Raw genomic sequence first — 54,088 nt, 5'->3', positions numbered from 1 at the left:
GAATATGCTGTGGCGGTACCTGTTGGTACTGTGGCTGTGGTACCGGGTCGTACCGCGGCTGTGGTGCCGGGTGGTACTGTGGAGGAACAGGCTCCTGCCGGGGTGGCTCGGGATCAGCCTGCTGTAACGGGGGCTCAACCTGCGCTAGCGGAGGAGGTCCGGGTAACTCCCTTCTCTCCTCTTGCCTTCGCTGGGCAGCTACGAGAGCTTCCACCATCTCATATAATCTGTCCAAATCCTCCCGAAGCGAATTATCTTGGGCCGCTCGGTTTAGTGGGGGCCTTCCTCTCCTCATTTCTGTGTACCTGCATTTACAAGGAATGGTTGAGTAACGACCAATCGGTGAGTATTTCTTTAAAGGACTATAGTGTAAGGGATGGGTCCGAGGAAACCTGGCTCTGATACCAACTATAACGGCCCCGAAAAATATAAAAATGAAATGAGTATTTAAATATATCGAATGCGGAAGCGAGATCAAAATTTCAGTTAACATCCCTTACACGAAAAACCAAACAAACGTACTTAAAATATAAAAGGTTAAACTAACTAAGAAAGAAAACTCGAAAATAAACTATGCGTATGACTACAGAGTCTCTAGGCATCCCCTTCGTCGTCCTCCTGCGGAACGGGCTCGGGAACCATGTCTTCCTGATCTGAAATGGTTAATTAAGGAGTGAGCTACACTAGCCCAGTAAGAACATCACGATATCTCACCGTCACGGAGATAAAGGTGGGTAGAAAACCACAAAAAGACCAATGGAGCATAATTTACAATAAACTCGTTTATTAACAACAAAACCTTTTATCAATAATAAAACTTTTACCATCCACTTACCTTGGTGGAATTTATGAAAACAATATGAGAAAAACAATAACATTATCATAATCATTGAATAATCTAAGCTGTAAAACATAACACTTATCACGCCTCTTGTAATTCAATCATTGTACAACATATCTTTTTTTTCTCATTTACCAGCCTACTAGTATCCGTGGGGGTCCATAGGGGTTCCGCTACCCGTTAACCTTTAACATTCATAATCAGTTTCCAGGGCCGTCCCCATACCCCGTCCGGTATGGGCGCCAAAACCATGAACCTCAATACCCCGTCCGGTATGAGGGTGAAACGGGCCGTCCCCATACCCCGTCCGGTATGGGCGCCAAAACCATAAACCTCAATACCCCGTCCGGTATGAGGGTGAAACGGGCCGTCCCCATACCCCGTCCGGTATGGGCGCCAAAACCATAAGATCTCCATACCCCGTCCGGCATGTGAGACCACAATCCCGGTAGGGTTCCCTACGGACCCGGTCCGTCCACCATCTCCCAGGATATCTAGTCAGGCTGACCCCCATAATACAATTATCAGTCTACACAATCTTTCATTTTTCCTTTTCCTCAATCAGCATCATCAATTCACATTTAAACAAGCAAATCGTAATTCATACCAGACAGACAACATACAGTATCAGTTTCTCAGTCATTCAACCCATAATTAATAAAAACGTAGTACATGCACACAAATCTGTAAAATGAACACATCAAACCTCATTTTGCATTTAAAGCTGTAAACAGGCCAAATAACAGTAAATCATCAATCACACTAGACTCGGGCTCCATTACCAACCTTAAGCAATTTCACACATGCGTTAATTCAAGAAATACTGTTTTATCATTTTGAACTTTAATACCGTGATAGGAAATAGGGTGAGGGGTCCTTACTTGTTTTCGGGATCCGAATACGATTCACAGTGCGCCTGCAGGCTGTCCCTAATTTTCCCTGAATTTTTCCCGGGGAACTGAAACACGCTAACAGTACCTGCACGGGTTCCAAAAAAAATCCAAATTAGGCCCAGGGCCTCTTTCGGCCCAAATCGCAACTCCGGCACGGCGGCTCCGCCGTGCTCCGGCGACGGCGCCGCCGCTGGCGGCGGCGAGTCGCCTCGGGTTGACTGTTTTCGGCCACACTCGCATTGGTCCTTGTCAGAAAACAACCCTAGGGCCCTCGGGGGGCCAAAAAATCACGGAAAAGCGGAGCTTACCGGCGGCGGCGCTCTCGGGTACGGCGACTCTCCGGCGAAGTTCGTGTTTTGGTGATTTGGCTTCAGTCAACCTGTAGAGAAAAGAATGGTGATCACGGTGATATAAAAATTGCATCGAACGGAGGCCGGGAAGGGCCTCGTCGGAGGCAAAAACCGAGAGGGGGCGCGGCGGCGCCGCTGGGCTTCGGCCGCGTATTCCGACCGTTTGGCCGGGATTTCGGCTTCGATTTGGCCATAGGAGGAATCAGTGGGGAAAAACGAGTCGGGGGTATGAAATTTACCTCGATCGGCGGTCGGAAATTTCCCCGGTGCGGCGGCGAGTGGCGGCGGGTGGCGGCGGTCGGCCTCTGGTTCGTCTTCTCCGGCGAGCGGCTGGCGGCTAGGGTTTTTGGTCTGGTGTGGGGGTTCTATTTATAACCCCTTGCCTTTTGATCACAACCGTTCGTTTCGTTTTAATCTGGGCCGTTCGTTCGCGTGATTGATCTGGGCCGTCGGATCGCACCCACGCGGATCGCCAACGTGGCTCCTTTCGGAGTGACGCGATCTTGCCACGTGGCAGGCCCCGGTTGGCCGGGACTGCTGACCGGGCCTGCTGACGTGGCTGCTGACGTGGCCCCCCCTTTTTTTTTTTTTTTTCCGGGTGCTACAATTTGCATTTTAATTTGTTTTCTCCAGTTACTAAACATCGGTCGATGTTACAGTTAAAACAACCAAAACAGAGAAACAAACCACCAACAAACAGCTTTCAATTTGGGTGCGGAGAAGCCGAGGTCCCTCCCAAGCCCCCAGCGGCTTCCTTCGTCTATTGCTCGTTCTCCTTCATTTCTTTCTCGTTTATATATATATACACACAGAATTATATATATATATATATATATACCAGACACAGTAGGTGTGGCGTAATTGAATTGGTTTTGAAAATGATCCACCATTCTATTTCAAAACCTTCACTCTCTGCTTCAATCTCTCTCCCAAAAGCTACTAAATCATTTCCGTTTCCCAATTTCTCTTCTCACTTTAAAATCCGATGCGAGTCCATTGATTCGGCATCATCGGTATCGTCTTCGATCAATGTGAAACCATCGATATCTTTGGACGATTCGGCACCGCTCGCAGCTGGTAAGAAGTTGATGGAATCTGAGGGAGCAATGAAGAGTCGGCCTCCCTACCCGGGAGGGATGCCGAAGATGGGACCCTTCACGGGCAGAGATCCCGACTTAAAGAAGCCTCATTGGTTGAGGCAGAGAGCTCCTCAAGGTGAGAAGTTCCAGGAGGTTAAGGATTCCCTCTCTTCCTTGAAGCTCAACACCGTCTGCGAGGAAGCCCAGTGTCCTAACATAGGAGAGGTCAGTCTTTTTCCTGCTTATTCAGTTTCATTGTATGAATTGCTCGTAGATAGACGCCACTGTATTGTATTTCTCATAGAAGAATAAATAACCGATGCAGAACCTTAAGGATTTAAAAGAAGGGAGCTCGAGTTACATAGGAAATGTTAGGAGATTTTTTTGGGAGATAATCTTTATAGGAGATTTGAGTTTGATTTTGGTTGGAAGTCTAGATACTTTTTTCTAGATACTTTTTACACTTTGTTTTATGGTTTAGTGAGCGGTATGGCAATAATGTAACATTATTGAGTAGAGCAAATTGCTGATTAATTCTCATCTACGGATAAGTAATCTCACTACTATATTTTGGTGGGATACAGGGATAGAATAGAAATGTAATAAGTAAATAGCTTTCTTTATTATATTTGTTTGAACATGTATTTTAATGCGCTTCCACAATTAATAATACTATAATAAATCTGTTCAACAATCTATTTCCAAAATAAAAAAAACAAAAAAAAAAAAAAATTTATCCAATACCATATAAAAATAATAAATTTCCTATACAATTTTACCAGTATAATATATCATCATTGATAAAAATTTGTAAAACAATTTAAATGCAAGCTGCAAGTAAATAAAAAATGAAAATGTTGATTTAAGAATAAATAAAATTTTAGAAATATGCTATAAAATCTTATACACTATTTCTACGTGAAATAATAAAATTCTGTAATGGTAAAAGAAGGTGTTGGAGGTATTTTTGATGTTGGACAAAGTTCAAAAGAAGGAGAGAGAGAAGGGAACAGAAAGGATAGAAGAAATTAGAGGACATAGAGTGAGAAATTACAGGAACAGAGAGGAAGACTTCAGAGAATTTTATTAATGGCATAGATTTTACAGCTTACTGGTCATGTATTTGTAGAGGTTATACGTCCTGATCCTAAAGTCTCAGCCATTAACAGCTATGACCACTATTCTAATTACTCTGATTATTGTCCATATAACAAAACCCTGCTCTTAAGTTCCCTTGTCCTCAGAGGAAAAACCGGGAAACCTGTCTTCAATGTAATGCATCTTCCCATTTTGCTTGAGATGGTTCTTGTCTTTTCCACTGAATCAGGAGTTGCACCAGGGGTATGTTCTGACTTTTGATGTCTGCTCTCCAGAATGCACAGCGGTTGAAGAGAATTGTTTGTCTTGCAGAGGAGTTAATTGTCAGTGAGCCTGAGGGAAATCTTTCTTGAACTGCGGTACATGAAACTCTAGGTACACTCTATGCCCTTTTGGTAAATTGAGCTTGTATGGAACACTGCCCACCTTTTGAATAACGCAAAAGAGTCCTTTGTTATAGTGTCAAGCTTCTGATTAGTCCTGTTGAGTCAATTTTGTTGTTTGTGAGGTTTTAAAAGCACATAAACAGAGCCACTGGTTGTAAAGGTTCTTTCTGAACGATGTACATCAGTCAGCTGCTTCATGCAATGCTGTGCGCATTTGTATGTAACTTGAGGATTCTAAGAATATTTTCTAGCTCAGTCAAGTACTCATTTAAGGATTTGATCTTTGAGTATCCAGAGACATATGAAACATGAAGAGACGGTGGATATTCATATAAGGTTCAAAAGCTGATAACTTTATGACAGTACGATATGAGGTATTATACAAGAACTCTCTGAAAGGTAACACTGTGCCCACTTAGCTGGTGCATCATGGCACATGTAATGAAGATAAGTCTTGAGGCAACGGTCGTCTACATCTGTTTGGGCATCTATTAGAGACGGTAAGCTGTTGAGCATGCAAGAGAAATGCCCTGCAATTGAAGTAGTTCCTACAAAACATACTTAAGAAGATAGAATCATGATCCGAAATTATTGCTGATAAGCCATGCAATTTGAAAATTGTATTCATGAATTTCTTGGCCACTGTCATGATAGAGAAAGGATGTGTAAGGGCTTGAAAATGTGCGTGTTTACTTAGACAATTGACCATGTGCCAGTACGACTTAGGCAAGCCTTCTATGAAATCTAGTAAAATACTTGTCCATGGCATTAAGGGAATAGGTAATGGTTGTAACAAGTCAAGATAGGGAGAGAATGGGTTTGCATTTTGGACAAGTGGGATAGTAAAAAATTAGTAGCAGATGTCTTTTTCCAACCCTGTCCAATAAAAAATTATGATTTTTTTTTCTAACTGGCCGAAGAACAATAATTACTTATGATAGAACCTTCATGGAATTCTTTCATAATCTTGTTTAGTTGTTTCCAACAACCAATGAAAGCTCTGATTCCACAGATAAACTTAAGTATTTTGTGGATAGTCTTGAAGCTCCTTAATGGTTGTCTGAACGCGTGCATGCTGAGTGCAACTTGCTTGAATTTCATTAGTAATGTAGGATGGACTGCAGAAGTTGCCAAGGACATTAAGTGACTTTCTAGTATGCGAGAGAGAGCATTGATGATACGAATCCAGGTGGGACAAGTTCTAACTCACGGCCAAAACACAATTCAAGCTCACATGAGACATTATATAATCTTAAAAGCTTACGGCTGCAAGGGAAATCATGCCTACATGAGTTTAAAAGGTAATGTCCTCATTAAAGGAGAGCAAGACCTAACTCAAGATGAAATTCACGGCCACATGGGAGCTTACATGGAAGCTCACGCCTTCATTGGAAGATACAAGGAGACTCACGGCCTTATGAGCTTAATAGGCCATGGATTAGGCCTTGTGAATGATGGGAGACAAGACAAGGTTCAGTCCAAGGGAGGTCCTATGGTTTGATCCATAAAAGTGGATGAAAAGATCCAATCCAAGAAAAGCAAAGTCCATATGGAGAAAAGCTTATGATAAATCCAATTCAAGATGCTCTTGAGCTTTATCGATGCAGTATCACTAGGACATGGGCCAATAAACTAAAGGAAGACTTTCAAGTCTATGCTAAAGGATGGATCCATGAAGAGGAAAGTCTTGGACCGAAATTGGAAAGCCTTGGAAGAGGAAGGTTGAGCCATTTACATCTTTGGGAGGAGTCGCCATTAGCTTGTCCTACAACAAGGGAAAATCTAGCCACTAAAGAGTCTTCAAGTGGGAGGATTCTCAGGTATCTCAATCTCTACAAGCATGGAAAGCCAATCAAGAGTTTCCTCAGTGTACAAATCATTCTATCTAAGCCAAAAGGTTTCCTAAAGCTCAGGGACAGCTTAGACTCAATCACGTGGAGAATTTCTTTCTCACCCTTGAGAAATTTTCTTTAACACGAGGGATTTTTTTCCTCCTCATCTCATCCTTAATCAGTCGCACAAGATCATAGAGGGATACTTCTTTTCAAAAAGGCATATTATGTGATACCCGAGTCCGAAAAGCGGCTCGAGATAATTTTTTTTTATTAAATTATTTTATTAAAATAATTATTTTATTTATTATATTTTTATTTTATTGAATTTTTGAGAAAAAATGAATTAATGACGAGATTGAAAATATTTTTGGAAAAAAAAGGGTGAAAATTTGAGTTCGGGGAGTGTTTTTGAAAGAAAAATTGGAAATAGGGAGTCAAAGTGCAAAAAAAAAACGGCCACGTGGGACGGCTAAGTCAGTAGCTCTGATGAATCAGAGCACACCGCGTGTCGAAACACGCTAACGTTGACACCATGTGGACGATCCGTATACCCAGCGATCCGACGGCCCAGGTTCGATCTCGCACAAGTGAACGACTCAAATTCGTTTTTTCCTTAAACGCGATCGAATGGACGAGATCAATCGCAATGAACGACCCAGATTCGCCCATGCAATCGGACAAAACAGATAAAGATCGAACGGCCCTCCTCGTTCCACGTCGATGCGAATTGACAGTTTAGATCGACGCAGAATGGGTATAAATACTTTTCGTAACAGGGGAATCCAAACTCTAGCTGCCAGCCCTCGGCGAAAAAGAACCAGGCGCTGGATAAGAAGGACGACTGGTGACTATCGCCGCACCGGAGCCACTATTGACCGCCGCTGCAAACTGCCAAAAAAAGTAAAATTTTTGCTTACGCACTCGGAATTCGATTCCGAGCCTCCCTATGGTCATATCGGAGTAAGAGTGATGGCGGGTGAGACGGAAATCGCGCGCAAAGCCTGGCAAAGCCGCTGCAGTCGAAACCTAAAAATCCCTCCAATGAGTCTCTTCCCACTTCCCGTTTCATGTGATTTTTGGATCATTGTGTTCACCATTTTCTGTGCAAATTAGCCGAAGAAAGAACTTCAGCCGCGAAGGAGGACTGGTAGAGCCGCCGCACCCAGAGACTCGCTCGTCGGTAGGTTCAGTTTTTTATAATTTTTTAGCCAACCGAGACTCCCTAACGTGTTTTTTCGCAGGACTACATATAAAATTAGCCAAAATCGGTCAGATTGAGGCAAACCGCCGCCGTGGGCAGCGGAGTTGGCGCTGGATCACGTCGGTGGTGTCATGTTAGAACTCCAAAATTAGATGGAAAGAGTTTTGGATATCGATTTTGGATTTTTAGGGTATTTTTAAGTACGTGACGAGTGTTTTTGATTTCACAGAAAAATTCAAGAAACCTGAGACTCGTTAAAAGGTGTAGTAGACAGCGCGGAGTCTCGAAATACCGATTCGGGTAAGAATTTTTCACCTTATTCTCCGTTATGATAAATTGAGACTTAACGATGTATAATTTCGTATTTTTATTAAAAAATTAGAAAATTTTAAAAATAATTACAGATCACTAATGGAGGTGGAACCGGTTAGTTTACAATTGTTCTGATTTCCTATTTATTTTTTTGTACTGCTCTATTCGCTTGTTATTATATGGTATATATTCTTAATTTATAATTTTTATGGTGTTATCGATTTATGTAGTTTATTTGGTTATCTGTTGCTCGATCCCTTGTTATGATCAGCTATATCATCTGTATAAATGTCGTTTAATTGATATGTAAATATAATATGAGATATTGGTATGCGTTTGTTGGTTGTTTTGTTGTTGAAAATATTTATGTGAAAGACTTACTTGGTACTCAGGGAAAAGATGGACAGATCTAATACATAGGGAACTTTATCGTGAACGTTATCTCAGCTGAACAGGGCTGAGAAGTCCCTTATCGGAAGTTTGGGAGATATGGTTCACCCTCATACTAGATAGGGTATCGTGGCGATGAAATGTTTGGCACCCATCACGGACGGGGTATGGGGACGACTGATTAATTGTTAAAATTAGATATTAGGTTTACGAGTAGGGGGACATTCCTATGGACCCTCCAGAGATATTAATAAACAAGTAAGAAAGGAAAATTATCGTTTTTTGTTCACTTGTGCGTGAAAATAAAAAGTGATATGAATATGGGTTTTCATAGGTTGATTTTTGGAAAACTCGTAATGGTGAATGTCTAACAAACATTTTAAAATTAAATGTATTTAATTAAAGTAAAGGCTGCATTAGTTGTTTTTTTCCTGATTTTTACTAATTTTTAGTTTTCCATATCAATGAGTTGTGTGATATTTTTATTGGGTTAGTGTAACTCATCCTTTCATTAACCATTTCAGATTAAGAGAATCAGAATCTAGATCCCGATCAATGAGAAGGTTGTGAGTAGTTTACCTTTCATACCCACAAAATCATGGACAAAATCATGGACGGAATGGGCAAGATCATGGGCGGATTCCTTAAATCATTGATGAACTAACTTCAAATTCCCAAGAAAGCAAGAAATCTCCTCATACTCTTCAAGAGATCTTCCCTTATTTTAATTACATATTATATTTAAACCAAAAAATCTTATCGCGGGCGGCCACATCTCATTAAATCGTCAAAGAATCTTTTTTAATTCAAGATGGACGACCATATCTTAATTAAAAAGTTTTATTTTCTTAAATATGTAATTTATTATTTTTCTAGATAAGTATTTACAATCATTTAGGAGATTTAGTTCTATTGTAATTCTCTTGGCCTCATCTATAAATAGGCCTCATGCCAATGTTTATAATCATTCTCAATCAAAGGTTTAAGCAATAAAATACAACGTTTTTTAACTTTTGAACTAGTGAGATTTTCTTCAACCTTCTTATTGAGTAAAAAATTGTTTCTATTTATCAAGATAACTTTTGTGGCGTTTTATCAATTACTATTTTTTTCAATTACTTTAGTTCCAAACATCTATTGATTATAGGTTAAGTAGGGAAGATTTGTTTAAAAAATAAGTTTTAGTGCTAATTATGTACGTGTGAGTTTAAATTTCACTGTTGACCTTAAATTTCGCATCATTTGATATCAGAGTTTAGATTCGAGATAAATCATACTTATTGTTCATTGTTGATTCTCGATTCTACATCATTTAGTTTGTTTATTTTGTTGATGATTGTACAAGAGTCATTTAGCTTTTTTTACTTAAATTTAAATATGATGTGAGTCATGCACTTCCACAATACGATTAGAATCTAATTTGGTGCTCATATTAAAAGATTGCACATTGATAATGTTAAAGATGTTTTCAATATGAGACTATCATCCTTTTTTTCAATGAAAATGGATTGTCCATGAGTTCTCTTGTATTCACACTCTATGACAAAATGAAGAATTAGAAAGTAAAAATGGTCACTTACTAGCTACTACCTAATCCTTGTTCCAAAATCATGTGCCTAAACAATAAAGATAGAAAGCTGTCCTCACTGGCACTTATCTGATAAATCAATTACTATCCAGGGTGTTGGATTTTAAGAGTTCCATGGAAGTTCTTTTCAAATTCTACCCAGAGGTTAGTGTCACAAACAATCTTATCGATAAAATATATGAGTGTGCCGCCTTTTTTGAAATGCATTAACATCAGCAAGGAAACTCAATTCAAAAGTTTTCAAGTGTACTTTTGTGAGACACTTCTCAACTCAAAAGGATTACAAATGTTATTATTCGTCTACCAAAAAATTTTATGTAATTATCGCTGTTACATTTATTAAGACCAAGTCATACTTTAGTAAACTTTATTTTCAAGGGGAGACTATGACAAAAGATAAAAGACTTGTTCTTTTTTTATTTTACCTTATCCTCTATATCATCAGTCTATCTACCTTTAATACTACCCGTAAATAACCTGTCTTAGTTATCTCACAACTAAAAAAAGTGACCTACCAGCACCTCTACCTTCAACACTACCACCAAATAACCCTTCTCATTTACCTCACAACCCAGAAAATGACCCACCTAATTACTTTAAAACCCAAAGAATGAACTAGCACCAATGAGCGTGCATGACTCAAGATTCTCTCAGTTATACTCAAGAACGAAGAATCTGAATCCTAAACTGAAGCAAGTTCAAGCATTAGAGTGAAGTTCTGGAAATGAATTAACTTATGAGAATCCTTCATATTCTAACATTGATATACCTATTGCAATTCAAAAAGAAATTAGAGAATGTACTAACCGTCCACTTTATTCAATCTCAAATTTTATCATTTGACAAGTGTTCACTATTCTCCAAAAGGTTTCTTATGTGTTTAAATATAGAATATATTTCTAATACATTATTTGAGACGTTCTATGAAAAAATGAAGAAATGCTATGGAAATTGAAATACGAGCATTCGGAGAAAAACCATATATGGAATCTAATAGACCTACTCAAGGAAAAAGATTTGTAGGATGCAAATAAATGTTCACTGTAAAGTACGAAATTGATGGTACAACAGAAAGGTATAAAGTAAGGTTGGTGGCCAATATACCCAGACCTATAGAATAGATTGTCAAAAGAATTTGCACATGTTTTCAAGATGAAAGCCATTCAAGTTTTATTGTTTTTAGTTGCCAACTTTGATTGACAATTGTTGCAGTCTGATGTGAAAAATGTCTTTTTGCATGTAGATTTGCAGAAGAAAATTTGCATAGAAATTCTATCAGCATCCACAAAAGTTATAAGAGCGAAAAAAATTTATAAATTAAAAAAAAACTTTTTATGGACTCAAACATTCATCCAAGGCATGGTTTGAAGATTTGTAAAGGTGATATTGGTAGTAAGATACAACTAAAGTCAAAGAGACCACACTCCTATTTATCAAGCACTTAGATTTAGGCAAAATTACAATTCTGGCTGTGTATATTGATGATATTACTTTGATAGGTGATGATGAAAAAGGGAGATTGGTGCTCAAATGGCGCTTAGGCAAAAAATTTGAAATTAAAAAACTAGAGAAGCTAAATACTTCCTTGAAGTAGAAGTGACTAATTCAAAAGTTGGAATTTTCATCTTACAACAAAAGTGTATCAAGGATCTAAAGAATATAGGCAAACTGGCATGGAAACCTGTTAGCACATTGTTTGATCCCAACTATAAACTGGGATTAGCAGAGGAAAGACTTATCTATCTAGTACACAGAAGACCAAAAATTTCTTATGCAGTAATTTAATAAGCCAGTTTATGCACAATTCCAAAGAAGTAAAATTTATTCATTTAACTATTTTTTGGGTGATTTGAAAAGACAAAAATAATAGGACTTTTGAATGGATAGAGGAAGAGATGTCAAAAATTAGAGATAGACGATTGCTATTTTGCCTTGTTGATTTTGGGTCGTGACATTTATAATGAGAAGATTTTGGGAATTTCAGATGTACTCACAAATTTGTGAATATCTTATAAATGGATAATACCCTCTTGTGCCCTATTTATGTACTTTCATACTTTTTATTTAAAAAAAATGCACAATTCCTAAGTGCATTTAAAGGAAGCATGACGAGTGCTATAATTCCTAAAGGGAACACCATAAAAGGGTATCATGTTTAGAAAGTAATAAAATTAGTTCTAGAAACCTACACTGATGAGCTGATTTTGCTAGATTAATAGCGGATAGAAAATCCACTACATGTTGTTGTACTTCCTTTGGAGGAAATTTGATCACATGGAGTAGTAAGAAATAAAATGTGGTAGCAAGATACTATGTAGAATCTAAATTTCAAACAACAATCCAAGGAGTCAATGAGTTATTGTTATTGAAAATAATTTTGAAGACCTAAGGATCAAGTGAGGTGACCCAATGAGATTATTATGATAAAAAGACAGCAATCAATATTGCTTATAATCCAATACAATATGACAGGATAAAACGCATTGAAAGTTAATAGACAATTCATCAAAGAAAAGGTAGATAGTGGTTTGCTCTGCACATCCTATATATGTAAGGACCCCGGAAATCCAAAAGGAAATATATAATAATTTAAGTACGGAAGCGAAATAAAAGGTTAAAGTTTACATCCTTTATACAATAATTTAAAAGTAGTAAACAAACATTACGAAATAAATTCTCTAAAAAGAACACGAGAAATACGAAAAGTAATTGAAAATAAAAAGTATCTAGCATCTACTAGCAATCTTCCTGTGAATCGGGTTCTAAAATCAGATCCTGTTGATCTGAAATGGTTAGATAAGGGATGAACTACACTAGCCGAGTAAGGATATCACACTACATCACCAGCACAGAAGTAAAGGTTGGTAGAAAATCAAAACAATTAATGGAGTACTAAATTTAGCAAATTCGTTTATCAATTGTAAAATCATTTACCGTTCACTTACCATTGTGAAATTTATAAAAACAACCTATAGAGACAATAATATCACACAAATAATAACTTCATGTACAATCAGCAACATAAAATATGTCATAAATTCATATTTATTAACAATAAAATAAATCATAACCATTTCTTGTTTTACCAGCTTACTAGTATCCGTGGGGATCCATAGGGGTGTCCCCGCTACACATGAACGCTTTCCCTTAACAATCTCAATTACAGGGCCGTCCCCATACCCCGTCCGGTATGAGCACCAAATTATCAACTCTCCATACCCCGTCCGGTATGAGACAACGTTCACGGTAGGGTTCCCTATGAACCCGATCCGTCCACCATCTCGCAAGATATCTAGTGAGACTATCATTTTATCTGTTTATTTGATCACACCCCTTTCCTATTTTTCCTTAATCTCCGTTACCAAATCAAACATAATCATATAAACAAATGAACAAGCATCCGGTAATGCAATCATATTTTAAATTCCAAAATCAAACAGTGGTCAAATAAGACAGTAATACATGCATTTAAAACATAAAATAGATAAATCAGATACCATCATACTTTTAGAATGTAAAATAAATCAACAGAAATCAATAAAGAACAATATCCGGTTCTGGCTCCATTAGCAATCCGTAATTAATTATGTACATCTATTTAATTTGTACAAAAAACTGTATTATTATTTATTTAAACTTCAAATCTATGATAGGAAATAGGGTGAGGGATCCTTACTTGATTTGACACCGAAAAGGTAAATGGTTTACTGTACCTACGGGCGGTCCCTGGGTTCCCTGAATTTTTTTTCGGGAATTGAAACGTACTTATGGTACCTACAAATATCTCAAATAAACCCAAAAATTAGTTCCAGGCCTACTCGGCCAATTTCGGAAATCCGGCACGGCGGCGGTCCGCCTCCGGTTGGCCATTTTTGGCCTTTTTGGCCGAATTTGGTCGATTTTACATCGATTCCTGTGAGTGCACATGCTAAAGGGCCTCGGTGGGCCAAAAAATATGAAAAACCGAAACTCACCGGCGGCTCCTTCGGATCACGTTACGGTTGGGTGTTTCGCTTCAGTCAACCTGTAGAGAAGAAAACGGTGATCACAACGGTAAAAAAATTACACGAAACGAGAATCGGGAAGGGTCTCATCGGAGACGGTTTGTGAAATTCCCCGCAGCGGCGGCGACGGGCTACGGCGGTGTTTTCTGGCCAATTGGTCGGTTCTTTCACTCTAATTTGGCCATGGGTGGGTTTAAAATTGAATTTCGTGCAAAAAAATTTTTTTTGACCTTTTTTGGTGGTCGGAAAAGGTTCCGATGCGGCGGCGGTCGGCTCCCCGGCGGCTGGGTTGTCTTCTCCGACGAGGGGTATTGGCGGCTAGGGTTAGGGTTTGGGTGCGGATGGGGTTATTTATACCCATCCGTTTTTTATTTGGGCCGTCCATCGCTTTTGATCTGTACCGTCTGAGCGCGATTACATAGGGAATGAATCTGAGCCGTTCATCGCGATTCAATCTGAGCCGTCCGTGCGAGCGAGAACGGACCTCAACCATTCAATCGCGTGCATGCGGATCGCCCACGTGGCTCCCCCACGCGTGGCCTCCCGCGTCAGCGCCTCTGCCACTTGGCGCGTCCTGGTTGGTCGGGGCTGCTGACCGGGTGTCTGACGTGGTTCAATTTTTCTAAATTGCGTTTTGACCTCCGGTTTTCGATTTTTCTTTCAAAAATATTCTCATAATTCAAAATTTCACCCATTTTTTCCAAAATTATTTTTAATTTAATCCTTAACAAATTTTTATTTTTTTTTTCATTGAAATAAAATAAAATAAATTAAAATAAATAATTATATTTATTAAAAAAAATAAAAAATGAAACTAAAAACTAAATTTTTTTTTTTGTTGGGTGTTACAACAAACATATCAACTCCTAACTTGCTAATGTATTTACTAAGGCTTAATCCAACATTTCAAATAATTATTATCAAGTTGGGAATGAACAATCTCTATTCAATAACTTGATCGATAGTGTTGGAAAGAATATATATAACTTAATGTACAAGAATATAAATAGTAAAATACTCTTATATAATTTATTTTAGGGTTTTTTTTTATATACTCAAAGTTGTGTATATATCGGAACTAATTATTTAATAATGAAACACAACATTCATTCTTCCATAAAACACTATCCCATTGAACATGGGAAATTCCTTGTTTATGTGATGCGTTGTTTCATCTTCTTCCGGATATTTCTTCTCGTCATAATGTGCCCCAGAGCTTATCTCCGAATCCATTGCCCATTAGCCATATTATTTGATAAAAGGAGAAGATATATTAAGATAAGGGGAGAAAAATACAATGAGGATGATAAGACATGCTCCAGATGTTATCTTCTTTAGTGAGCAAAAAAAATTATAAAGAGATATAATATATGAAGAACAAATGATCTTCAGGGCCAAAAATAATAATTTCCGATTGTTGATGGAGGTAGAATATAGGTAGGTCTGAGAATTTTCTATGTGTCTTGCCTCATAAAGATGCCAAAAGAAGTCACTCCCATAACTCATGCGTCTTATGAGCTATATGGTCCACAGACCAACATAGATAACCCATCCCCCACAAAGATTTTGTTTCCTTTCTCACCTCATCACCTTTGATGCACAAACTTAAAAAGTCTTAAACTGTTGGAGTAGCATATTTTATTATTTAATTAATTGATATTATATAATTATAATTTTATAAAAATAATAATTTCATATAATTAGAAATTTAGTAGAATAAAAATTTCTTTATTAGTAAAATAAAAATTTTATAAACACTTTAAGTATAATAACATAAAGAGTGAAAAATAAAATTATTATTTTTTCTTAAAAAATCAATATAGTATCAGAGTTAATTAAAACTATTTTAAGGTTTTAATTTTAGAGCTTCATTAAAATTTTAAAATAACACAATATACTGAGTTAGTATCCATTTATCCAAATTTACCCTTATCACCACCCTAAAAGCGCCAAAGCCTCATCATAGATAAGATCAGAGAAAAAGGAAACAACAGTTGGCGGCAGATCGGACCATATCACGTGTGAGTGGCAACCAGCCTGGTGCGACCGCGTAAACCCAAAGAAAACGAATAGTGCACGGGGGTCAGCCTTCTTTGTCCGTGCGTGGACCTGCTCCGACAGAAGCAGAGCGGCGACAAGTGATCGAAGAAGCAGATCTGCGTAGCGAAGAAGCAGGTCAGATCTGTATCTACTTGAAAGGAGCTACTGGTGCTCGGTGCTACGGCTGGGAGAGAGGAAACGTCTAGTCTATGCGCAAAATTGAAGCCGAAAAGAGAGGACACACGCCGGAGAAGATGAACCGACGCGATGGCAGCCAGATTGCGTGAAGCCCCAATCTGAGATGTTTCTAGGCGGTTTTCGGTGCGATCTCACCAAATCTTTGATGGATTTGGAATTGCCAGCGTTTTTTGTGGTGTTTCGATGATTTTCGGCGGCAGCGTGTGGTGGCCAGTGGTAGCGTGTGGCAGTTTTGGTGAAGGTGTGTGGGTCGCACGTGGCGGTTTGATGGAGGCGCGTGAGACTCTGGTGGTTTCGCACGGTGGTGTTTCTGGCATCGGCACGTTGCGGTTTCCGGCGGTGGCACGTGGCAGCGCGTAGTTGTCCGGTAATTGGGCATTCGTTGGCACGTGGCGGCGCGTGAGAGCTCGTATGGTACACCAGTGGAGACTGAGCCGTTTTAGAAGTAAGTTCGAGTCGGTTTAGAGTCGAACTCGAGCCGTTTTGAGCCAAGCTGTTTAAAAGCAGATCGAGTCGTTTTAAGCCAGATCAACCCGAGCTGCTGTCTAACAGATTTGGTTTTAGTTTGCAGCACTTCTTTTGGCATCCTTTGACATTGATAAACTGCATGATGACGCTTTAGAACTTAATCTACAAGTTGAACATGTGTGATATCTCTGTACTAATTTGAGGGGGGTGTTGGATAACATATTTTATTATTTTATTTTATTATTCAATTAGTTGATATTATATAATTACAATTTTAAGAAAATAATAATTTTATATAATAGCAGTTTAATAGAGTAAGAATTTCTCTTTCAATAGAGTAGAAATTTTATAAATATTTTAAATGTAACAACATAAAATATGAAAAATAAAAATTATATTTTTTCTCCAAAAATATATATTGACAAAGTAAAAAACTCATCTCTCTTTCAATGATACAATGTGGGTCATTTGGAATGAAAGAAACAAAAAGGTTTTTAAGAGCTCAGCTTCTCCATTTAGTAGAATTAGGAATGGTTCTAGACCCTGGGTTTGTTTGTTTAAGTGTCATCTTGTAATTTATGGTGAGGATTTGGGGGACAGTCTTGATAGTTTGACATACTTCTGATGGGTGGCATCCTCTTGTTGCCTTGTTTTCCTCAAAAAAGGTACAGGACAGAAATTCAACTCCTTCACAAATTAGATAAAGATATCCCTGAGAAAAATCCATGGGTGTTAGCTCATAGAAGCAGAGAACCCACTCTATCTCCAAGAACCTTTGGGATCTGAGATTGTGTTTGAAGATTCTGGTGTTCTGTTGCCTTTACACGTTTACCTTTTTTGTCCATGTATGTGTGTGTTTTAGGAACTTGCCTTTTGTGTTTTTGATTTTGATGCATATTGCTGCACTTAATGAAAGAATTGAAATTCAGTCGCTTGCTGCTGTTGATCTCCTCCTGAGAAACTAGTTTAGTGAATTCAAATGAAGTTAACAACTGGATTATTTGTGTGTGGTTTGAAACTGTTTTCTGCAGTGTTGGAATGGGGGAGGGGATGGTATTGCAACCGCAACAATCATGCTTCTGGGAGATACATGTACGCGTGGGTGTAGATTTTGTGCCGTCAAAACCAGCCGAAACCCAGCACCACCAGACCCTATGGAACCAGAAAACACTGCTAGGGCTATTGCAAGCTGGGGGTAGGTCTTAATTCTTCTAAATATAAAATCTATATCAATTATTAACTTGGTTGTATTCTTTTTCCTGTATTGATTGTCTCAGTAATGATGCTTTCTGCTTTCATGTTTATCTTTCTTTTTTTTAAAAAAAGATATGCAGTTTGTGCGTGTGCATTTTGTGATTTTATATGCTAGTTAAAATTAAATTGGAAATGTTATAGTTCTCATTTCTGTCCAATAAATAATAACCATAGAGGGATCACAAAGGTCAGTAATTTTCAAAAGTCTCTTTGAAAAAAGTATGAATAGTAATTTTCAAAAGCCATTTATTAAAAGAGAAGTTAAATTTTCGGCAATCAAAAAGAAGATTTTCTTATAATATTTTATGCTTTTGATAATTCTTTCTACAGAAAAAGAAATTGTATTAGTGAGAAAAAGATTTGAAAAGGAGGATTCAAGTATCCTTCTAAAAGAAAAGGAAAAGGAAAAAGGCTAACTAATCTTACAAATTATTAGGTGGCTAATCTGTATGCAACACAAACAAAGATATATCCTTAGAGAGCCCATGATGAGCCTTTGCAGAAAAGGATACCAAGGAGGATATTTTGTTTCAAAGAATTAAATGGGGGAAAAATGTTCCCAAAAGATCTAGCATTTTTTTTAGCCAAATCATCCACATCTTAGCAAAAAAAGCACCGTGCCCTAGAGCTTTGATCTCCTTCAAACTCATGCTCTTTAGAATTGAAGAAATTAAAACCATCATTGTGCTGGGAGAAACCCAAGAAACACCAAAAATATTAAAGATTTGATGCCAACTTTCCAAGCCACTTCACTGTACAAGAAAAGATGAGTACGAGTCTCCATAGCTCTTTGACATATCGCACAAATCCCTGGTCACAAGGACCGGCATGCTCTGCAAGCTTGAAGCATGTAATTACTTGAGCCCTAAATTGCAATCCAAACAAAAATCTTTATCTTACAAAACCTTTCAGAAAAAGTCATTGAAACCATCATTATAAGGTGCAGGAATATGAATTAGAAAATTGAAGTAAGATTTTAGATGAAAAGCGACCATAGGATTCCAAAGGCCAAATTCTACAGTTAGGGTTCTTTGAGAAAGCAACAGACTTGAGAAGTTGAACTGAAGAATTCGTGTCATAAGCTTTTCCGTTACTAGATTTACGAAAAGTATCATATTCCAACAATGGAATTAATTTCAATGATGCGAAAAGGAGAAAAAGGAGAATTTTGATATGAGAACAATTATATAGTTGAGGGAAACAAGAAGCTAAAGGGATATTGTAAATCCAGTGATCCTTTCGAAAAAGAAAATGTGACCCACCTCCCACCTTCAATCTGAGTAAGGGTAAAAAGGGCGCTTGGAGACTAGAATAATATTCGAGGGCCTTGTGTATCTACCAAGACATTGACTTTAGAATCCCATCCATTCTAGTGCAGAACAAACTTACTCTTAATAACTTTGTGCCACAGAGTCAAATTTTAGAGGGAATCACCATAACCATTTAGCCAAAACAGATATTTTTACAATATAGATTCCTAATGCCACGATGTTTATCAGTTTTTGGTGAGCAAACCTCTTCCAATTAACTAAATGGTCTCTCAAAAATATACTCGAGCCTGACTAAGGAAAGATCTAATTACCCTCTCAACTCTCTTAACTGCACATCTAGTGTAATGGAGGTAGATGGTAAAGTGGGTTGCTAGACAAATAAGACTAAATGAGAGGCACCCCTCATTAAGGAAACAAAAGAAAAACACCTTTGTCGCTATCTAGGCACTTAGAAATTTTACTTACAACGAGTTTCCAAAAAGAAGCAACCAAAGAATTGCGCCCCAGACAGACACCAAAGTAAATGAAAGGTCAATCTAACACGTCATGATTAACATAGTCAATCACACCTTTTGCACCCTGATCCTCAACATTAATATTGAAAAGACTTCTTTCTAAGATTAGTACTTTAACCTGAAATAGCCTCAACTAAGCGCAGAATGGAAAATTGAGCTACAATATGCTTTTTTATAGTTGATACCATATCATTTTAGCTACAAGGAAACTTGATTTTACTTTCTGGCTTTGTGGAATTTAGACTCTATGCTGCAAGGCTGCTGTTGGGATTTTTCCTTTTTAATGGAAGAAGAAATATCAATTAGAAAGAAAGTGATATGGGTGGTACTCCCCTGCTGCCTTTCATTAATTCACTCACTCTTTTTATTTCAAAAAAATTGGAAAGAAAGTGAAAATAGTACATTAGGGGAGAACTTGTTATTCTGGAACCTGGGTTCGAACCATGGGAGTATTAGCCACCAGCTTAAAAATTATGGTAGTGGCAATAGGGATGGTAAAATAATTTGTTTATCATGTCTAATTAATTATTATATGGCTTTTATTGAAAAAATCAATCATCGTATATCTGTTAATGACAGAAAGAGTAGCGATTATCATGATTATCACCAATTTCTCCTACAATTAAGTAATGAAAACCTTGTCCTCAGAAAGTTGAGTTGCAGATAAATCATTAAGACTATTGTTTTACTGCCCAGAACTGGGCTCGATCCTCAGTTTACTAAAGAATGTGAATTTTTCTCGTAAGTCAAAATCAAACAGGCATTGGGAATTTTTCATTTTATAGAAATGGTAACAGTGGAAGTTTCAGGGAGGCTAAGTGCTACCTTACAATCATACTGGCAAATTGGCTGCAGGTTTAACGACTAGGGGGAAGAGTATTGCGCCAATTTTTTTGTATTGCTGTTTTAGGGCTTCTGAACTTAAGACACTAGCTCTAGTTGACACTTCCTGCATAGATTTTATGTATATTATTTTGCGAACATGTAGCTTCTACAATTCAAGAACATGTTATTGCTATCACAAATAATAATTACATGCTTTATAATTTTTGTAGTGTGGATTACATTGTTTTAACAAGTGTAGACCGTGATGACCTACCTGATGGTGGGAGTGGACATTTTGCTCAGACTGTCAAAGCTATGAAGGTTGCTATATCTTTTTTGCAATATTGTTGACTTTTCATTTTTTTAAAATCTGAAATTTCTGATTTTCCTCGTGTGCTACTTGCAAACTTGAAAATACTAGAATGTTGCTGAAATTTTGGTTGAATTGTGATGTGATGAATTTGTTTGGATATTGCTACTTCTTTTGCAGAAACTAAAGCCTGATATCATGGTGGAGTGTTTAACTTCTGATTTTCGAGGTGATTTAAAAGCTGTAGAAATATTGGTGCACTCAGGATTAGATGTTTTTGCTCACAACATAGAGACTGTGAAACGGCTCCAGCGGATTGTAAGAGATCCTCGGGCCGGGTGAGTTTATTTAACTGTTAGATAACTAAATGCATATTCACTCTTTCACTTAGTGGATGCCTATTCCTCCACTACAGTTTTTTGCTCCTTTTCTAATATTATTTCTTCTATTATCCTATATATATACATATGTATTTGTAAGTAGTAGCTAGCATTCTGACTAGAGTTGTCACTTCCAAGCTATTCCATGAATTTTTGGGTTATTGTTTTGGTTTTCAATTTCTGAGTAACTTGGAGTTAGAATTTTAGAAATTTTTTTTCTTCATAATAGAAAAAGTATTATTATTATTATTAAAAGAATGAGGATACAACATTTTGAATTCCCATGCTTTTATATTTTCTTCATAGATATTTTTTAGGGGTGACTGCCAACTTAGTGGAACTGCTGAAGAACCTGTAAACTAAGGAAGAGCACGGTAGGGGAGGTGGTCGTTTTGGGCTCTCACAAAACGTGCAAAAAGGAGGTCATTCTAAAGGATCTAGAATCAGGTATGGGCTGCGTAGAAACATGCCCAATACAAAATCCTTGAGTGCGCTGAAATTGAGAATGGGCTTAAGGAGGAAACATGGATTTTAGGTCAGGAGGAACCGAAAATATACTGGCCACAGGAGAGTGGGTTTGGGTCTAAAATGGGTCCCGCGATCCGTGACCCGAAAGAACCCTAACCTGATGAGTGCAGAAGAAGGGCTCCGAAGGGATGAGATGGGGAGGCAGTCGGTGGACAAACAGAAGGTTCCAAAGGCAGAGGAAGGAGGCAGTAATAGAGGGCAGGAAGCAGGCAACAAAGATCAGGCGGAAACGAGTCTAAATGCAGATGATAGGCTAATGGAGGAAAACTGGGAAGAATGCAAAGAAGGAACATAGTTGGAGAGGGAGGAAGCCATACCATCAACGGCGATGATTCTAGTAACGATCAATGATGATTTTGGAAAAATGGTTGTAACAGAGGAATGGTTAAATCAAGGAAATGAGATCATGGTGGAGGATATGGAGGGAGAAAAGATTGGTCATTTAGTTGAGAAGGAAAGCTCTAGGCGGATTCTAAATAATATACAACGAATCAGGCATCATGTTAGGCGTGTCTTTTGACGACTTGGAGAAAAAAGCTACAGAACTATTTACAGAGGTAGAGCTTATAAGGAAGGGGAAGATGGAGGAGAGACTTTCAACCAAAAAGAAAAATAAGCAAGGGGTTGAGTGGTCCAAAGAGCTGAGGAGACTGCAATCAAGTATTAACTGTGCAGTTTGAGGACAGAGGGAAAGAAAGGGGTAGGGGCGTCGACCAGTAAGTAAATATGTTTGGAAAAATCATCATATGGAACCTTAGGGGATTAAGTGATCATAAGAAGAAACAGGTGATAAAATAATGTATGAGTAGGTAGAAACTGGATATCTTATGTCTGCAGGAGTATAAAATGAAAGTAGTTTCAAAAAAAGATCATACATAGCATTTGGAAGATCAACGACAATCAGTGGAAGGATTTATTGGATAAAGGGGCATCGGGGGGTGTTTTGATTTTATGGAAAGAGGACAGATTTAGGTGTGTGGACATTATAACAGGTGAATGTCCTATATCGTGTTTGTTGGAGGATCAAGGAATAGGAGAGAGATGGGTTTTTACTGGGGTCTATAACAAGGGAGAAGGGAGGGAGCAGGTTCTGCTACGGAAGGGTCTAAAAGACTAGGAGCAGAGATGGGAAATGACATGGGTGGTGGGGGCGATTTCAATATGGTTCTGAACATATAGGAGAAGACTAGGGCTTAATTTCCGAGGGTGTGTGTGGAGGAAATTAAGGAGGTTCTTGATAAAAAGGATCTCATTGAGTTGCTTCTACTAGGGGGCAAATGAACTTGGTCAAATCAGAGGTCTAACTGGCATGTTCTTGTATCAATAGATTTCTGATGTCTACCTCTTGCCATCTGCAAACCTCTGGGATTTGCCAAAAGCTGCTGTCAAGAATTATTTCTGACCATTTTCTCATAAGTCTGGAGGCTGATGGGATCAAGTGAGGTTCATACCCTTTCAGGTCTGAAGACAAATGGGTGAAAGTGGCCGGTTTAGGCAAAAAGGTAGAAAATTGGTGGAAAGAAGACAATGGTGAATGGAAAATCCAGTTTCAGATTAGCACACAAATCAAAGGCAATGAAGAAAGCTATCAAGAATTGAAGTAAAGAGGATTCGCAGAAGAATGGTACAAATGTGATACCGTTGTTTCAAGACATCGTGACAATAGTTGAGTTGGAAGCTATAGATGCATTATCTGCCAAAGATGTGGTATGCAGGGAATGGTTAAAGATTGAGATGGCTAATAAACTTCAAATGAAGGAGATCTCTTGGAGACAAAAATCAAGAGCCATATGGATAAAAGAATGAGACAGAAATATAAAATATTTCCACAGTATGGCACATTACTACAGGAGATTCAAGTATACTGGGGCAATGGAAATTGAAGAGAAATTAGCGAAAGGAAATTAGGATTTAAGGCAAGGGATGAAATATTTTTTTTAGTAGACTATATCACGAGGATTTTTAATAGAGCACTAAACTAGATGGTCTTATATTTAATTCTTTAGATGAGAGAAATAGGAACTTATTGGTTGAAGAATTTACCGAGGAGGAAATTCATGAGGGTTTAATGTAGTGTCAGAAAGACAAAGCTCCTGTTCCGAATGGTTTCAACATGGGCTTTGTGCAGCATTTGTGGTATTGAATGACGGAGGTTGTAGGACTCTTTAAAGAATTTCATGAGGCCAATTCATTTATGAAGTCCTTAAATTCCAGTTTTTTTTTTTTTGTATTAATTGCAAAGGTAGAGGGAGCGATGAATGTAAAAGGGTTCTAACCAATAAATCTAGTAGGATGTATTTACAAGCTGATTGCAAAAGTTTTAGTTAGGAGAATGATTAAAGTGCGGATCAAGTGATAGGGGAATGTCAACGTGCTTTTTTTGAGAGAAAACGAATTATGGATGCAGTTCTAGTGGCAATGAGGTAGTGGATTGATATTGTGTTTCAGAAACAGGGACAGGGTACTGTATAAACGAGATATGGAGAAAGCCTAGGACTATGTTAATTGAGATTTTATTTATTACATGCTAGCAAGGATGGGCTTTGGTGACAAATGGCATAGATGAATCAACTCATGCATTACCACCACTGGAAAAAATGGGAGACCATCCTCGGTTTTTAAGACTTGAAGGGGTATTAGACAAGAGGATTCACTATCTCCACTTTTGTTCGTTGTGGATATGGAAGCTTTAACTAGAATGATATTGAGATTCCCTTTATGGTGTAGATAAAGAAGTTCCCCGAAAGAAGCCAAAAGGTATAATCCTCAACTCTATGTAAATTTTCATCCTTTACCTAATGTCATGAAATGATTGAGGCCTCACAAAGCTCTCTCTCCTAACATTTGGTTGATGTGCTTTCTCAATTCTTGAGTAATTCCATCTGTTTCTTCACTGTTCTATGGCATGGAAGCTATGGTCTTGACTGTTCCCTTTTTTTTGGAAAAGTATGGGTTTTCCTTCTCACTTGATTATTTTTCTTTCGTCTTATTTGTGTAGTATGTGGAGGAGTTTGGAACACAAGATTTTGTGGAAGGGGCTCTCTTTGTTAGTTTATGGGTCATTTAGCTTAAATAGAATAATAGGTTTTCTAAAGCACTCTTTCAATCAACTGTCTCAAGCTGTCTGGAAGGAAGCTGTTAACCATGGTTGACCATTGTGTTTTTTCTTGTGTTCCAAAATCCTCCACATACTACACAAATAAGACAAAAGCAAAATAACTAAGTGAGAAGGAAAACCCATACTTCTCCAAAAAAAGAGAACAGCCAAGACCATAGCTTCTATGCCATAGCAGTGAAAGAAAAAACACCATAGTTAACAGATGTTACCTATGGTTATTTCCTAGGTAACACCATGGTTAACCATGACATTTTTTACTCGGGAAGCTGTAAAGGAATGCATTTTGACTATTGATAAACTTAAAAGGAGAGGTAACACCATAGTTAACTGTAAAAATTTAGAATAAATATTTACTTTATTTCCATTATATTTTTATTGTTACAAATGACTCATATATATATAAGAATTTCTACGTACAAATAAGGAAATTTTCTTTATAATAGGGATTCTAAATAATTACAATATAATGAGAGAAATTAATGGCTGAACTATATAGAAAAAATAATATGGTCATTTAGAAAACGAAATATTCGTGTCAACACTCCTCAAAGTTGGGGCAAAGATATCGTACATGCCCAACTTGCATATCATGTTCTAAAGAGTTTTGTTACAAAATCGTTTGATGAAGATATCTGTTATTTAATTGGTAGACGACGCATGATATAAACATAAGGAGCCATTAACCACTTTTTCTTTTATGAAGTGATGGTTAATCTCAATGTGTTTCGTTCGGTCATATTGAATTGGATTTTAGATAATACTAATAGCTGTTTTATTGTCACAAAACAAGACAATTATAAACTTTCTTCTTTAAACAGTTTTAATTCTTTCATTAGTTTTTGCACCCCGTAATAATTCACATGCCCCTTGGTCCATTACTCTATATTCTACTTCAACATTAAAATGGGTAATTACACTCTGCTTCTTGCTTTTCCATGTAATCAAGCTGCCTCCGACGAGTATGCAATAATCGGCGGTTGACCTTTTATCATCCAGATATTCAGTCTAATTAATATCTATAAATGTTTCTATCTTAAGGTGGTCATTTATAGAGAAAAGTAAACTTTCTCCTGGTGTAGATTTCAGATATCGTAGTATTCGAAAGACGACATATAAATGAGTGTCGAGAGGATCATGCATGTATTGACTCACTAGACTAACTGCATATGCTATATCTGATCTACTATGTGAGAGATAAATGAGTCTTCCAACTAATCTCTAATATCTTTTTATACCAACTGATGTATCACTACCTGCTTGTAATTTGTGATTACTTTCAATTGGGGATTTGGCTAGTAAGTTTAGGATATATTTTCTTGTAAAAATGAAGATTCATTTACTAGATCCGACAACCTCAATTCGCAGGAAAGTACTACAATTTTTCTAAATTATGAATTTTAAATTCTTGACCAAGAAATTCCTTTAATCGAAACATTTCCTTTGTATCATCTTCAGTCATCACAATATTATCTACATAAATAATGAGAAGAGTGATCATACCTTCACAATACTTAATGAACAGGATATAGTCAGTAGTTCTTTAATGATATCCGAAAGGAATCATCACTCTTTTGAACATTTCAAATCATGCTCTTGGAGACTGCTTCAATCCATAAAGGCTCTTTTTAATTCGCAAACTTTTTCTTGTATTTTTTCATCTTCAAATCTATGTGAAATTTTCATGTATACCTCAACCTCTAAGTTCCCGTTGAGGAAGATATTTTTTACATCAAATTGGTGTAAGTCTCAATCAAAATTAACTGTGCAGGATATTAATATTCTGATTTTGTTCATTTTTGTGACAGGTACAAAGGTTTCCTAGTAGTCAACTCAATAGTCCAAGTAAACCATTTAGCCGCTAGTTTAGTTTTGTATCTTTCAATCGATCTATCCGTTTTGTGTTTTACAGTGAATACCCATTTATAACTAATTATTTTCTTTCCTTGTGGGGTTGAAACAAGCTCTCATGTTTCATTTTTTTACCAACATTTTCATTTTTTCAATCATTGTTTCCTTTCATTTGGAATCTCTTAGAGTTTCTTTTCAATCCTATAGAATAGACAGAGAAAATAGATAAAATAAAAGCTCTATAGGATAGAGAGTCATAAGAAACAAAATTAGACATATGTTGTTTAGTGCAATTTCTAATTCATTTTCTACGAGCAATGAGTTTATCAGATAATTCACAAGCCAAAAACTCACCAGTATCTTCAGGAACTGAAGAAGATTCTTGACCTGGTATAGATTGCATGATGGTTTTTCCTATCTTGTCTCTCATCGAATACCTCTTCAAGTCTGTTTTATCCAGTTGTCCAATATTTTTTTCTTGACTAAGATTTTGTCATAAAATTCTCTCTCTGAATGTGACTATCAAGAGTTACTAAACTGGGTATTACCTCTTCCATTTCACTCTCCCCTTAAAGAGGTATTAGAGTAGAGCTGAAGTATGGTTCAGATTCCCTAAAAGTAACATCCATAGTCACAAAGTATTTTCTACATGGTGGATGATAACAGTTGTAATTCGTTTGAGTACGAGAATATTCAGCAAATACACACCTAAGATATTTAGGTTCCAATCTATTCACATTTCTAATACAAATAAAGCAAACACATCTAAACATTTTCGGAAAAACAGTATAAGAATTTGTACCTTACAAAATCTCTAGAAGACTTTTAAAATTAAGAACCTGCAAAGACACTCTATTAATAAAGTAGACGGCTGAGAGAATTGTATATTCCCAATAATTTTTAGGTAGATTTATGGTAAACATTAATAACCGAGGTATCTCCAGTATGTGTATGTTTTTTTTTTTCAACAAGCTTATTCTGTTCACTGGTGCAGGCACAGTTTGTCTGGTGAATTATCACATTGGACACCAAGTAGGTACAAAATCCACTATTCATATATTTTGTACCGTTATCTGTTCTTATAATCTTAATTTGAGTATTAAACTGTGTATATACCATTTTGTGAAATAACTGAATATGAAAACACATCACTTTTACCTTTCAACAGATAAATTCATGTTAATTGCGTGCAACAATTAATGAAAGTAACAAATCATCTATGATCAGATAAAGATGTATTCTGAGTAGGTTCTCAAACATAAGAGTAAATTGTCATAAAAAGGGTAGGACTTCTATGGTTGCTCACACGATATGAACTCTTTATATGTTTAGGTAACTCACATGCATCACAAAATAAGAGATGTATATAAGTTTTTTTAAATAACGTAGGTTATAATTTTTTTACAGCACAAAAGAAAGGATGTTTCAACTGTTGATACAACCGTAGGATTTTCCTATTGACATCTGCATCTCGAAAGTAGCTTGATGCTCAATTCCGCTTCGATTTCTATTCAAAACATATAAGTCATCTTGCAGTTTACTAGTGCTAATGGTTTTTCTTACTTGAAGATCCTGAAGGACACAACGGTTAGGAAAAAACTCAATTTTACAGTTAAAATCTTTAGTAAAGATAATAGATAAGAGATTGTCAGAAAAATTAGGCACATGAACGATTGAAGACAGTATAATGATCGAGTTCAATTAATGAAATCTGTTGTAGATACAGGAGTATATGATCCATCTGCTCACGAACATTTTCCCGTTGAGTATACGGCAAATAGGTTATGAAGTCTTTAGAAGAGCTTGTCATGTATCTATTAAGTTCAGAGTTTATAATCCAAATATCATAATTGGAAATAGTAGGGAGATGAGCAATACCTGAGTTGACTATTTTATACGTACTAATAGTTGATGAATGGTTACTCGTACTTGAAACAACTAATTTCTTCACTCCTGTCATTATTTAAAAAAATAACTGAAGACAGAGAAAGAACAATACTCAACTACTAATCTCAACAAGATAGAAAAGTCCCTTTGATTAGTATCAAGGATGTCAAAAATGTTGCAAATGAAAACAAGAGTTGAAGTGTGCACTGGAATGCAATAGCAGATCACAAAAACAGAGAGAGACCTTACTGAAATGGAATACAAGATTGCAAAAAAAGAGGAGGCCGAACAACAAAAGAAGACAAAAAAACCCGATGAATGGCCCTTTGCTGGAACAACAGAAAAATAACAATCTATAGGTTATGAAGCAAAAGCAGTATAGGAGAAGCAGAAGTTGATACCATAGAAGCTGAAAACCAAAACCGAAGCAACCCAGAGGAGTGGCCGAGGAAACCCAAGGAATCAGACGCCACATGCAAGGGAACACGGCGAAAGAACAGCGGCCGTGCGCAAACCAAAAGTTGCGCTGGGTGTGTGCGTCGTGTGCAAAGAAACTGGCAGGAAGCACCGTCAGACCGGGTCAGGTGTGCGCGAGCCAGAGAAGGAAGCAGCACACACCATTGCAAGCGGACGAATCGAAACGCAAACCAGAGGGTTGCGTGCGAGGGGCCGCGTGAATCGCTATAGGCGGGCGGAGCAAGCAAAGGGATGTGTGCAAAGGAGTAGACGATTTGGTACGCGAACCGTATGAGTCGGGAACGTGAACCAGAGAGCTACGCATGAAATGCTGCTTGAGCTGTTGCAGTCAGACGGAGCAAACAGGTCGGGTAGGGTGGAGATAGAGCCAGAGTAGGGCGGCCAGTCACCTGGTGAGTCTATCCCTCTGTTTGGGTGGTTGGTGAGAAGATTCTAGAGTTTTGAAAAAAAGCTTAAAAATAAAATCTTAAAATTCCCTTACTCTGTTCTGATACCATGTAGAAATTTGGGATAAATATTTTCTTTATTTTCACTATATTTTTGTTATTACAAATGCTCATATATATACAAGAATTCTTACGTGCAAATAAAGAAATTTTCTTTATAATAAAGATTATAATATTATGAGAGTATTAATGGCAGAACTATATAGTAAAAATAATGCGGTCATTTAGGAAATGAAATAGTTGTGTCAACATTAACAGATGCTGCCTATGCAAATCTAATAAGGAGACGTGCAACCACTTACTTTTGAGGTGTCCGACGACTTACAGCATTTAAACTACTATTTTTTGCTTGCTAGGATTAAATTGGGTGATGGCTGATAATGTGAGTAGAGAGTTGTGGGCTTGGATGAACATTTTTGAAAAGAAAAACATTTGTTCCTTATTTCACTAACTATTTTTTGTGTTGTGTAGAAAGAAAGAAATGCAAGAGATTTTGAGGGTATTGAAACTTATTTTACAAATATTAGAGATATATGAATTCACATTTTTGGTTCTATTTTGTTAAATCATGATATCAAAGATTGAGATGATTTTGGGTGCGTTATGGATCATTTGATTGATTTGTAATTATGTTTTGTACATGAGCAGTACTCATTTGATATCTTTGTACATAATAATATTTTTTTTATATTTAAAAAAAAAAAAAACTATCTCAAGCTATATTCAAAAAAATAAATTTTTATGCTTCTGTTTTGACTAAGGCTCACCATTTCTTTTAGGGTATGCCTTTATCTTCTCTATATGGGGATAGACCGTTGTCCTATCCTATATTTTGTTTGGTTTTTTTTTTTTTTTTTTTTTGTTGTTTGGAGGATCTCTTATCATCTAATATTAATGTGTACCTTTTAATCATATCTTTTCTAATAAAAAATTTTACATTTTTCTCCAACAAAAGAAATTTGTGAAGCATGTTTAGTTGCCAAAACTAAACTTGTGAGAAATTTTGGTTTTATTTCTATTTACTTTCCATATTTCTGGAATTAACATGTCCTATGGTCACGTGATGTCTATGAAGAAAACAAAAATAACAAAAAGGGCTTGCAAATGATGCTAAATGGGTCTGGTTTAAATTGCCTAAATATATTAGAATTATAACTTTTTTAAATATAAAACTATTGCACTATTTAGGAGATCATTATTATAGTTTTATTAACCATAAGATTTTATTATTCTTAGTATCTAGTTTTTCTATTTGCATTAGTAGTAAAATTAATATTTGAATTTCTTGGTCTGATCTTATCTAGGTAATATTAGTTAGGAAGCACTCTATATATCTTCTAGAATCTTACTTTTGAAACAAAGTTTAGTTATTCAATAAAATATTTTGAGTTTTTTTTTTTTGTTTTGGTTACTTGATGCTTAAGATTTTTTACATGTGGTAGTTAAGAAACACTAGGTATGACATTAAAATTTTTGCATTTAAATTCTTTTGTAGACAAATCACCCCTAATTTGTTCTATATTAGTTGGTATCAGATTTATAAGCGCATACACTATACACCCAAAACCCATATAAAAAATTACAAAAAAAATCACAGACACAAACAATTCTAAACAGCCACCAATCCATTCACTAGCCACCACCAAGTAGTGAGTGACACTATCCTACGACTAGCACCAAAGCTCCCCAGTCGAGAAATCCTTGAAGCCCTATTATGAAACTTCATCAGAAAACATGCCACTTGTTGTCGCAAGTTCTCCTAGTCGTTGACACTCTCAACCCTAACATTTCTCTTAGTCATGTCTCGCATTGATGTCGAACTTGCAACCTCCACCTCTAGTCAAGTCAATTACTAGAAGCCCACCATCATTTTGATGACTGGAAGCCAACGCGTGAGACTCATGCTTTGGCGTGTGAGACTCGTACTTGGAGATTGCAACATCATGTTTTGCTTGACTTTTTATTAACTGGGTTTGTCCAAAACAGTCCACCTAGACCCATTCAACCTTTTCCACTAGTTTTTAGCAATCCAAGCGGTTCCAAGGAAACTTTTTGACTATCTTTTTATTTTGCAATCATCTTCACCAAAGTTGCACTCATATTAGGGGAAAAGTTTTAAACATGTGGGATACTAAGGAAAAGAACAAGTTGTCATTCTCAAATGACTGAATTGACAAAGCCTTTATTGGTTGTAGCTAAGCACAATCAAATAGTTAAAGTGAAGGAAAATTGAAAGCATTCTCCAATTTTTGAATCCTTTGTTCGTGTGGATAAAGGTAAAAGCTGGTCATTCATGAAGATTCTTGCAAGAATTTTGTTTCAATCTCTACACTTGAATGACTCAATCTTTCTATGCAATCATATATGTGACTAGATAAACTAGCTTCGATAGATAATGTGAGTATTTTGATAATTCAATAAGGTCTTGTTTCTATTTTTTGTGGAATCTATAGTAATTTAATCTTGTATGATGTAGTTCCAATAATATTCACACATATTCTTCGAGGTCAACTTAGTTTAATGATTGACATGATTCAATATTACAATACCTCCAGTAGTTATCATTTTGTACTTAGTATAAAGGATGTAGTTTAGGACTTATGACCATAGAAGATATGTATAAAAAGTAGAAACTTGTTAAAGTTCATGAACAAGAAGAATTGTCTTGTCTTCCTCAGAGTATTTATTTTACAAATTACTTGAGGCCTTTCACTATCTAAACAGACTTTTACTAAAGTTTAGTGAAGGAAGAACCTAATCTAATAATTGGGTCTAGCAATGAAGTTGAAACATAAATTTGTCAATATGTTGATCCCATCCTCCCACCAGGATTTTCACATCTTAAACAATTTTGTGTTTCTGTTAGTTTTAACATTGAAGTTAGTAGCCAAAGCAAAGTTTATCAAATTTTCATGGAAAGCTCAAACATTAAAGATTTTACATAATTTTCCACTTTAAGACTCGTGGTTGAGTTTCTCCAACTAGAGGAGAATGGTATAGAATGAGTCAAGTTTAAATTTTTTGAGTAGATTGGAAATTACAATTCTCTTAAATATAAAATTATTACAATATTTAGAAATACGTTATTGTAGTTTTAGTAGTTTTTTAGTTGTTTTTTTGGTGGAATGGAAGGTGAGGGTGTTTTGTCTACTAAAGATTTGGCTCGCATAGAATTTTTGAAATTGAATTAACAAGCAGACTGCAAATGGAGGAGATTTCTTAGAGATAGAAATCAAGAGCCAGGCGGATTAAGGAAGTAGACAGAAATACCAAATTCTACTATAGTATGGCATATTATCGTAGGATGACTAACTATATGGAAGATATATGAAAAGTTGGTGAAGGGTAACAAGAGTTCAAGACATGGAGTTAGAGATTTTTTATATAACTTATACCACAAGGAGTTTAGTTGGAGGCCTAAGCTGGATGGTCTCAATTTTAATTCCTTGGATGAGATGAATCTCGTATCACTTAAAAAAGAGTTCATTGAAGAGGAAATCTTTGAAGAGTTAATACATTATAGAAAGAATAGAGCTCCTGATGCCGATGGTTCTAACATGGGTTTTCTGCAAAAATTTTGGTATGTGATGGAAGAGGATATTGTAGAGTTATTTAAGGAACTGCATGAGGCGGGGTTTTCTATGAAATCCTTAAATTATTCTTTTTTTATACTAATTGTTAAGGTGGAGGGGGTGGTTAACATTAAGAACTTCTGTCCTATTAGCCTCTTGAGAGTGTTTACAACCTCATTAAGAAGGTGTTACCTAGAAGAATGGTAAAGGTGATGGATAAAATGGTTGGTGAATGTCAAAATACTTTTGTTGAAGAAAGGCAAATTCTGGATGCAGTTCCAATGACCAACGAAGTGGTGGATGATCTACTAATTTCAGAATCAGAGAATCGATCCTATGCAAACTTGATATAGAAAAAGTTTATGATTATGTTAATTAGGGATTCATTGAATATATGCTGAAGAGATTAGCTTTGGAGATAAATGGTGTAAATTGATCAACTCCTGCATTACCATAACATCTCTTGTGGTCCTAGAGAACAGGGGTCCATCTTCTTTTTTTAAGATATATAGAGGTCTTAGATAAAGGGATTCATGTTCTTTTTTACTATTTATTGTTGTCATGGAAGTCTTGAATAAATTGTTGTTAAAGAATAGAGATATAGGTTTGTTCAGAGGACTAAATGTGGGAGAAGAAGAGCAACTAGAGGTAACACATTTATTTTTTTGCAGACGACATCTTAGTGTTTTATGAACCGGATGAAGATGCATTACTCAATCTCAGATGTCTTACCTAGCTAAGTTTGAATTGGTGAGGTTGGAAGATGGGAGTAATGCTACTAGCTTGGCAAGAATCTCTAGATGCAAAAGAGTTGAGTTGTCGATTAAGTACCTAAGGATGCTTTTGAAAGCAAACTACAAAGAAATGAGAACGTGGGCCTCTATTGTGGCAAGATTTGTAAGGATACTAGCGGGATGAAAGAGAAATTTATTGTCCAAAGGTGGCCGACTTGCTCTCATTAAAAGCATGCTGACTAATCTTCTCATTTATTATATGTCCCTTGTGACTATCCCAATAAGTGTTGTCAAGAAATTGGAATCAATCCTGTATATATTCTTTCGAAGCGACTTTAAGAGGAGAAAAAAAATATAATTTGGTGGCATGGGATGAGGTCAAAAGACCATTGCATCAGGTTGGTTTGGGTTTGAGATCTGTTTGTGGAGAATTAGACGCTACAGGATAAGTGGATATAACGGTTCATGAAAGAAAACAACATTCTACGGAGGAGGGTGATAGAGGCAAAGTTTGGTACTGTCGATAGAGGATGGTATTCAAGAGTCTTGACAAGACTGCATAGGAAAGCGGTGGAAAAAGAAATAAACATGGAAAGGGTAAAATTCAAGAATACATTAGATGGAAGGTTGAGCGAGTGTACGAGGATCATTTTGTTAGAGAAGAGATGTTTCGTTTTTCTAAGAGTGGTGGGGGTAGGCATTGGGAACCTTTACTATAAAAACTTATCTATGGCGGTTTCTTAAAACCTAGTTCCCTATGGTACAAGGTGATTAAAAGTTTGGTTTGCAACAGAACCGACTCCAAAGTCAATGCTTTGATCACATGCAGGAGCCCCTAGAGAGCTATTTCCAGCCTTTTTGTTTTACTTTCTTAGGCTTGCTCAATTTTAAGATGGGTGATGGCTCTCATTTTCTATTTTAAGAGGCTTCATGATTGAAAATATTCCACTGCCTCTCAGTCCCATGCCTATATAATGTGTTTCGGATCCATAATACTCCTGTCCCCTCTTTCTTGGAAAACTCCATTGCTTCACTTTCTCTGAATGTATCTTTTCTAAGAAACCCTAGTGATCATGAAAGCTGATTATAAGATTTTTTCTGTTCAGCTCTTCAACTTTGTCATCTTTTATGGATCTTGGTTGCAGAGTTTGGTTTTTGGATTCTTTGAGCATTTTTACGCGTGAGTCCCTTTTTGTCTTTTGACCCATGATCCTTTTATCCAAAATGATGTTTTTGAGAAATATTTTTTGGAAGGTTTCTGGTCTATTTAAGGACAAAGATTTTGTTTGTACTGCTGTTTTTAGTAGGCTGGATATTAATAATTTGCTTTAAGCTCACAGAAAGAATCATAGTTTATCTCTAGGGATATCTCTATCTTGCTACAAAAGTGCCGAGACTCAGTTACTTCTTTTTTGCCTTGTGATTTTGCCTAGAAATTCTGGTTCGAAGTATTTGATATTTTCGGTGTATCTTGCGTTTCTCCTTGCCGTCTTGAGGGGTTTCTTTTGTATGCTCTCATTGGTTTTGGTAAGAGGAAGGAGATTAAGGTTCTAAAGTGCAGGGCTCTCTTTACTAGGATGTGCCTGATTTGGTTAGAGAGAAATATTAGAACCTTTAGGGATCAATTCTCCTTTTTTTATTTATTAGGAATAAGTTGTTTGTGGTAGACTCTCTTTGGGTTAATGTGAATGAGCACTTTAAAGATTATCCTTTGGCTATTTTATACAAGAATTGGCTAGCTATCCTTTTCTTCTGAATGGTGGTTTTTCTCCTTTGTTTTCATTCTTTGGTTTTTGGGAAGATATCTCTTTGGTTTTTGGGAGGATATCTCTGTTTCTCATACTCATTTTTCTTTATTTAATATTTTTTCTATCAAAAAAAGAAGAAAAGAAAAAGAAGCTACCACCTATATAAAGTATGCAGAGACAATTTTAAATTGAGAATTCTCGTTCATATTTTATTCCTTTGTTTATCTCCTTTTTGTTCTTTCTATGATTTGTTGTTTCATCTAGCCTAGCTTTTTTGTCTATTCTTTCTGTACCTTGTCATCTTAAGTCCTAATTTCTTTGTCTCTCTATATTCTTCTATTTTCTTGCGTAATTTTCTCTAATTCTCAATATTGTAAGATAAGTTGGTTTCAAGACAGACTTATCGCACATTACTAATTGAAGAAAGAAATCATTTTGGTCCATTGTCGATGTATCGATATACCATGCCATACTGATTTTGATTTGCAAATTTCTATGGTGGATTGCATCTTATATCCTGCATTTCTACTTGTCAATGCTAGTCGTGATTTTGATATGTAGTTTGGCAATACAGGTATGAACAGAGCTTATCAGTTCTAAAACATGCAAAAATCAGCAAGCAGGGAATGATAACGAAATCTTCCATAATGTTGGGCCTTGGAGAATCTGATGATGAGCTGAAGGAAGCAATGGCTGAGTTAAGAGCCATAGATGTTGATATTCTCACACTTGGTCAGTATTTACAGGTAAGTCAATGTAAAGCAGTTTGCATGCAATATCATGAAGCACGAACCAAGGAGAGCATGACATAATTTTTATTGGAATACTTAAGTGTCCCTGCAACATCTCATTTCCCACAGCAGTAGTCCACTTAGAAAGATCTTGATATTTATTTGCTTGAAAAGCAGAGAGATGCTTGTAAAAGAAACAGAGAAAGATATAACTAGCAGACACAAGAATTTAGAGAATAAGAAACTGTTATTGATTAGACTCTTAATGAAACTAACTAGATGTGCTATTTACTTTCAGTTAAGTTATGAATATTGCATAAAAATTATAATATTATCTCAAAAGAAAACAACTAATCTGATCTGGAAACTCAAGATTGGCAGAACTGAAAAACTGAAAAAATTGCGCGGCTTATCTCAGAAAATCAGGTAGCTAAATAAAATTAAGTCAGCCTGTGACTAAATTAAATCTCAATATCCACCAAACCTGAAGAAAAAACAAAAATCAGCAAGGGGTTCTACTCCCAAAATGGACCAAAACTTCTTAGAGTTTTTCTTATGGTAGTGGTATTGTCAACATTTAACTGGCTGCATATCAGTTTTGAAATGTTGCAACTCTGTTTGACCCAAAACCAGTGCTGTAATAAAATGTGACGCGTCTCTATGTGCTTTGATCTTCCTTGTTGGACTGGATTTTTATTAGTGCAGTTGCAGATTATTTATCACATGAAAATCACAGTAGCTTCAACTTGCTTTTCTTCAAATTTTCTTAAGGTTCTTCTCAGCCAAACCGTGTGCTATTCTATAGTTCTCGCAGGTATATAATATGCTTTTTATACATGAAAAGGCATTGCTTGCTTTGAGACCATGAAATAGCTTCAAAACCAAGGCTGCAAAGAGATCCTGTTGTCTTCTTTCCTATCACTTGCAAAAGTAGACCAAACACTCTTTATAAAAGGAAAAAGATTGCTTGATTCTCCCTTCAGATACCTATATGTAAATTTGTTGGGCCTTGAGCTTATCTTATGATGCTTTTGGTTTCTCTCAAATGGTGTTTGCTTGGACTGTGTATAAACCTGGAAATTAAACTCCCAGCAAACAAAATAACAGATCATCTTGTGCGAAATGAGATAAATCAAACCTGCCACCAACTTTCCTAAATTTTTTCATCAATATTATAAACCTCATCATTGATGCAAGAAAAATTAAGGATTATTTAGATTTAGGGATAAAAACTTAGACATCACATGGAGGAAGTTTTGGGCATCACAGTTAACAGTTTTAAACATCACATTTAAGGGTTTGATTGCATTATATAACAAAAAAAAATTTAAAAAATCTCTAAGTATTTCTATGTAATAAATTCTGCATCGATTGAAAAAATAAAATTTTAAAATTACTAATATTATAATAATAAACTCTTAAATAGTACAATAATTTTATATATAGAATTATAATTTTTAACATATTTAGGTGATTTATATGTAACTCATTCTACATCATTCTCCCCTAATGTAAAACCTGGATACTCCAGATTTGGTAAACTTTGTGCTTAGTTATTCTGATCAATACAAAAAAAATAACACAAACACAATTGTTTAGGAATGTAACATGATGGTGTATAAACTTAACATATTGACCAATTAGTCTATTATCAAGTTTCTTCTTGCAGGAAACTTCCATAGGGCTTTCTTTATGGGAAAGATCATTGATTAGGAACTCATGGTGGCTCTTCTTTCTTCTCCACTTTAGGGTTTTCTAAAATGTGCCTTATTACAGACAAAAGTGAAGTGTTTACTTTTCACCATCAGCTGAATCGTTGTCCTCATAGGATATATCACCATCTCCTCTTTTTGTTTTATTCCAACATGCAAGTCCTTCCTTTTGGGGCATTTTAACCCATGTGTCTATGTTGATTTTTGAAGAAAAAATCATTTTTATTTCTTACCTTTTAAATTGTTATACCTGATATATTTATAAAATTCTTAATTTCCTAATTAGAAAATAACTATTTTATTAAAATCCTAATACATAAAATTCCTATTCTAATAGAATTCTAATTATATAATATCAATTAATTAAATAATAAACTAAAATAATAAAATATTATATTCAACACCCCTCAAGTTGGTGCATGAATATGACACATACCCAACTTGTAGACCAAGTTGCAAAGTGGAACCAGATCTTTTAGGCAGCAACTTGGCTCGATTCGGTTCAAAAAAGGGTTTGGGTTCAGCTTAAAAAATTATTCGAAATTGGCTCGAAATAGGCTCAGACTCGGCTAAAAAATGGCTCAAACTCGGCTTAAAACGGCTTGAGCTCTTAGTTCAAAACGGTTTGGCTCTGCTCAAAAACAGATCGACCCGGCTCAAAACGGCTTAACTTGGCTCTAAATGGCTCGACTCGGCTCTAAACAGTTCAGCCTAGCTCTAAACGGTTCGGGCTTAGTTCTATAACGGCTCAGCCTCGGCTCTAAATGGCTCGGGCTCCACCAGAGTACCTCACAAGCTTTCACGCGCTGCCATGAGTCGACGAATGCCCAATCATCAGACAACCATGCGTCGCCAGACATTCTGTTGTCGGAACTCCACGCACCGCCACTCTTGCAGTCGCCGGCCACCACATGCCGCTGAAATATCGCTAGGAATCAGCACAAAAGGTTGCGCCTGCTCAGATCTGGCACAGATCTGATGAAATCACACCGGAAAACGTCAACTCCTCTTTTCCGGACAGACCCAATGCGCTGACGCTCTGATCTGGCCGTTGCGCGCCGATCTTCCTCTCCGACGCGCGCAGAGCTGGTCACACCACTCTGCCTTCTTCTCCGGCCGTGCGCAGCTCCCTCCCTCTCTGAACAGACCAGATCTGACACCTGCACGCACCGATCTTCCACCCTGCCGTGCGCAGAGCTGTCTTCCTCCGCCTGGTTGCGCGGGAGGAGCTGGCTTGTTACCCAACCAGATCTGGAACGGAGGCGCAACGATCTGGTGGAAGGCAGAACCGAAGCAAGCTGATTGGCTGCTTCCTCTCTTCCTTTGATCTAGCTCTCTTCCTCTGATCTAACTTTCTTCCTCTTAGCTTATTTTTGGTATTTTAGGGTTTAAAATAATTCTGAAATTAAAATTCTAAAATATATTTATTAGGCTCTGATATCATATAGATTTTTAGAGAAAAAATAATTTTATTTCCCACTATTTAGATTGTTACAGCTGAGGTATTTATAAAATTATTAATCTATTAATTAAAAAATAATTATTTTATTAGAATTCTAATTATATGAAATTCTTATTTTAATAGAATTCTAACTATATAATATTAATTAATTAAATAATAAATTAAAATAATAAAATATCATATTCAACAGCATAATATGTCCACACATGAAACAAACAGTTCCATTAACTTTGGAAAGAGTCTTGAAAATTGATTCAAATCTATTCTTCAGCCTATATTTCAATTCAAAGGTTTCATTAGAAGTTGATTCCAGGAATTTTGGCGTTTCTTCAAGCTGGATATTTCAAATATTTTTTTATATTTACTTAGTACTTTCATGTCATGGTCCATAGCGCTGGACTTGGTCATGGGGTCTAGTGCAAAATCCTGAAGAAAATGAGTTGCTTCCTTCCCATTTTTCCAGCCTTGACGGCCTATAATAGGCTCGTCTAAGAGAATCTCTAATCTTTTAGAGAGAAAATATTTGGATTAATAGTTGATTTTATTTATGATAACAGGTATATCTGTAGAGAATCTAATTGAATTAGGTCCAAATTATAATTCAAAGAATCATAATCCTAGTTTTATTTCAATTCTTAATCTAAGTTTAGTTATATCAGAATCATAGTTCAAGTTGTATTGCGATTTTTTAAGCTAAATCTAAATTTAAATATGTAATAAAAAATCCTTAAATAATTTTACTCTTATTAGTTTCTCAAAGAAACAACTTCGTACCTAACTATAGACTCAAATCTCACTGCTTCACGGATGCCAAACTCTCCTCTCTTTTTTCTTTACTGTAACAGTTTGGTTAGGTTTCAGAAGGTTACCAAATCAATTTCTTTTTTTTTTCAATTCTTAATACTACCTTAAATTGAGATGCTACCTGACTATCATCTTGTATCGACTGACTCTGAATCTTTAACTCTTCAACCTTTTGTGTATAATTAGTTATACTCCACTATAGGGTAGGACTGAACTTTAAAATCCGGGGTTCCCTCTGCCCCTTTTTTTTTTCATTTTTGAAAAAAGAAGCCCTGCTCCTTAAGGGGCCCCTCTTTGAGCTAAAAAGAAAAGGACACGGAAGACGTAGTCAATTAAAGCGACTGTCTGGCTTACTTCTGGCTTAGTAACAGTCGTCCTCTATCTGGTTCCTTGCTTAAAGAAAAGACCAGCTTCAGTTATTTCATTGCCTTACGAAAAGCATTTCGAAATGGAATAGAATTCTCTCTTCTTTTTTTGGGACATGTTATTTCGAAAAAGAATTAGTTACTGGCATGTTGTCTGACTTAAAGTGTAAGCTTGATCATGAAACTTGTTAAAGTAGTTGGGAGGTAAATATTTTTAACAAAGAGCAACTCTAATCTCATCTCATTTTTCAATAGCCGGTTTTCTCCTTTTTAGGTTTTTATCAGTACTGTACCACCATCTTTTAGTAAGTTGAACCATTTTCATCTTAGCAAATCTGACCTTTCATGCATCTGACATGTCATACCGCTTAAAGTATTTTTTATTGAATTAAGCCAATTGAAGAAGAAATCAGAATCATTTTTTTCATCAAAATCAGAAGTTTCAACTCATACCTTTATAGTAATATCTCCAGTGTTATCTTCTACGTGCCTTCTATCACCCACAATGGTTTATGCAACTTATATAATGGAATGGTGAAGTTACCTGTACAGTGCACAAGCATCTTAATTCTTCCGAAATTACGATTGATTATATTGGCATTGTTTCAAATCCGGTATTAGTGTCTACTTCATGTGCATCTTGCCTAGAATATAGTTCAGCATTAGTGACTATTATTGAAGCTGGCATCTGCAGTATAGATGGAAGAACATAATAACTTATTTTTTCTTCAACCAATGTTGAACTGGTCTGATTGAGGCAGAAGAAGTCAAGATCTGGTCAAATTCGAATAGCAGAGGAGTTGATATTGGTTAGATTGAGTGACTTCTACCTGCAGCGGGTTAGCGTGTAGCTTAGGCACTAGCTTCCATTTACTGGACAATTTTGGGGTTCCAGCAACAGACTGGGCTTGAAATGGTGGTTGCAGATCATGTAGCAGTGTGAGACCAATTGCAGGGAAGGCCGAGGTCAAGTGAGGCAGTTCTTTTCTGGTGAGTGGAGAGTTTTTTGGTTGATTTTTGCAGTGAGACATCATATTCAAGCTGGTCGAAAGATTCTGGTGGCTTCAAGGATGGCTATGTGGATCACCTCAAATTGGAAGTCATGATCTAAGATGGCAGTTGGTTTGAGTTTTTCATAAGTGCAAGTTTTTCTTTAGTGCATGGGGTTTTCCATGTTTAAATTTAAATTAGGTATTTTCATTATTCTTCATTAACCTGTACTCCATGTTTATAGGACTAAAGATAGAGTCAAGTTAATTCAATTATGCACAAAAATGCATAAATTACTACTAACTTCTATACGTTGAATAACCAGAGTAGGAATTGAATGAAAATAAATTTTTTTTGAATCAAATGCGACGTTATTGTGTCTTCCTGAGCTATAAATATTTCTCTTCAATTCAACCTTTGACTAAAAGGCATGCGTTAAGGAAGTCTTGTTGGCTCTACTCAGACGTTGCTCATACAGTTGAAGGGAACCCATTAGCTTTAGTTGTCGGTTAGAAAATCATGTAACTAAATAAATACTAGAGCAGCCCATAACTTTATTAGAATTTAACAATATTATGGCCTAAGGATCCAATTAGTTTCCATGCGTAAATATCTCAAATACTATGGTGACAGTGCAATGAGAAAGATCTTGGTATATATTTATCGTTTAACATTTCAGAGTCTTGTTAATGGCATTGGATGATGGGTTCATAGTGTAAAAAACGGTATTGAAGAATAATAATGATAGTGGACTCAGTAGGTAAATAGATTGGTGTTTAGTTGATAGGTTGGTTACTCTTGCAAGGTCAAATAGAGAGAAGTTCTTAATGGCTCATTTGTGAATTAATTTGTGAGTAATAATCTAATGTTAGCTAGTAATTGTGGATAATAGGCCCGTTGTACTACAAAATGAAACCCAAGGCATGAAGTTTGACATGATAACTTTGGTGATCAAAGTGCTGAACTTCTTTTATGTTTGATTAGTGGGCATTCATCTGCCATTGTTCTCTACAGTCATCTTGAAATTTCCAGAAATGGTTGAAACTTTCTGTTGCTCAACCATTCATCTGGTTTCACTATCCATGTTATAACTAATGCCTCTAGTTTACTTTTTGCAAACTTTGATTATCAATTCATTGATGATTATGTTTCTGCAGCCAACTCCATTGCATTTGACTGTCAAAGAGTATGTTACCCCGGAGAAGTTTGCTTTCTGGAAGGAGTACGGGGAATCTATAGGATTCCTATATGTAGCGAGTGGTCCCCTGGTAAGCTTTTCGTAACTACTCATACTGCCAATCCAACTACTCATAGTGCTAATCATGTAAGATGTAGGAACTGGTAAAATGGAATGGAGGAGAAAAACTAGTGCTTTCTTTTACTCTATAGAGAACTAGCATAGACATAACTAAACATTACAAAAAGATTAAAAATATATATATTAACCAACTTAGGCTTCATAATCAAGTTTGCTACTATTAGATTCTGCTGATTTAAAAAATTTTAAGTTCATGGATGAAAATAATACAGTATACAAAAGGTTGGGAAGATAATAACACCCCAATTCTATTTTCAATTCAAGTGATTTCTGATTCTTATCTAAAAAAAGTAGGAATCCTAATTTACAAGGAATTCAAGGTTGGAGGAATCAGTTCAATGGGGAACCAAACAAGAAACCCGCTCTTTTCTCTCAAGCACTGCCTTGTGCGACTTTTCGACTAGTTAAAAAAAAAAAGAAAACGAAAGCAATATGAATTGAACCAAACATACAAAATGATAATGATGAGATGTAGTTTCAGTTGAAACTCCCTTCTTGATTCTTAAATTGATATGAAGTAAATTGGTAATAATGCTAAGAGAATCTATTACTCATTTTCCTCAAACTTTATTGAATTTTGCAGGTTCGATCCTCATATAGGGCGGGGGAGCTCTTTGTTCAGACAATGGTGAAAGAAAAAGCTAACAGCATTGCAACGCTATAGTAGCAACTTTCATTCGCCGGTTTAGAGCAGTCATGTTTGTTGTGTGAAGGCAGGTGTAACTTATTATCGCCAATATTCATATCGTGCCTGCAGCAATGCATTTTTGGTTCTCACTCTCATCAAAAAAATTTCCAATGTAACAGGCAAATTTCAGGATTTTAAGGTTCCAAGTCTTGCTCCTCTTATTTTGTATTTGCTTATGATTCTTGTTATTAATATCCATTGTATGTGGGTATGTCTAACCTTAACACGATTTAGTATAATTTTTTTAGTGCATAAGTAAATTAATTTAAATTATAAATCTTAAAAAATATTTTTGGAAAAAAAGATTTTACACATGCAAATATCTAATAGATACATAAATAAAATAATTAATAATGATACATATTGCATTCTAATTTTTTTGAAAAATAATTTTCTATGGTTTTATATGGAAATAAATTAATTAACACCTTACATTTTAGGATATGTTGTTGAAAATAATGACTTTCAGCGTATGATGAAATCTAAACTTTATAAAAATTTAAATTTTAAACTAAAATCTAAACTTGTTTTCAAAAAAACTTTCTAAACTTTAAAAATATAAATTAAGGAATCTAATTCTAAATTATAAAAGCAAGTAAACATCAGATACTCAAATTTTATAAAAATTATGTTGCCTTTTTGTAAGAAGTAAAATTTAAAAAATTTAAATATATAAGTGAATTAATTCAAATCACAAATTTTAGAAGTCTTTGAATATAAAAGAAGTTTAAATACATGTGTTAGTTTAAAAATCATGTTGCAACCATTTTTAAGAAATAAATTTAAAAAAATGTTAATATATAACGAGATTAAATCATAAATTTTAGAAGTTTTTGAAAGTAAAAGAAGTTTAGTCACATGTTTTAATTGATTTTTTTTATGTAAAAATTTAAGAACTTTAATATAAATAAATTAATTTAAAAACAAATTAAATCTTAAAGTAAACAATTCTAACCATTCATAGTTGTGGATGCTAGTTATGACACAATGGATTGCCTTATATGATTTCTAAACGAATTAGGAAATCGATTAAATAAAATAAAAGAAACTTTAAAAACCAATCGTTGTCAATATTATATATTTGAATAGTTTAAAAATCTATCTAATAAAAAAAAAAACTAAATTAAATTAGGAGTTATCATTTTTGGTGCATCATAATAGGATAGTATAACTGAAATAAGAAATGGTACAATCAAAACAAGAAACATACAACTCTTCTTACCTAAAATGTTTATTAAAGTTCGAAACAACATTCATCACACAATATATCATAAGGTTGTTAGTGTAGAAATTTTCATGGATGTGCAGCAACGCCTCAGTTTTATATTTTGTCTTCTGCATGCGGGTTGTAGTTTAAGAAATGGAGCAGAGATCAAAGAAAGATAAAGGAAGACTGGAGATTAAGAACTAGGGAGTGGAGCAAATGAACGAGGAAAAGAAGGGAATAGTTGCAAAGAAGAGAAAGATAAAGGCTAAAAAGAAGAACAAAATTATCATTTTAGTTTTTGTTTTAATTTTTAATTAATGTTTTAAACTTTGGTAGAGAAAATCAGTTGGTTTTGATGGCAACGACAAGAAATTGAGCAAAATAAAGTGTGAAGTAGATATTTACATGATCACTAACATAGTACCCACAAATTTCTAATCTAAAAATAAAATTTAAATGTCTTGATATGTCAAGGTCACATAAATGTCATGTCAGTAAAGCACTAATAACTCTTAGGCATCCTGACATAAATGAGCTTATTTGACACTAATTTAAAAGTTCAAGACCGTGTTGAACACATAAAAAAGTATATAGTGAAATTTGAATATTAAAAAATAGTATAGTATATAATAATGTATTTTAGTCTTTTTAAATGGGTACGCTAATAATGGTATTAGAAACTTTATCAATATGTAGAAAATCATGGCATTAAAAAACTTTATCAATCTTTTTTTTGAAAAAAAAAGGTTAATGATGAGGACCTTGTTGCAAACTAGAAACCAATCATAAGATTGGCCTTAAATAACTTTAAAATATTTAGCTACTTTAACAAGGACGAGAAAAGAGAAATGACATGGATTGGGAGGACAAGACATTTTTAATAAGGGTTAACTTGCCATCCTTATAACTAAGCTTGTATACTACAACTTGAGCTCTTCTCCATCCCCAAGCCTTCATTAAAGCCCACAACAACCTTATGATGTTTTAGCCAACACTTAGACCTTGAATGAGATTAAAGGCTCCACATTTTGAATCACTTTTACAAAAGCCTCCATAGTTAAGGTGAAGAGGGAGGGAAAGAGGCTCGCCTTTTCTTTGTAATTCTTACCAAAATGGCAAAAAAGAAACGAGATTAAACACTCAAAGAAAAAGGTATAAGACCATATAATGCTAAAGAAATGTCAAACAATCTCTTCTATTGGTTTCATATTTGGCATTTTAACTTTATCTCTTTTTCTTGAGATCTAATACTATTCTAACACTTTTTTCATTTTATGGTCAAAAGATAATGGGAACTTTTAAGACATTTTATGCATTGAGAGGCTTATGATCGAGAATGAATTCACAAGGAGAAAAGAGGAATTTGGAAACAGAATAAGGGAGTTCAAATGTTAGGTATGGAATTTAGTGGCTAGGTGGAGTTGACATGGAATGTGAACGAAAGAAGAAATACAAAAACGAGTGTCATGGCTTGCTCGAGTGGCTTTTGGAACAGTTTGAGGTTTCAAAATGAACCACCTATTTAGCCTTTGTAAATGTTTAGAATTACATTGTGGAGGCGAGGAAGAGTGTGATTATCATGCCGCAATGGCGAGAACTTACAGAAGCCATAAGTAAGCAATTTACTCGGGTTTTGACATCTTGAATTTTTAAAACCTTATATATGGATAATAATGGTTCAAGGTCTCTGAGCCTAGGAATGGTAAGATAACATATTGTGTTTTTCTTCTAAAAAGAACTTGGATAAATTAATCTGAACTTAGTCTAAATATAGAGACTATTTTACTATATTAAGATATTTTGTTGTTTTGGTTGATTAGATTAAGGACACATGGATGTTCTTCATTAAGGGATAATTCTTTGAATGTAGTTTACTCTTCGTCTCTAAACTTAAAGTAAAAATATTTTGTATGGCACTTATATACTAGCATTCTTTCTTTTCGATCTCAACTTCAAATGAAATGACTTATTGTTGATATTTTATGCCTTATGTATGGGGATATAGATAAAATATTTGAGTGTTTATAGCCAATAAGACTTTTTAGGCAGCCAAAAGAAGAAAGCTTGGAATAAAGTCCACTCAAGAGAGAAAACATATATCCAAGGAAGAGTAATGTAAGATCAAAGTAATTTGGATAGACTTAGATTACTTGAGAAGAATATTACGACAAATGGGCTCATTTCAAGAGGAAGAGCTAAAAGATTCCAACAAGCCTTTCAACTCTTCATTCAATGACGAATAAATGAGAAAGGACTTGGATCAAGTAATGAAGCCCACATGAGAAGGGAAGCAAGCCCATAAGCCAAGGGTATACTAGTACATGCATCCTAATTCAAATGGAAAAAGAAACCATGAGAAAAAGGGAAGGACATCTTCTCATGTGGGAGGAGTCTTCCCAGCCCAAAAGGATTCCCTCCTAAATGAGAATTTTTTCTCCTTTCTCCACATCTTCCTAAAACTACAATCACTTTATCCATTCAAGGAATGAATCGGCCAACACTTTAATTTCCTTCTTAAACGACATGGAAATTCAAGAGAAAAAGGAAAACAAATTCTTGCTTTAACTGGAGCTTAAATCTTATGGATTTTGGGAAGATACAAGAACAATTAATCTTTTCCTAAACCAACCATAATCTTCTTTAAATCTTCCCTCAATCATCTCCACAATTAATTAAGATCTTTCTCATTTAAAAGGTTTCCACAAAAGGAGATCCTATATAATTTATTTTAGTTATAATACTCTTGATTTTTATTATTTTCTTATTTAAGTCAAAATTTAATTTTTGATGTAATTTTTACAGTTAATTTAAAAGATTTATTTTCATATAATGCACATAATTTATACTATAAATAGACCTTTAATTCATGGTCGTACTCATTCAAGTTCAAGTAATAAAGTTATAAAGTTAGGTCAACTTATTAAGATAATCTTGTGACATTTTTTTAATTTTTAAAATTTTTCCAATTACCTTTGTTCTTATCACTCATGGATAATATGTTAAGTATGAAGATTTTAGTTAGGATTTAAGACTTTGATGCTATTTGAGTATTGTGTAAGTTTTGGATTACAATGTTGATCCTAGTATCAGAGTTTAGCCTCGATAAAATTCTAATTATCTTTATATCTTTTATCCTTGCATCGTTATTATCATTCATAATAATAATAAAAAAAAAAAGTAAAAAAGCAAATAAATTTGGTTTTTCCTTGCTTGTTATATTTGGTTTTTTAGTTTATCTTTAGATCCATCATCAAAACCCAAAAAAAAATTGACATATACATATTATCTTTCTTACACTCTAAGTTTCTTTCTTTCATTGTGTCTTTTGTTCAATTATATCAATAAGTAGCTAATTACGTTATAGTTATTTAGCATTGTAAATAAACACATCTCATCTTCTATCATCCATGTGTTTATCTTCTGTGATCATCTAAATTCGTTTACCACTTTCCTCTATTAGGATTCATTGAACAAAACTTGATTATCTCGATTCAAATGAATTTAATTCTGATATTCAACTTGAATGAATGAGGTTAAATGAAACATAAATAGTGAAACACATGAGGAGTGTTATTTTCTTTACTTACCGTTTCTTGTAGATTTTCACAATGACCTTAGATAATGTCTTGGCCAATATAAGATCCTATATGGAGGCTATCTTAAGTTAGTTTAGAAAGCTTAAAGGGGAGTTAGAAGATTATAGAGATATTCTAAAAGGAGTAAATCAAAGAACTCCTACCTCATCAAGAGCTAACCACCGAATCCAAGAGAAGGAGATCAATTCATGTGACAACACAGAAAAAGCTAAGACCACAAGAAAAGAGATAAATTGATACCGTGGGAGAAAAACAAGTTGAAACCGTTGGAGAGAAGAAAATTGACACCATGGGAGAAGAATAAATTAAAGTAGCAAGACTAAAGAAAAATAATGCCACGAGAGAGAAGACAATTGATACCATAAGAGAACAGAATTTGAGGTAGTAAAAGAAAAAAAAAAGAGGATACCGCAGAAAAAGAGAAAAATGATATCGTGGGAAAAATAAAAAACTAAGAAAGCTCTCTTTCAAGGAAAAATTATTAAACCACCATAAATCTTCTTTATTTAATGGTGATATTTTGTAGGATATATTTTTTTAAGAAAGCAGATTTAATGAAGCCTCCTACATAAAAAGTGTTCGATTCAATAACAAATCGTTACAAATGAGGGGATGATGTGAGCATGGACGACATAAGTCATCCCAAACATAATTCAAAAAATCCAAATCAATGAGGGAAAGATATGGGCAGCCAAGAGAAGATGATGAATGGCCAAGAAGACTTTTTGGGCTATCAAGAGAAGAAAACATGCGGCAAGGTCCACTTAAGAGAGGAGACATGCAACCAAAGAAAAGTAAGACAATATTCAAGTAATTTGGATGGACTTTAATCGCTTGAGAAGAATATTATGTTAAATGGACCTATTATAAGAGGAATAGCTAAAAGATTCTAACAAGCATTTCAACTATTTATTCAAGAATGGATAAATGAGAAAAAAGGGCATGGCTCAAGTAAGGAAATCTATAGGAGGAAAGAAGTAAGTCCATTAAGCCAAGGGTATAATGATACATGTATCCTAATTCAAATGGAAAAAGAAGTCATGAGAAGAAAGGGAAGGAAATCTTCCCAAGTGGGAGGAATCTTCCTAACCCAAAAAGGACTCCCTCATAGAAAGGAATTTTCTCTTTTTTTTCCTCCACATATTCTTAAATCTACAACCAATCAATCCATTTAAGGAAGGAATTGGTCCATACCTTAATTTCCTTTCTAAATCACATGGGAATTCAAGAGAAAGAAGAAAATAAATATCATATTTTAATAGGAGTTTAAATCTTATTTTTGGAAGATATTGGGAAATTTATCCTTTCCCAAACAGACCATGATCTTCTTTAAATATTTCCTCAATCATCTCTACAATTAATTAAGATATTTCACATTTAAAAAGGTTTCATTAAGGTAGATCCTATATAGCCTATTTTAGTTGTAGCAACCCCGGAAATTTAAAATAAAATTTATATTATAAATATCAAATGCGGAAGCGAAGTCAAAATTTGAATAACATCCCTTACACTAAAACCAAAAACGTGCTCACAAAATATAAAAGATCAAACTACCTAAAGGAAAAACTTGGAAGTAAAAGCTACGAATATGACTATGGAGTCTTTAGGCGTCCCCTTCGTCGTCCTCCTACGGAACCGGCTCGGGAACGATGTCCTCTTGATCTGAAATGATTAAATAAGGAATGAGCTACACTAGCCCAGTAAAGTCATCACGATATCTCACCGTCACGGAGGTAAAGGTGGGTAGAAAACATAAAAAGACCAATGGAGCATAATTTACTACAAATCCTTTTATTAATAATAAAACCTTTACCATTCACTTACCTCGGTAAAATTCATAAAACAATATACAAAAGCAATAACATCATCATCATCATGAAACCATATATATATAAACTGTATAACATAATACCTATCAAGCTTTTCGTAATTCAATCGTTACACAACATATTTTCCTCATTTACCAGCCCACTAGTATCCATGGGGATCCATAGGGGTCCCGCTACCCGTTAACCCTTAACACTTGAAATCATATTCCAGGGCCGTCCCTATACCCCGTCCGGTATGGGCACCAAAACCATAAACCTCATTACCCCGTCCGGTATGAGGGTGAAACGGGCCGTCCCCATACCCCATCCGGTATGGGCGCCAAAATACATAAGATCTCCATATGACGTCCGGTATGAGAGACCACAATCCCGGTAGGGTTCCCTACGGACCCGGTTCGTCCACCATCTCCCAGGATATCTAGTCAGGCTGACCACATTATACAATTACCCATTTACATAATCTTTCATTCTCTTTTTCCCTCAGTCAGCATTATCAATACACATACAAACAAGCAAGACGATAATTTATGGCAAACAGACAACATACAGTATCAATATCTCAATCATTCAATCCATAGTTAGTAAAATAGTAAAATATGCACACGAAGCTATAAAATGAAAACATCAAACCTCATGCTGCATTTAAAACTGTAAAACAGGCCAAATAACAGTTAACCGACAAACACACTAGACTCGGGCTCCATTAGCGACCTTAAGCAATTTCACACATTCGTTGATTCATGAAATACCGTTTTATCATTTATTGAACTTTAAGACCGTGATAGGAAATAGGGTGAGGGGTCCTTACAAGTTTTGGGGTCCGAACACGGCTTCACAGTGCGCCTACAGGCTGTCCATAATTTTCCCTGAATTTTTCTCGGGGAACTGAAACGCACTACTGGTACCTGCACGTGTTCAAAAAAAATCTCAAATTAGGCCCAGGGCCCCTTTCGGCCAATATCGCAACTCCGGCACGGCGGCGGTTTGCCTCGGGTTGGCCGTTTTCGGCCGTTTCCAGCCGAATTCGGCCACACTCGCATTGGTTCATGTTATCAAACATCCCTACGGCCCTCGGGGGGCTGAAAATTTATGGAAAACTGAAGCTTACCGGCGGCGGTGCTCTCGGGTGCGGCGGCTCTTCAGTGAAGTTCGTGTTTTGGTGATTCGGCTCCGATCAACCTGTAGAGAAAAGAATGGTAATCACGGTGATATAAAAATTGCATTAAACGAAGGCCGGGAAGGGCCTCATCGGAGGCAAAAATCGAGAAGGGGCGCGGCGGCGCCGCTGGCTTTCGGCCGTGTTTTCCAGCCGTTTGGCCGGGATTTTGGCTCCGATTTGGCCACTGGGGAAATCAGCGTGGAAAAACGAGTCGGGAGTATGAAATTTACCTCGATCGGCGATCGGAAATCCGTCCGGTGCGGCGGCAGGTGGCGGCGGCCGGCTTCTGGTTCGTCTTCTCCGGCGAGGGCAGGCGGCTAGGGTTTGGGGTCTGGTGTGGGGGTCTTATTTATACCCTTTTGCCTTTTGATCTCAGCCGTCCATTTTGATTTAATCTGGGCCGTCCGTTTTTGATTAAATTTGGGCCGTTCGTGCGATTAAATCTGGGCCGTCCGTGCGCGCGATTGATCTGGGCCGTCCGATCGCGCGCACGCGGATCGCCAACGTGGCCCGTCCCCGGTCGACGTGGTTTTGCCACGTGGCAGGTCCTGGTTGGCCAGGCCTGCTGACTGGGTCTGCTGACGTGGCTGCTGACGTGGCACGCGCGTTTTTTTTTTTCCTTCAATTTCTTCAATTTCCCCGGGCGCTACATTAGTTGTAGTCCTCAAAATTTCTTTTGTTCTCTTATTCAAGTCAAGATTAATTTCCTATGTGTTTTTACAATTACTTTATGAAATTTATTTTCTTGTAATGCAATGACTTATACTATGAATAGACATTCAATTCATGTTGTACTAACTCAAGTTTAAGTAATACAATCATAAATTTTATTTTTCAATAAGTGAGTTATTCTTCATCCTTCTCGTTGGGAGAGAAATTTGATCAACTTATTAAAATAATTTTGTGGCATTTTTTCAATTTTTTAATTTTTCTAATTAACTTAATTTCTATTACTCATTAGTAGTGGGTTAAATAAGAAGGCTTTATATAGAATTTAAGTCTTTTATGATATTTGAGTATTGTTTGAGTTTTGTATTAGATTGTTGATCTTAAGTTCTACATCTCATTTATAGCTGTGTGTTTATAAGAGCATTATACACAAACACATCTCATTTACATCTATATTCTTATCTTGTATCATCATCTAGATTCATTTACCACTTTCCTCGATTAGGATTCCTTGAATAAAACTTAATTATCTTGATTTAAAAAGTTTTAATTTTTGATATTTAACTTAAAGGAAGGAGATTGAGTGAAACATAAATATTGAAACAAATGAGAGAGTGTTATTTTCTTTACTGACCGTTCCTTGTAGATTTTCACAATAATTTTATATAACATCCCAACTACTATAAAATCCTATATGAAGGCTATTTTAAATCAGTTTAGAAAGCTTAATAGGGAGTTAGAAGATTACAGAGATAATCTAAAGGAAGTAAGGCAAAGAACGTCTACCTCATCAAAAACCAACAACTGAATCCAAATGGAGGAGATCAATTCATGTGATGACGCAGGGAAAGATGAGGTCACAAGAAAAAAATAATAATTGATACCGTGGGAGAAAAACAAGTTGAGGTCATGGGAGAGAGGAAAATTGATACCATGGGAGAAAAAAAGATTAAAGTCGTGGGAATAGAGGAAAATAATTTCACGGGAAAGAAGACAATTGATACTGCAGGAGAAGAGAAAATTAAGGCTGGAGGAGAAAAGAAAGGATACCGCAGGAAAAGAGAAAAAAGATATTGTTAGAAAAAAGAAAGAACTAAGAAAACTCTCTTTCAAGAAAACATTATTAACTCACCATAAACCTTCTTTATTTAATGGTGTTATTTTTCAATATACATTTTCGAAAAAAACAAGTTTGGTGAAAATCTTACATAAGAAGTATTCAATTCGAGGAAATCATTTTTTAGAAATGAGGAGATGATGTGAGCATAGATGGCATAAATCATCACAAACATAATTCAAACAGTTAAAATCAAGGAGGGAAAGATATAGGTGGCTAAAAGGAGATGATGGGCAGTCAATGAGACTTTTTGAGCAGCCAAGGGAATAAAAGAAGCAGTAAGGTTCACTCAAGAAATGAGACATGCAACCAAGGAAGAGCAAAGAAAGATCTAAGTAATTTGAATGGACTTTGATCACTTAAAAATAATATTATGCCAAGTGGGCCCATTACAAGAGAAAAAACTAAAATATTTTAACAAGTCTTCAAACTCTTTATTCAAGAATGGATAAATGAGAAAGAAGGGTTTGAATAAAGTAATGAAGCCTATAGGAGGAAGGAAGCAAGCCCATTCGTTTAAACGTATAATGTTACATGCATCCTAATTCAAATGGAAAAGGAAACCATGAGAAAAACGGAAGGAAATCTTCCCATGTGGGAGGAGTCTTCCCAACCCAAAAAAGGACCCCCTTTAAAATGGGAATTTTACTCTTTTCTTTCCTTACATCTTCCTAAGACTACAACCATTTCATCCATTCAATTAAGGAATTAGTCAACACTTTAATTTTCTTCCTAAACCACATGGGAATTCAAGAGAAAAAGGAAAATAAATCTCATGCTTTAATGGGAGTCTAATTCTCATGGATTTTGGAAAGATGTGAGGGCAATTAATCCTTTCCCAAACG

General features: G+C 35.7%; 1 protein-coding gene across 3 annotated transcripts; it reads left to right on the top strand.

Moving 5' to 3' along the window:
• The first annotated feature begins 2,713 nt into the window (after positions 1-2,713).
• LOC110806407 (Radical SAM superfamily protein) lies at positions 2,714-43,890 on the top strand. 3 transcript variants are annotated; one of them, XM_088223523.1, is made up of 9 exons: positions 3,249-3,388; positions 4,537-4,636; positions 17,715-17,878; positions 20,779-20,869; positions 21,039-21,196; positions 27,727-27,768; positions 36,171-36,342; positions 42,818-42,928; positions 43,562-43,890. In XM_088223523.1, the coding sequence occupies exons 3-9, from the start codon at positions 17,757-17,759 to the stop codon at positions 43,640-43,642; spliced, it is 777 nt and encodes a 258-aa protein (XP_088079649.1). In that variant the 5' UTR covers positions 3,249-3,388; positions 4,537-4,636; positions 17,715-17,756; the 3' UTR covers positions 43,643-43,890. The 3 variants fall into 3 exon arrangements, with proteins under 3 accessions (XP_088079647.1, XP_088079648.1, XP_088079649.1); XM_088223521.1 differs by lacking the exon at positions 4,537-4,636 and having other exon boundaries at positions 2,714-3,388; XM_088223522.1 differs by lacking the exons at positions 4,537-4,636; positions 27,727-27,768 and having other exon boundaries at positions 2,719-3,388.
• Positions 43,891-54,088: the final 10,198 nt, after the last annotated feature.

The sequence above is a fragment of the Carica papaya genome, chromosome 6, assembly GCF_054855325.1.
Source record: "Carica papaya isolate Zhongbai chromosome 6, ASM5485532v1, whole genome shotgun sequence".
In the NCBI taxonomy this organism is placed as follows: domain Eukaryota; kingdom Viridiplantae; phylum Streptophyta; class Magnoliopsida; order Brassicales; family Caricaceae; genus Carica; species Carica papaya.
Note: the sequence above shows the minus strand (reverse complement) of the source record. Positions and strands in the feature narration are given on the sequence as shown.

What these genes read in the sequence shown, in the direction of transcription:
- LOC110806407 (XM_088223521.1), top strand. Translation starts at nt 2,735, where the DNA reads ATGTTACAGTTAAAACAACCAAAACAGAGAAACAAACCACCAACAAAC. An exon ending in AGTGTCCTAACATAGGAGAG is followed by an intron (nt 3,389 to 17,714) that starts GTCAGTCTTTTT and finishes TGTTTTCTGCAG; the next exon opens with TGTTGGAATGGGGGAGGGGA. An exon ending in AGACTGTCAAAGCTATGAAG is followed by an intron (nt 20,870 to 21,038) that starts GTTGCTATATCT and finishes CTTCTTTTGCAG; the next exon opens with AAACTAAAGCCTGATATCAT.